Genomic DNA, 60,948 nt, shown 5'->3' on the forward strand with positions numbered 1-60,948 from the left:
ACAAGAGCTAGTTCCAGGATAGGCTCCAAAACCACAGAGAAACCCTGTCTCGAAAAACCAAAAAAAAAAAAAAAAAAAAGAAAAAAAAAAAAAAGAATCTCTATATAAGCGGTTCTGGTACACAATAAGGGGGGCTAAGGGGGGCATTCCTGTTTCAAGGATGACCCATGTCTCTGTCTGTGTGTTTCAATCTCCAGTCCCTTGTCCGGTTCACAAACTGTATGGTAGTACGGTACATAGATCGCAGACGGGCGTGGTGCACTACAGTACCCACCCATATCAGCCGAGTTTAGCACTAGTACCCATCCATATCCAGCCGAGTTTAGCACTAGTACCCACCCATATCAGCTGAGTTTAGCACTAGTACCCACCCATATCCAGCTGAGTTTAGCACTAGTACCCACCCATATCCAGCCGAGTTTAGCACTAGTACCCATCTATACTGAGCAGCCCACAAACACAACTCCAGGGGAGCTGACACATTCTCTTCTGGCCTCCACAGACACCCATACTCATGTGCACATACAAACATACAAGCAAAAAAAAAAAAATTTAATTAAAAAAAAAAATCCAGGGGTTGAAGAGATGTTTCAGTGGTTAAGAGCACCGGCTGCTCTTCCAGAAGTCCCAACTTCAATTCCTAGCAACCACATGGTGGCTCACAACCATTTATAATAGGATCTGATGCCCTCTTCTGGTGTGCAGGTGTACATGCAAGCGAAGACTGTATACATAATAAACAAATCTTTAAAAACAAAACACCCCAGGTGTGGCAGCACTGATGACAGTACTCTGGAGCCAGCGGCAAGCGAACCTCAAAATAAGTAAATCCTTTTAAATGCAGTGGGCGTGGCGGACATTACACGCCCTCAGCTAAGGACTAACTTGAGGAACCTAAGTTTGCTGTTCTTTGGTATACAATATTAGGAGGAAGGGTGGGGCTGGTTACTCTTCTATCTACAAATACCCAGGTTCTCCAGGCACCTATAGCTTCCAAGGGCTACCCTGACCCTGAAGTGCCTTGCACCTTACCTGGCCAGTTCTGAGCTCTACCCTTCCCAGATCCACCCGGTTAAATTCCTTTGTGGGCTGGGAATGGAGCTCAACAGGAAAGCCCAGCACAGCATCCGAAGCCCTGGGTAAAAACAGTAATAGCACGGGGCAGGACTGCATCAGTGATCGCATCATCACTTTCAAACAACCGTATTTTAAACCACGAGGCTAGCTTGTCTTTTGAGATGGAGTCTCAGTGTAGCCCTCCCTAGCTGGGCTTCAATTCAAGGCATCCGCCTCCCTAGCAGTGAAGTCAAAGCTGTGCGTGACACCCAGGTCAGGCAAATCTAGGTAGTAAGATTTCTAGCAAGGCAGTAAGAGTAAACCAGAGATCAAGTTGTAGTCGTGTGCTGGGGTATGGCGCACACTCCCGGGATCCAGACTGAAGTGGTGTGTGAATAGCAGTCCACTTCTGCTTTCCAGAGCTTCTGCCCAGCATGTGAGACACAGGTAAGCTCTTGGCTCAATCCGTAAGCTGTTACTAGAAAGCGCACTGTCTTTCCCAACCCTTGTCTCTCTCAGCAATGTCTGGTGCCATTCCCTACTGCAATGTCTGGTGGCATGCATTCCCTACTGCAATGTCTGGTGGCATGCATTCCCTACTGCATGTCTGGTGGCATTCCCTACTGCAATGTCTGGTGGCATGCATTCCCTACTGCAATGTCTGGTGGCATGCATTCCCTACTGCAATGTCTGGTGGCATGCATTCCCTACTGCAATGTCTGGCCTTCTAAGAAGGTAGAGGGGAACCATGATGTCTCTGAGGACAAACTGGCCACGGACTGGCATCTTACACAAGGCAGTGGCTTCCTAAGAATATACCACACTTCACCAGCAGAGAATTTCCAGTCCCTAACACCCCATCCTCCTTCTGTTTGGGAGAAGCCTGATCACTCATCAATGTGTAAACCCTCTCAGGAAAGTCTCCTCCCCCTTAAAGCTCTGCCCATGGGCTCACACTAACTCCACCTCACTTCTTTTGTCACCCAGGTTACTGTCCACAGGGGTGGTGGCCCTCATTCTCAAATAACCTAAGAAAAGAATTTGGGGAGGGGACAGACTGTCACAGCAGGCACAGATAGTACACTGCGGCCCAATGGCACAGGTGAAAACCTGCTCTAAACTGCAGTGTGTACCAGGCTGGGCCAGCGGGGTGGCCCAGTGGGTAAGGGCACTTACCTAATGTAGAGCCTGACAAACTAAGTTCAGTCCCCACGGGCTAACCAACTCCACAGTTGTCTTCTCACCATACCCACACTGTGACATACATGAGCGCACACATCCACTGTCTTCTCACCATACGCACACTGTGACATACATGAGCGCGCACATCCACTGTCTTCTCATCATACCCACACTGTGACATACATGAGCGCGCACATTCACTGTCTTCTCGCCATACGCACACCATGACATACATGCACGCACACACATTCATTAAAAAGATAAAAAACAAATAGAAAAGTTGGGATGAATATGATCCAAACACATATGACTTCAAAAATTTTTTAAAAATTTAATAAGTTATATTACAGAAATATACAATATGCTAGGTATGGTGGTACATGCCTATAATTGCTGCTCTTGGGAGACTGAGGCTAGCCTGGGCTACAATATGAGATCTCATCATACCACTATGTCTCCAAAAACCTACAAAGAAACAACAAATTCCTATAGAGTCAAATCAAACAGTTCTCTTTAGTAAACAACCACAAGAAAGTGGTCACTGTCAGTTGGTTTCACTCATTTTTCTTAATTCTCTTTGATTTTTTCCCCTCGTCATCTGTCCCCATCTCTGCAGGTCGCTTCTTCAACCCCTTCATTTTCCTGGTCTGTAGTTTGCTTAGGTCTTGCTTCTGCATATGAATCCTTCCAAAAGTTGTACCAAAAGTATCCTGAGAGATATTCTTTCTCTTCTTTGGCTATAAAATAAGAGAAAAAAAATACACACACACACACACACACACACATATACGTATATATGTAATTTTTCAGTGACCTTTTACTACATAACTTATAAAAATCTAGCACACAACAGTTCCCATTGTGAAGACTCCAGATGACACAAAGGACACAGCTTTACACAACTGTCCTCTCTAGGGATCACGGGACTTCTTTAACACCAAGTTCTCATTCTCATTCAGAGCCAGTCACTGCCTTCTGGGTAAAATGTCATCAGTTCAATCTGTACTAGTGTTCCCCAGTTAGACTGTCTACCTGGCGTGTACCGTTTATTTTACTGTTATTTATGTGTGTGTGCGCGCAGGAGCCCACGGAGGCCACAAGAGGAAGTTACAGGGTGTGAGCGTATGGTGGGGCCGTTCTTCTAGCCCCACTAGTTGTTTTGGGAGTAAATGAAAACGAAGTTGGGCCTGGCAGTCCCAATCCATGCTTGCAATCCAGCACTGAAGGTCTGAGATGGAAGAATCCCGAGTTCAAGGCCAGACTAGACATCAAGTCAATACACGTTTAACAAGTATACTGCTCTAGAAAGACAGCTCTCAACCCTGTCTTCACAATGTCTACACTGCTCTGGCTCTGTGGAAAATGGAGGTCCTGGCTACAAGAAAACTGTCAGCCACACCAGGCCCCTGGCTTCTGCTTTCTAGCTCGGAGCCTAACTTTTTATCTCCTTTATTCATTTTTCCGTATCTCTTTAATAGAATGGCCAATCCTTCCTAGCAGGAGTGGAATGCAGGAATAAACACAGGTGGTTTACCTTGAGAGCTTTGGGCATTTTCATAGACAATTTATAAAGGTCATCTGACGCTAAGTGTGTCCTCCTCAGAACAAGGTCCAGCGATGGTCCCATCTCCTCCAGCTCAATTCGTGGCGTTCTGCAGCCAGATTTCTTCAACAGCAGCCTTTAGGAATAGGAGAGATGCTGCTTTTGTTTACGTTTTAAAGTCCTCTCTGAAAAACCTCTGCTGAATGGGGCGTGTAGTTTCAAATAGTGACAGGAATGGGTAAGAGGCTAAGCCTCTTCTTAGATACTTCTGGCATTCATACCAAGTATATTTTTTGGCTAGTTTTTAAAAATCAGAAATGAAAGAACACAAAATTGCTGAGAAACAACAAGTATAAAAATTATTTTCAAAGCCGGGCAGTGGTGGCGCACGCCTTTAATCCTAGCACTCGGGAGGCAGAGGCAGGCAGATTGCTGTGAGTTCAAGGTCAGCCTGGTCTACAAGAGCTAGTTCCAGGACAGGCTCCAAAGTTACAGAGAAACCCTGTCTCGAAAAACTTCCAAAAAAAAAAAAAAAGAAAAAGAAAAATTCAAATAATTCAGTGATAGAACACATGAATGTTCTAAGTTGTAACTAGACTTTTGAAACAGTATGTTTAGTGGACGTGGTGGTGTACACCTTTAATCCCAGTACTTGGAGGCAGAAGCAGGTGGATCTCTGTGAGTTTGAGCCCAGCCTGATCTACATAGTAAATTCCAGGACAGCCATAGCTACATGTGAGACCCTATTTCAGGAGAAAAAGAAGAAAAAAGAAACAGTATGTTTAAAAGATGAACAAATTCCCATCTCCAGCATTATTAGGTTAAATCAACCCATTCAAAATTGACTTTTCCCTGCAGTTCACTGACTCCGTAGCTTGTAGTAAATCTAAAACTCCCAGTAAATAAATTCTTACGTCCACAACTGGCCTCACCCCCTGGCTGTTTTATGAGTGATGGCCTAAGAAGAGCTGAAAGACCTGAAGTATAACCCTAGCACTTGGAATGGAGGCCTGAGGACCACTTAGAGGCCATTCTGATAGGCGGTGATTTCAGGACTGTCTGGGCTATGTGAAGCCCTGTCTCAAAAAAAAAAAACAATATAAAAAAAATCTGAACATTATATTTAGCAACCACATTTTAGAGCAGTTATGTTGCCACAGGTAAAGAGGCATGAGGGAAAAGGGACGGAAGGGAGATATGAACTGATTAGCATTGCAGAGTCAACAGACAACATGGGTAATGAGAAGGAACAGAACAATTACGGAAGGCTCAAGAGAGCAAACAGAGGAAGATGGCATGTGTGTGCTGATGTCTACTAGCAGAACTCTGGGTCCTAAGTACACCTGGAGATCGTCAACAGAGCGTGCATGCATGAGGCACAACTGCTGCTCACAGCAAGAATCACAACAGACATCAAGCAATCACCCACACTTAATTAAATGAGACAAAACAGTCTGCGATGCAGAAAGACCAGAGGGGTCAACAACAAAGCGCTATAGAAACAGAGAGATAGAATGAGTCAGGTATGGGGCTCACACTTCTCATCCCAGGACAGGAAGTAGAGGCAGGTAGATCTGTGCTCAAGGGCAGCCTGGTCTACAGAGTTCCAAGACGCCAGAGCAACACAGAGAAACCTTGTCTCACCCTCCCTGAAAAGAAGAGGAAAATGAATGCTAGACATGCTGACATGTGTCTGCCATCCCAGCCGAGGAAATGAAAGTTTATACTGGGTCCTGATTTTGAAATTAAAACACTGTACTGTGAATGACTGGCAGGCAGGCTAACCCTAAAAGTGACTTCAGCAATCCACCTGCCTCTGCCTTTCCAAGGCTGGATTAAAGGTGTGCTGCCACGAAGTACAGTTCACCCTTGCTCTGAAATCTGGTGTGTGTGCGTGTGTGCACGGGTACACACACGCACATGTGGAGGAGGCCAGAGGTGTCATCCACAGTGGAAGAGAGAAGAGCAGAGGGACCGAGGCCGAGAGGAAAGCAGCTGCTAAGGGGACTGATCCCATCTAGCTTGTCCCTCCATAAACCTTTATATCGCCGGGCACAAAAAGACTGATAGGCAAGAAGAGGTAAATACTTAAGTTTCATCTGGACATTCTATTTTTTTTCAAAGGAGTAAAAAGGGATGCTAACCCTAATTCTGAATAATTTTAGCATGGCAGTATCTCATCAGTAAAACAAGAATCTGGCCACGACAGGCTTCAAAGCTACACAGAGAAACCCTGCTTCAAAAAATTTTTTTTTCAAAAACCATTCAAGACAATCTGGCTGGGAGTAGTGGTGCTGGCCTGTAATGCCAGCACCTAAAAAGTCAAGGCAGGAGAACGCCAAATCTGAGGCCTACCTGGGCTACACAATGAGTTCAAACAGCAAAACAATCTGCTTGCTGGGATCTACACTCATATTAATATTACACTGGGGTTATGGCAGAAACCTACGCGAGAGAAGAAATTAACGCAGCAGTCAATGGTACTTCCTGCACACTTGATGTTGTGGCTTTCAAATCTAGATGTCTGGCTTGACTGTGGCTTGGAACTCTAAATCCAGTCAAGGACAATGAGACAGCACAGAAATCTAGGAAGGGCGATTACTAAATATACCAGGTGCATGACAGATAATCAGGGACCCTGGGAAGTGAGTTTCTCAGAACAGTAGGGTGGGAGGTCAGGGCACAGCTCCTGCCGCTACCTTCTGCAAATCCTGCAGACACAATGGCCAGGAACCAACTCTGAGCTAAAATACATGATCCCTGAGGGTTTTGAAAACCACTGGGAAAAAAAAAAAAAATCCACCGGGAAATGCACTTACTTATAGCTTCGAAAGTAAACCTTCCCATTCAGTGCCGTGAAGTGCAGAACACACTCTAATCCGGCCAGTCGGACACCTGACACTGTGGGGCCTCTGAAGAAATCTGAAAGCATATATTCAGTTGTTAAGAAAGAGAACCATTTCAAATTTCAGTTACAGGGGCTGGAGAGATGACTCAGTGGTTAAGAGCACTGGCTACTCTTCCAGAGGACCCTATGGCAGCTCACAACTGTCTGAAACTCCAGTTCCAGGGGACCTGACACCCTCACACAGACATACATGTAGGCAAAACACCAATGCACATAAAATAAAAATAAATCATTAAAAAACATTCAGTTACAAAGTGCTATCTTTTTAGCAACTCTCTGTGTGTGTGTGTGTGTGTGTGTGTGTGTGTGCGTGTGCGTGTGTGCGCGTGTGTGTGTATGTGCAGGGATTTGTGGGGACACAGACAAATGTTCACTGAGGCCAGAGAACAATCTCCAGGGTTGCTCCCCAGAACAGAGTTTCCCTGGAGTAGACTTTGGTAACTAGGCTAGGCTGGCCAGTCAGCAAGCCCCAGAATGTGTCTGTCTCTACTTCCCCAGCACTGGGACTATGACCAAACTCAAGCATGTAACTGGCCCTTGCACTATTTCTTCAGCCTACTTTAGTTTGTTTTGAGACATGTTGACAAATAGAAACGTCAGTCTGGCATCAAACTCCTCACTATGAGGATGACTCTGAACTCTCTGAACCCGACTCTACCTCCCAAGTGCAGAAAGTATTCACCAAAATACACTTATTCTTTGTTTACTATCCTCTTTATATACTAGAAACAGTCACATTAAAAAAAAAAAAAAAAAAAAAAAAAAAAACAGCCATAAAAATTCGGACAGACAGAACCTAAACACTGGTATTGTTTCCTGTGTTTCCCATGAAGAAAAGCAGTCCCAGGTAGGTAAGATGGCACAGTGAGTAGGTACGCTTGCTATGCAAGCCTGGAGACCCACGTTCAATTCCCAGGACCCAGGTAAACATGGAAGGAGCAATCAAGTCCACAACGTTTTCCTTTACCTCCACACACATGCACACCCACTACACATCATATACACAGTAATAAATTTTGTTTTTCGTCAGGCAGTGGCGGCTCACGCTTTTAATCCCGGCACTCAGGAGGTTGAGGCAGGCAAAACTCTCTTCGAGGCCAGCCTGGTCTACAGAGGGAGTTCCAGGACTGACTCCATAGCTACTGAGAAACCCTGCCTCAAAAAATAAAAGCAAAACCAAACAAAAACCAAAACTGAAAAGAAAAATTTGTTTTTCAAAAAAAGCAGTTGTAGAGCTGGAGAGATGGCTCAGTGGTTAAGAGCACTGGCTGCTCTTACAGAAGTCCTGAGTTCAATTCCCAGCAACCACATGGTGGCTCACAACCATCTGAAATGAGATCTGGCGCCCTCCTCTGGTGTGCAGGCATACATGGAGGCAGAATGTTGTATACATAATAAATAAATAGATGTTTAAAAAAAAAAAGCAATTGTATAGGTTGGAATATAATCTGATGACAGAAGGCTCGCCTGGCATATATAAAGTCCTGGGTTCATCCCAATAGGTTCACTGTGCTGTTTGAGAGATCAGAAAAGAACTCTGCAGGAGACAGTCCTCTATTAGCCTTTCCTGTCACAAGGTACATAAGCACACACCCTAAGGTTACATCACCTAGTGGTGCCACAGCCATTTTACAGTGTAAATGTGGTGTTCACACACGGAGGAGGTCGGGGATGACACTCTCCCAAGTATAGGGCTGCTGTTACTGTATTTCATTTGGACACATAAAACCAAGCAGTGGCCTGGCTTCCCCCATCAACAACATTCCCCTTCCACCTTTCTACTTCTGTCCCGAATTTCTTTTCCCTTCCCAATCACTGCATTGTGTAGTCTTTCATGCCATCTAGTGGAAGTACAAGATATGAGACAGGGTTTATGAAGTCTAGTGAGCCCTCGTGTGGTGGTACACGTTTATAATTCTGTGCAATAAAAGAACTGCCACACACTGGTACCATCTTATAATACAAAGCCCATTTCAAAAGAGACCCAGATGCATGCACACAAGAAAAGAAAAGGAGCCCAGTAGTGGTGCACACCTTTAATCCCTGCACTCAGGAGGCAGAGGCTGGCTGATCTCCTAGTTCCTAGTCTACAGAGCGAGTTCCAGGACAGTCAGGATGGTTACACAGAGAAACCCTGTCTCAAAAGGAAGGAAGGGAAGGGAGGGGTGGGGAGTGGGAGAGAAGGGAAGGAAAGAGAAAAGAGAGAAAAGACACAGAGCCACACATGACAGAACAGGGCTATAGTCCCCAAACTCAAAAGACTAACAGAAGACCACAGGCTAGTTTGAAGCCAGCCTGAGACACGAGCACTGCTGAAGGGGCAAGGCCAGCCTGGGTTCACACTGAGACGCAGGCTGCTTTGAGGTGCAGAGTGAGACCGCGTCTCAAATACCCAAAGAGTGCTAATGTGATGGACGGCCCAGTGGGAAGGGCACACAAGCCTGCACAAGCCTGGAGACGTGGGTTCCATCTCTAGGAAAGAGAATCCAAACCACAAAGTTGCCCTCTGACCTCCCCATGTCCTGAGACATGTTGTGGGAGGCCTCTTGCTTGTTTCCCCACCACCCTGACTCAATTACTTAGAAACTATATGATTTGTAATAGTGTTTGGCCAATAGCTTAAGTGTATTGCTAGCTAGCTCTTACATCTGGAATTAACCCATTTCCATTATTTTATATTTTACCACAGGGCTTGTGGCCTACTGACAAGGTTCCAACTGACAGCTCACGTCTTTCCCCTCTGGCGGCTACATGGTATCTCCTTGACTCTGCCTTCTTTCTCCCAGCATTCAGTTTAGTCACTACCCCCAGCTCTACTCTGCCCTATCACAGGCCAATGCAGATTCTTTATTCATTAACCAATAAAAACAACACATATACAGAAGGACTTCCTACATCTGAGGCACACACACAGAGAAAAACGAAAAAAATCTTAAAGTCTGGGGTTAGTGTGGGGTGGCACATTTGCTTAGAAGTCATAAGGCTCTGGGATTCAATATTCAGCACAAAAACAAAAAATAATAGCAACAGTCATTATTAACTGAGAAGTTCTAAAAATTACGATCCCAGTAAACAAGTACAATCACTAGGAAATATAAAAGCTTTTTGTTCTCAACATGTCTATCATAAATATCCTTTGCTGACCTTAGATTTTTTTGGTTTTTTTTCTTTTGTTGTTGTTGTTTTAATATTTATTTATTTAGTATACAATATATGCCTTCAGGCCAGAAGAGGGCACCTGACCTCATTATAAATGGTTGTGAGCCACCATGTGGTTGCTGGGAATTGAACTCAGGACCTCTGAAATAGCAGGCAATGCTCTTAATCACTGAGCCATCTTTCCAGCCCCTGACCTTAGATTTTTAAAGTCAAGTACACAATTTATATGCCACCAACTTTTCAAGTGACCTAGGGCAAAGAACCACAAAGTTTTTAAAATGTGGTGGCGCACACCTTTAATCCCAGCACTTGGGAGGTAGAAGTAGGCAGATCTCTGGGAGTTTGAGGCCAGCCTGGTCTATAAGAGCTAGCTCCAGAACAGCTAGGACTCTATCTTGAAAGAAATCCTATCTTGAAAAACAAAAGCAAAAGCAAATTCCTTCACCCCAAATAATAAAGGTTATTGTCACTGCTGAAAGTTGCCCACCAGAACTGGATAAAACATTACTGTTGAAGACACCACACACTTTGGTTGCAGGACACAAAGAAATCAAGATACGGAAGCAATCAAAGTAAATAACTGCTGGATGCTCAGCTTTAAATGGGATATCTGAGGCTCAGGGAAGTGAAGAAGTGGACAGACAGACTGAAGACGCTGGAAGGGGAGGAGAGGAAGAGTGCTGTGGAACTCACATGACATGACTGCTGACCTCTGAACTGTTATCAGCTGTGGTTCCTGCAAAGGTGTCATCCCTAGGCAGGTGGTTTGGGGTTGTATAAAAAAGCAGACTGAGGGGACTGGAGAGATGGCTCAGTGGTTAAGAGCACTGACTGCTCTTCCAGAGGACCCATGTTCAATTCCCAGCACCCACATGACAACTCACAACTGTCTGTAATTCCAGTTCCAGGGGACCCAACACCCATGGCAAAATACCAATGCACATAAGTAAAAATAAATAATAAATTTTAAAAAAGTAAACAAGGGAAAAAAAAGAAAGGCTGAGCAAGCTGTGAAGAGGAAGCCAGCAAGAGACATTCCTCCATGGCTTCTTCTACTTCAGTCCCCGCCTTGTCTTCTCAGTGGACTGTGACACAGAATATGTAAGACCAATAACCCTTTCCTCCCCCAGTTGCTTTTGCTGGTGTTTTATCATAATAGACATAGCTAAGACATGGGAAAGGGGCTAATGAAGTCCCAAACCACCTTACAGAACTATAGACAGTGAATAGTTGCTGGGGAAAAGAGAGAGATTTCTTTAGGGGTGACTTGCCTGTATCCCTGGAAACCTCCAGCGCCACAACCTATGCTGAGGAATGCAACTCTTATTAAGCTCAGTGAGACAAGAAGACTGGAGCATGAAGATAGGAGAGTTGTACAGTTTAGAGAAGGGAAGAATGTGAACAAGCTTAATCTTACAGAAGAGGTAGGTTCCAAAAGCAGCTGTAAGGTCAATGAGACGAGTTCCATTAATTCTTACCAATAAGAAGATTTTTTAATCTTCTATAGTCTTCTGTTACATCAAAATCATCACCAGCGAATATCAACAGGGGTTTTGTTCCCTCAGGGCACTTACTAGTCTATGAGATTTAAAAAAATAAAAAAAGCACCATAATTAAATCATTTCCAAAATCTAAAGAATTTATATAACAATTTTTAAGATAGTCAATACCTGTTAAAATAATCTCAACATTTTTACACATGTTGCTACAACCACAAATGAGGATCCAGAAAAATCACTTATATGATAAATCACAACTGTCACTTAAATGGCAAGACATGCCTTGAACCCACAGGTCCAATCTGAGGTCACTGTTCTACTCTGAACCTAAGGAGGCTGGAGTTATTGACTACAAGGGAGCTTGCAAAAACCTTCTTTCAAAGCCACAGGAGAAGGATATTTAGTTTAGTTACTCTACTGAACCTTCAAGGTCTGTCCCTTTTTTAGAGAGCTGAAGAAGCGAGAAATATGTCCATTTACCATAATTTAAGCATACGACAAGCCTCGAGTCCCACCAGCTCAGTTGGACAGAGTGGAGCAAGCCTCTAATCCCAGTGCTTCTGCAGCATGGAGGCAGGAAGATCAGAAACTCAAGCTCAGCCTTAGTACACAGCAAGTCTGAGGCCAGCCTGGGTTATTTAAAATTCTACATTAAATACACAAAACCCACTAAATTATACAGCCTTCATTATAAACAATATTCCTTCTCTCTAAGCTCCTAAACTCTAATCTTGGCTTTTATCTAAAATATGCATGACTCTAAGGTTAAACAATTAAACCCCTTTGGGTTTCAATCACCAAATCTAAATGGAAAACTAAGGCTGGAAAACGCCTTTAATCCCAGCACTGGAGGAGCAGAGGCAGGCCAATCTCTTGAGTTCAAGACCAACCCAGTCTACACAGGGAATTGTGGGTCAGCCAAAGCACATAGTGAGCCTGTCTCAAACACAAACAAAGACCCCCCACCAGTAAGCAGGAACTGCCTTAACTCAGACCTCTAAGATCCAAGTGAGACAATGCAGCGGATGGGTCAATATGAAGTGAGACACTCCTGCCTTTCTCTGGATTTTCTGGCCACACTTTACTACTTTCTGTTTCAAAATCCCATTCAAACAAAGTAGTAACTTCAGGTTCCCGAAGAGGAGCTATGTCAGTAGTTCCACAGCTAAGAGACAGAATAGTACAGGGCAGCCAGAGCTTCCTGGATGCAGAACAGTGCTCAACTGGAAAGCTTCGGGTTGTCTGTGAACGTTGTTATCACTCTGGCCTAACCAGAACTGGGCACCACTCTCTCAAGTTTAGCCGCTATAAAATCCACACGTACTATTTGTTATAAATATATTCCTCTTTTGCTGGTCTCATTCTGCAGACCAGGCTTGGACTTTAAAACACAGAGATCTACCTGCCTCTGCTACCTGAGTGTTGGGACTAAAGGTGTGCGCCACCACCAACCAGCCTACACTTCTTTACTCCTTTTTAAAATAAAAGTAAAATTGTATTTCTGGCCAAGAGCATTATTAAAATGCTATTTAGTTTGTTTTTGGGTTTTTGTTTTTGTTTTTTTTTTTTGGTTTGGTTTGGTTTTGGTTTTTCGAGACAGGGTTTCTCTGTGTAGCTTTGGAGCCTGTCCTGGGAACTAGCTCTTGTAGACAAGGTTGGCCTCGAACTCAGAGATTTGCCTGTCTCTGCCTCCCGAGTGCTGGGATTAAAGGTGTATGCCACCACCTCCCAGCCAAAATGCTATTTAGTTTTAAGATCGGTATCTTACCTTAATATCCTTTAGAGAGACAAATTTCTCAATACCTAGTTCAATCATATCCAGCACATGGTAGTCATACATTCGACCTAGAAGGAAATGTATTTTTAAGCACATAGATTCCCCAAGCAGCCACCTTATGTCACCTATATGCACCAAATGATCTGTGTCTTCTCTGTATCTCCAAACTCACACACTCCTTCTTAAATCTCGTCATGTACTTAGTTGTGTGGTTAGGATATTAGTCACGGAAAACTCTCCACTCTCACGTTAAGCCCTGCTCCCTTACTTTAGGGACTAAATGGGGAGCTGGGTGTGGCAGTGAGCACCTACAACCCCAGCCCTGGGGAGGCAAGACGATGGAGCTCAAGACCAACCTGGACTACAGCAAGTCACAGGCTGGCCTGGGGAAAAAGAGAAAGACTCTATTAAAACATAATTACATAAAATAAAAACAGGTATAGTTCAGCATGCATCAGGCACGGGATGAAACCTTAACAATAATAACATCCACACTCAAAAAACAAGATAAATGAAAAAGGGTTGTCTTTGACTGAACATGTTAGATAGAAACATAGTTTCTATGATCAGGGCTGGAGAGATGGCTCAGTGGGTAATAACACTCCCTGCTCTTCCCGAGGATTTGAGTTTGGTTCCCAGCACCCATGTCATGACTATCTGTAACTCCATGCAGTTTACCTATACACAAACACACACACAGAATAAATAAACAGATAAACAGTGCACCAGAAACCCACACTTCCTGCTTAAAAGCCAGAACTGCTTTCCACAGATGTTTGCAATGGGGTTCTAAGACTACTCACCAAGAACTACTTCTCATAATTCTTTCTTGCTTCCCTGGGCTAGAAAGCCATACTGATGTCACTGGTGGACAGAAGTTTCCAAACCTAGCCTTCAAAAGGCTGGGTAAGGACTCCACCACTGAGGTAGACTCTAGTCCAAAGAAACGTATCCAGTGTCACAAGGTTACAGTAGCAACAGAAACTATCCTTTTTTCTTTCTTTCTTGTTTTTTTTTTTTTTTTTTGGTTTTGGCTTTTTGAGACAAGGTTTCTCTGTAGCTTTGGAGCCTGTCCTAGAACTAGCTCTTATAGACCAGGGACCTTGAACTCACAGAGATCCACCTGCCTCTGCCTCCCGGGTACTGGGATTAAAAGCATGCATCACCACCGCCCAGCAGGAACTACTCTTGAGCTGACTGTAAATCCTGAAAACATGAGTCAACTGAGTCATGGAGCTGACTCTATGAGTGAAAACATTAGAGTAGTGGGTGTCACAAGCCACTAATTCCAGCACTCAGAGGTATATAGTAAGACCATGTCTCAAAAACAAAATAGAATATGATACTCACCTAATACTAGATTATTCGGCCTCTTCTTATTATGGGAGCCAAACATGAATAAAGAACAATCTGACTTCTTTGAGAAGAATTCCTAGTAAGAGAAAAAAGAAAACCATTCAAAGATCTTAGCCTGGCCTGCTGTGGTGGTTCATAAATTTGGAAGACTGAGGCAGAAGAACTGCTGTAAATTCCAGCCAGTCAGAGCTACATAGCAAGAGGCTCTGTTGTAGAATATTATTTTAAGAAGTGTTACATTGTTTATGCTGTGGAACATTTGTTTTAATGATGCAAAGATGTGTTGTACTCTTTTATGTTACATTTGTTTAACTCTGTAAAGTTGTGTTACTTTGCCTGTCTAAACCACCTGATGGTCTAATAAAGAGCTGAACAGCCAATAGTGAGGCAGGAAAAGGATAGGCGGGGCTGGCAGGAAGAAAGAATAAAAAGAAAGAGAAATCTGGGAGGAGAGGAAGGAACAAGATAGAAAGAAGAAAGAAGGACATGGGGGCCAGCCACCCAGCAAGTCACAGAGTAAGAAGAAAAGAAAGGTATACAGAATAGAGACAGATAAAAGCCCAGAAGCAAAAGACACAAGAGTTTGAGGCCAGCCTGGTCTACAAGAACTAGTTCCAGAACAGGCTCCAAAGCTACAAAGAAACCTTGTCTTGAAAAACCAAAAAAAAAGAAAAAAGAAAAAATAAGAAAAGAAAAAAAAAGGAAAGAAGAAAGAAAGGAAGGAAGGAAGGAAGGAAGGAAGGAAGGAAGAAAGAAAGAAAGAAAGAAAGAAAGAAAGAAAGAAAGAAAGAAAGAAAGAAAGAAAGAAAAGCTGGCAAGGAACAAGCCAAGCTAAGGCTGGGCATTCATAACTAAGAATAAGTCTCTCTCTTCTCTTCTCTCTCTCTCTCTCTCTCTCTCTCTGTGATTTATTTGGGAGCTGAGTGGCAAGCCCCCCAAAAAGCCAAGAGAAAAGAGGGAAAAACAAACAACATTTTGGCATTCCAACATGGGACTAGTGTAAAAGAAAATTCAACAAGCCTGTCTTCAAACAAACCAATCTTATAAAGCTTATAAGGATACCAGGGGTTTCCCCTCCCCTCTCCCAACAGAAGCTAATGAAGATGTAATAAACTAGTAAGAATATACAGGAGGGGCTGGAGAGATGGCTCAGAGGTTAAGAGCACTTGTTACTTTTGTAGAGGACCAGGGTTCAGTTCCCGGCACCACATGGCAGCTCACAATCATCCTTCACCTTCCTCTAACCTCTACGGGTACTAGACACACATGCAGGCAGGCAAACCACTCAGACATAAAAAAATTTTCATCTTAAAATACACATATTCATACATGAATATATACATTCATACATACACAATTCAAGTTTTTCTGATTTGGATTACTTAGTTAAAACTCACATTTCAAGACTAAAAATACATAAAAGTTAATGAAGTTATGAAGTATGAAGTTAATATATGAAGACCACTCATTTCAACTATGCAGTCATTCTGAGTAGCACACCGGGTGCCAAGGATTCACGGAATCCTTGAACTCACTTAACGTCACTGTTATTATCAACAGCACATCTCAGCATACACAGGGGAGTCACAGAAATTTATCGACACACTGGCTTTGGATGTTTGAAACTGGGCTCACCAATTTTTAATGAGCTTTGATACTTTTCACAGCAAACTGCAACGAGCTAGGGAAGTAGCTTTAGGCTCTCCATGACCCCACAGTTTAATTAGCTCCGCTTCACTTCTGACTGGGACTGGCTGACAGAGCTAGGATGTTCCCATATAAGAACTGTTTGGGGGTTAGAGAGATGGCTCAGTAGTGAAGAGCACTGACTGCTCTTCCAGTGGTCGTGAGTTCAATTCCCAGCAACCACGTGGTGGCTCACAACCACCTATAATGAGATCTGGTGTCCTCTTCTGGCCTTCAGGCAGAATACTAAATAAAGAAATAACTGTTTGGGCCAGGCAATGGTGGCACCCGCCTTTAATCCCAGCACTCGGGAGGCAGAGTGAGTTTGAGGCCAGCCTGGTCTACAGAGCAAGTGCCAGGACAAGCTCCACGGCTACATAGAAAAACATTGTCTCAGAGGAAAAAAAAAAAAGTGTTCTGGCCGGCGGTGGTGGCGCATGCCTTTAATCCCAGCACTTGGGAGGCAGAGGCAGGTGAATCTCTGTGAGTTCGAGACCAGCCTGGTCTACAAGAGCTAGTTCCAGGACAGGCTCCAAAGCCACAGAGAAACCCTGTCTCGAAAAACCAAAAAAAAAAAAAAAAAAAAAAAAAAAAAGTGTTCTGCATGTCTTTAAGGGCAGTACTCTTATTAAAAATACCCTCTGTATTTTTTTTTCTTTTTACATCAAAGTCATTATAGTTTCCATAAAATTCTTCTCTGTTGGGGGCTGGAGAGCTGACTCAGTGGTTAAGAGCACTGGCTGCTCTTCCAAAGGTCTTGAGTTCAATTCCCAGCAACCACATGGTGGCTCACAACCATCTGTAATGAGATTTGTCGCCCTCTTCTGGCGTGCAGGCATACATGGAGGCAGAATGTTGCATACACAATAAATAAAAAAATCTTAAAAAAAAAAATTCTTCTCTGTTGTAGGACAATCTTTCTGTATGCTGTGAAGATATGTCTCTGCCAAGGCATCTTCTGATTGGTTTAATAAAGAACTGAATGGCCAATAGCTACTTCCAGAAGAGAGGAACTCTGGGAAGAATTCAAGAAGTGAGTAATTTGCTAGCAAGATGTGGGGGTAGGCGGGTGTTGTTTGTCAAATGTACAGTATGGAGAAAAGGTAATAAGCCACCACAAGGCAGAACACAGATTAATATAAACAGGTTAATTTAAGTTCTATGAGCTAGTTGGGAACAAGCCTAAGCTAAGGCCAAACTTCCATAGTTAATAAGAAGTCTCCCTGTCCTTATTTGGTAACTGGCAGTCCAAAGACAGTCCGACTATACGTCTATTTCTAGATATTGTTTTCATTAAATCTACCAAGAGGACACGGAATATGGCTCAGTTAGCAGACTCCTTGCCTGGCATGTACAAAGTCCTTGGATCTTGCAGTCATAGACAGTGGTGGTCCATGCTGTAAACCCCGCACTGGGGTAGACAGGAAGATCAGAAGTTCAAAGTCATCCTTGGTTACAAGAGAGTTTAAACCACCCTGAAATACACGGGATCCTGACGCTAAAACCAAAAACCAGACTGGGCGTAGTGGGGCAACACCTTTAATCCCAGCACTCAGAGAAAGAGGCAGGAGTTTGAGGCCAGCTTGGTCTACGTAGTTCCAGGACAGTCAGAGAGAACAACATAATAGAGAGACCCTGTGTCAAAAACAATGAAGAGTATCTTATGATAATAACAGCAGCTATATTTTTTAATAATAGCTGCATCTTTTAAGTTCTCTGGTGGGAGAGATGACTTAATGGATAGCAGTGCTTGGTATGAAGTGTAATTCTCAGAGCCCACAGGACAGAAGGCTAGAAACACATGCATGTGCACGCACACAATTTAAAAAAAAAAAGAATAATCTTGGGCTGGAGAGATGGCTCAGAGATTAAGAGCACTGATTGCCCTTCCAAAGGTCCTGAGTTCAATTCCCAGCAACCACATGGTGGCTCACAACCATCTGTAATGAGATCTGATATCCTCTTCTGATCAGCAGGCCTACATGTAGGCAGAACACTGTATACATAATAAATAAATCTTTAACAACAACAAAAAAAGAATAATCTTATACTCTGGATACCAAAACTGTCATACATAGGACTTCTAATTTAAAAAGGAAAAGATAACATATTAGGAGTACAGCATGAGTTAGTCTGAAGTCAGTTTTGCACAGTTCTGTTCTGTTATTTCTGAGTGCTGGGAATGGCACCCAGGGCCTCAGGTACGCTAGGCAAGGATGAGCCAGGACCATTACCACTTACTCCCCAGCCATTCATCCAGTCATACCCACACGAGCTCTTCTTTATTAAAGAAGATTCTTGTACTTACCAGTGACGTCTGATCCTCAAATGGTCTTGTAATATTTTTCCTAAGAATATTAAAAGAATGATTTCAGTTTTAATAATGTTAATAAGTACATTCAGTTAAATGATATAATGAATAAAAAGTAATTATGTACTCAAATGATTTAAGAGAGTAGGACACAGTGGGACGAATCTTTAATTCCATTATTTGGAAAGTACAAGTAGGTAGATATCTATGAGTTCCAGACAAGCCAGGGTTGCATAGTGAGACCTTATCCCAAAACTGTAGGAGAGACCCAGCCAATCACCTTGCTAGCAGGGGGCGGGGTCCCCCGAGGGATATTTTTTACTTATAAAGATTGTGGGCGTGCTCCCAGCCGCCCCTTCTGTTTTCCTGTTCTCTGCTGGAACTTCGGTTCTGTGAGTCTTTCCCTAATTAAAGCTAAATGTTTTATTATAATTTCCGTCTGCCGTTCATTTACACCGCGACACAAAACACACCACCCAAAAGTAGGGTGAGAAAGCCTGGAGAGATGGCTCAGTAGTTAAGAACACTGGGTACTGTTTCAGAGAACCCAAGTGGGTACAATTCTCAGTACCCACGTGGTGGCTCACAACCATTTGTAACTCCAGGCCTAGGACCTCCAATGGCAATTGGCACACACATGGTGCAGGCATGCACACAGACAAAACACCCCAAAACATAAATTAAAACAAAAGGACAAAAAAATGCAAACAATCACTTTTAATCTCAGCACCCGGGAGACAAAAGCAGGCAGATCTCTGAATTTGAGGTCAATCTGGTCTACAAAGCAAGTTCCAAGACAGCAAGCACTACATAGAGAAATCCCATCACAAAAACAAAAAAAAACAAAACAAAACAAAAAGATTATCCTAAGTATTGGGCTAAAACAACAGCTCAGCAGTTAAGGGTGCTTACTGTTCTTACAGAATATCCAAGTTCAGTCCCAGAAACCCCATCAGGCAGCTCACCTCAGCTCTGTGGGATCTGATGCTTTTTGGCCTGGGCAGGCCTTCATATGCACATGGGCAAACACACTTGCAGGCGCGTGCGTGCACGCGCACAAACACACACACACATACACACACTGTTATTTTAAGAGGGAGCAGAATGGGGGCTGGAGAGATGGCTCAGAGGTTAGGAGCACTTGCTACTCTTCCAGAAGACCCAAGTTCAATTCCCAGCACCCACATGCAGCTCACAAACGTCTGTAACTCCAGTTCCAGGGGATGTGACACCTTGCACACCAATGCACAGAAAATAAAGTTAAATAAATTACATAAAAAGTATGAAAAAAAGAGGGAGCAGAATGTACAAAGGGATTAGCTCAGAGAGGGCCTGTCTAGCACACACAGGGCCTTGGATCACATCTCTAGCACTCCCCCACATAAGGCAAAGATTCTGAAACACACGGAAGCTTAAAAAAGCAAAAAAGGCAGATAAGCACTGCTGAAACTGAGTGAGCTAAGTGGACAACAGTGTGAGATCCATACGACTACACTGGGCAGCGCTTGGGAAGTAAAGCAGAAGGATCAGGAGTTAGAGGGCAGCCAGGCTATATGCAACCTGTCTCAAAAACCACAACAACCCTAAAACCAAAACCAAATATCATCAGTCAAAGAAGGCAGACTATATACAGAGAGAATGGAAAACAGTGATCTGATGAGTCATCTCTCCTGTTAAACTTTTCTTTAAAATTTTTCTTATTAAAGGGTCATTGTGTGCTATGAGACCAGACTTTACCGGGATACAATAATAATACTATACTATAACCTTCAAGAGTGTACTGAACCCACACTGAGTTAAGTAACTTAAAAATAAAGGGATAGACAACCTTTTTCTTCAGAATTCCAAGCAGAAAGAGACCATAGAGCACCACAACCATCCTGACTATACACACAGACAGGACATCAGAGCACCACAACCATCTTGACTGCACACACAGATCCTATGGAAGGATGGGTAACAGCTAAATTTCCAGAAAGAGAAGAGCCAGAGTCCTCAGAATTTGTGAGTTTAGCATCCACAGACTCATATGATTGCACATAGAAAATGTTGGGGTGGCTATGTGGCTGCATCTGCACAGGACATAGGAAGACTTCTGTTTCTTAGATTTATTCCCTAAACATTATAGCCAGCTGTGTATCCAGTATTCACACAGTAATATAGAGACAACTGAGGGTATACAGAGAGCCGTGCATAGGTTATGAGACAACCATGCCATTTCACACCCAGGATTGGAATATCCACGGACTGTATATTCCAGGGAAGTCACAGATCCACTTCCCAAGAAATTACAAGGAATGACTATATTTGCATAGTTTCAAAGTATCTCCCCTAAACAGTTACTAGCTACAAAGGGAAAAACAGTAACTTTATGAAGATACTGGAGACAAAGCCACCAAAGACTTTCACAAATTAAAGACAAAGGGTGGGGCCAGCAAGATGGCTCAATGGGTAAGCATCTGCCTGGAAAGCCCAGGAGCCTGAGTTCAATCTTCAGAGCCTACAGAAAGGCGGAAGAAGAACCAAGTCCACAGGTGGTCCTCTGCACCTGCACCATGAGATGTAGACACGCACACACCATACACACAACAGAAGATGACTGAGGATATTTAGCCCTGAGTGGCAGAGCACTTGCCTAGCATGGGTTCAATCCCTAAATTGCCAAGGAGGAAAAAGAAAATCAAGACTAGGAAAACAACTAAAAGCAATGTGGAAACTAAAGACTGAGTCAAGTAAATAATCAATAATGTACTTCATATTAACACAGTAATGTCGATTCCCCACTTAGAATAACTGCACTATAATAATTCAAGATGTAACACTGGAGGACATAGATTAAGAACATACAGGAATTCTAGTAATGCTTACAACTTTCCTATGCATATGTAATTATTTCAAAATAAGGTGTGTACATATTACAGTTATGCAAGAATATGCTGAGCCAGGCATGGTGGTGCATGCCTTTAATTCCAGCACTTGGGAGGCAGGGGCAGATCTCTGGAGGCCAGCCTGGTTGAGTTCCAGGCCAGCCAAGGCTGTTACATAGGGAAACCCTGTCTCGAAAAACACAAGAACAAGAAGAACAAGAAGAACAAGAAGAAGAAGAACAAGAACAAGCATTCAGGACAAATACTAACACTTTTTTCTTCCAAATCTTTTGTAAACAATTCTTACTTTTACAGCTAAAGTAATAATAATAAACCAACTTACTTTTTATAGAGAACTCCATATGGTTTCTTCAGTGCATACTGTAAAACATAATTTTAAACTTTCTCAAAAAGCAGAGTCATGGCAATCTTTTGCTTCAGTCATTCAAACACTGGAATTATACTCGGGGGTCATCACATCAGCTGTTTTCAATTCAGGGGTGAGGGCAGGACCTCACCATGTAGCCTGGGCTGCCTTGACTGCCAATCTGCCTCTGCCTCTGGTTTACAGGCATGTGCCGCCATGTTTAATAAGACACTTGATGATTCTCAGCCAAGTGTTCCCGTCCTAGTGCAGTGAGCACTGTCAGCTTCTTCTGACAGCCAAGAGTGACCATCAGGTAACACTCGGTGATACCGCACTGCTCTTAGACCTCATTCATGGTGCAGGGTCACTGGGAAGTGGTAAGACTCAAATAAACAAAAATCCGCTCAGAGACTAGTCTTTAAGTACCCTTGCAAGCACACTCACAAGATAAAGTTTCCAATTTCAGCGTCTCTACCCCCACCCCTCCCAACTCGGCTCTTCTTTAAGGCTGGATCTTAAAACATCACAATTCTACCACATTTGTCCCAACTCAGGATGCTCAAAAGTTTCTAAAAAGTCCAACCTTACTTTAAAAGAATATTTAAAGCCAGGCTGCACTACATAGTGAGACCCTGTGTTTTGCTGTTTGCGTTTTTGGTTTTTTGGAGACAGGGTTTCTCTGTGTATCCCTGGCTATCCTGGAATTCACGCTGCAAACCAGGCTGGGATTGAAGATGTGTGCCACCAAGCACAGCTTCTTTTTTTAAAAAGCAAGATAACAGGGCTAGAAAGAGGATTCCCAGCATATCAGGAGGCTCACAGTGATCGTAGCCCCAGCTACAGGAGCTCCAAGGCCTCTGGCCTCCATGGGCACCCACACAGACACTCGCACTGGAGATGCTAAGTTTCTACCTACCACGTCTCTGAGGACTTGCGTCACAGTTGCGTTTGCATTTCCTCCTTTAATCAGCATGGCATTCTTAATGTTTTCATTGAGCTTTGGTTCTCTCTTCTCAAGGAATCTCTTAGCCCTTTTGGTTTTAGGTTTTCTGTTCAAAAAAGCATAATTCATAACAATTTATGCAGTTTCTTCATATGACACAACTACAACTTGACTGATAACCTAAAAAAAACAGACATCACACATCTATCAAGTAGGATTCCGTTATTAAATAACAACATAAAAACCCTCACCTTTTCAGGGAGATATTAGCAAAGGTATTTTATCATTTCTGATAAATACACGTGTTTTGTTAGTTTTTGGTTCCTTACGAAAACTTTTTGATATTTCCACATTGTTTTAGTACTGCTTTTTTTTCTAAACCTCTTATTATTAGACACTGAAGGCTTCTGGGGCAGAGATTAAGTTAAGAGCACCTGCTACTCTTTCTGAGGATTAGGTTTGGTTCTCTGCACCCACATGGAGGCTCACACCTGACTGCAACTCCTGCTTCAGAGGAGCTGATGTTCTCTTCTGGCTTCTGTAGGCACTGCACATGGCACACATAAAGCTAACACTCACACATACATAAATAAAAATAAATTTTAAAAGCTAAAATGTCTCAAGTGAACAGTTACTTTTAACTATGTTTCTTCATGGTGGCTTATGCCTGTCATTACAACTCTTAACTAACCAGGCAGCTAGGACTAGAAAAGCAACATGCCCAAGGTCCGGTGTGCGTGTGTGTAGTATGTATGCAGGCCAATGTTAAAGTGAACTAGATATAAGAACCCATCTACAACTGCCATTACCAGAAAAACAACAACAACAAACCTAGCCAGGCAGTGGTGGCGCACGCCTTTAATCCCAGCACTTGGGAGGCAGAGACAGGTGGATCTCGGTGAATTCAGGCCAGCCTGGTCTACAGAGCAAGTTGTGAAAAACAGGACGGTTACAAAGAGAAAATAAAACACAGACTCAAATAAAACAAACAAACAAAAAAACAACCCTAATTTGTTATTGCATTTTTATGGCGGGGCAGTAATAGGTTGTTATTATACCTTTCTTCTTTCTTTCTTTCTTTCTTTCTTTCTTTTTCTTTCTTTCTTTCTAAATGTTAGCATTTAATTGGCTAACATCCCTGAGTTGCTTCAAACCACCAGAACACAGGCACCTCCAACACTGCTTCTGCCGGGTCTGCTCACTGACCAGCATCCACAGTTTATCCAGGGTGACAGTTGGGCAGAAGCTCTGGTTCCTCTTTAAGTGATAATGCCTCATACCAACTTTCCCAAAGTGACCTGGATGACCCGGATGGGGAGGCAAGCACCTTCAGAGCCTCCCTCCCCGCAAGCTCATCTTTGAGGTTCTGTCTGCCTAGTGCAATGTTAATTTTCACCGTCATTAACTCTGACACAGCAGAAAACAGAAACACACTTAACTAGCTCTTCACTAGCACCCCTTTTAAGAGGACCCCTAAACACCATCCTCTAATGGTTGGAGAAAATCTAACCTAACTTCCATCCTTATGCATGTCACTAACCTGGTGACTGACCGTGCCAGAAAGTCCACAGCCAGTGAATAAGGTCAGCAGTTATTCTTCGAGGACTCTAGCACACTAAGGCAACGATCAATACCTGAGCGTGACTCTAGCCTCGGATATTATACAATTCTGTTTAGAAGAAAGCATTCAACTTTGCCTCCTCTATGGTAAACATGGTACTTTTCAAACAGTTTTCTGTCATTCGCTAACAAAATGTCTCCTCTCTTAATTAAATATAACCCTCACCTTCCAGTCTTGGGACAGGGAGGGAGGGAGGGAAAAGAAAAACAATATATAGCCGGGCAGTGGTGACACAAACCTTTAATCCCAGCACTCAGGAGGCAGAAGTAGGAGGATCTCTGAGTTCGAGGCCAGCCTGGTCTACAAGAGCTAGTTCCAGGACAGGCTCCAAAACTACATAGAAACCCTGTCTCAAAAAACCAGAAAGAAAAAAAAATATATATATATATACTTTAGTTTCCCACGGGTTAAACCAAGTAGTCATTTACTGGTCGCTCAAAATGGATTTTTATTGAGTCAAACACACTGTGTTTATACAGCAATGACGGCTCATGTTTTGTTTTGGTTTTTTCAATCTCGCTAACCAGTAATCAACCACTAAACTGCACCTTACTCTATTAGCGAGGCATAGCGGGTGCAAAAAAATTCTACTGACCAAAAAGAAAGCGTCGTGTACACGGCACATTTACTCAAAAAGCAGAAAACTGAGCCGGGCGGAGGCAGCGCACGACTTTTATTTATCCCAGCACTCAGGAGAAAGAGGCCGGCGTGATCTACAGAGCGAATGCCAGGATAACCAGGACTACAGAGAAACCCTTTATCGAAAACCGGGGAGGGGGGCGGCGGAAAACTCCAGCGTCCAGTGCAGTAACATATGGGAACCCAATAATTAGTTCTGAGCAAACGTAACCATCTCTCAGTGACAAGCAGAAGCATACAAATTTAGACGGAAAAAAAAACCTAAAAGCTCTGTACTTGTTATGGCAAACACTTCCAAGACTACCATGGCAGCTATTTTACAGGGTGCGCTGAATTCAAGAGTTTTAAAGGTTCAGTTACAAAACTTTGAGGCCGGCTTGTCGCCTGGTGCTGTCAGATTCCGAGCCTGTACTCTTAACTCGGTCCACCTCCTTTCTCACACTTCACAATCCATCCGTGGCGGGGCCGTAAGCCCTGGGCGGCGGCCACGGTTGTGGTCCTCGCTCCACCCCACAGCTCGCAGTCAGCCTGCGGGGCTTCTCCAGCAGACCCGGGCGGGAGGATCGGCCAGCTCCTTCCCTCCGCGTCAGGAAAGCGCAATAACGGGGAGAGAACACGGCAGAGGCAACAGCCCTGCCGCGGGAGACTCCCCACCCCTCCTCCTCACGCCATCGAGTACCACACACACTTACAGGACTTTATCCAAAGCGTCCATCGCTACCGGACCACGAGCAAACACACGTGTACCGCGCGCTTCCGCGAAGCCGCCGCTAGCGCCGGAAGAGGCGGTACCGGAAACACGAAACACGACTTCCTTAGCCCCACGGTCCTCGGTGGTGGCCGTGGTGGGAGGGCATAGCGTTCTGTTCTCTTGGTTACGGAAAGTTTTGGCTGTTTTCTGGAAAGCAAACGCTTTAAGTGACTTCGTGCGGAGCCGAGTTTTGGGGAACCAAGTGTTCGCCTTCAGAGAAATAACCAGAATTCTAGAAAGGTTGGAGGCATGGGACTCAGATAATTACAAAAAATACTGGCATGAAAATGGCATCATTGGCTTAACTGCGAGATCAGTTGAGGCCAGTTAATTACCCGGTTGCTTTCTACAAAAAAGATATACGGAGAATACTGCTGATTGTGATTTCCCCTCAAATTTTAGTCATAATTTGCATAGTTATATAAAATGCACCCCTTTAATATGGACAATGTGGTTTAGGGTGCATTCACAAAGCGGGTGAACCCTGTACAGCCTTGTAAAACTAATTCTGGAGTTCAGGAAGAGTAAGGCAGGATTGAAAGTTGAAGTCCAGCCTAGGCTTCACAGTGAGATGCTGTCTAAAGCACACACACATACACACCAAAGAGGTCAGCATTGAGGTGCAGCATTTCAGTACTTTGGAAATGAAGGCAAAAGGATCGGGCTATGTAGGGCTGGGGAGACCTGTATACCGCAAGACCTCAATACAGTTTAATCTGCTGGGATTAAAGGCATGCACCACCACTGCCAGGCACCTAATTTACTGTATTAAGGTCTGTGCGTTTGTGTGTTGTTTTGTGGGGAAGATCTTGAAATGCAGCCATAGCTGGCACAGAGCTGTTCCCGTGCTGATGTGGAACTTGTGATGCTGCCTGTCACCAAGGACAGTAGGGATTAAATGTATAAAAATGTAGAAAAAATATTGGCATGTTCAACCTCACTCTGATTTACCATCATGAATGGAAAAGGGACTGGAGTTATAATGTGGCCAGTGACTTAACCAACCATGGTTAATAATGATGCCTCCATAAAAGCTCCAGAGGATAGGACTTTCTGTCTTCTTTAGGTGGTTTCTGACTTGATTATGTGGAGGTTCTGGGAGGATGACTTTGAAAGGAGATGAATACCCACTTGGCTCTTAGAATGAATGTGGCTTCTCCATCTTGTTGTTTCCTAAGAGGATCAGTTAAATCAGTCTCAGTTCAGGGTGAGACTGGACACTATCTCAAAATAATTAAGCAAGAAATTCTAGTAAACAAACTTTCCTGGAACAGGCGGTGGTGGCACACACCTTTAATAGCAGCACTTGGAAGATTGAGGCAGGCAGATCTCTGTGAGTTGGAGGCCAGCCTGGTATACAGAGCGAGTTCCAGGACAACCAGGACTGTTACACAGAAAAATCCTGTCTTGAAAAAATCAGAAACACACACACACAAAAAATAAAACAGAACTTTCCCAGGTCCTTTTCCTAAATTCTAGGAGCTGTTTTAGCAAGCGGTTGAAAATAAGAAATGGATTGTGAGAACATCCCACTTGTAACCAAGTCATAAATTGTGGGTAATTTGGGGAACTCACTACTTGAGATTAATATGTAGAGATGGGCAATCCTATGGAACTGAGCCCTTAACTGTGAGACCTGACACTATGTCCCATGGGCAGTATCAGAACTGGACTAACTTGAAGGCTGTTGAGTAGGCATCCTCCAGGGCACCAATCTGTGATAGAAACTCCATCTGATGTAAAAAAGGAAGTGCTGAGGACAGGAAGACCAAAAGAATCAGTTCAACTGTCCTCCAGTGGCATAGTTGGCTTTTTCAAAAGGCAAAATGAAAAGAGAGAGTTTGTAGTATTTCACAGCTTCTAGTCTTGGAAGAAATAATAAGTGCTGTTTTTTTTTGTCCCTCCTTTTAGGGGACAGGATCTCACACTATAATCTGGCCTGGCATCAAGCTTGCAGCCTCCCAACTGCCGGAATGATGAGCAGGAGCCAAGCAGGGGTTGGTGTTGTTCTGCTCACTATGGCCCTGCTTTATCTGGGTCTCTACTTCCATTCTAATTAATAATAGACATCACAAGACCTTTTAGCTCTCTTCAGTCTAAGCTGACTTCAACCTTCAAAGCATTTGGTGGTTTTGTTTTCTTGTTTTTTGAAGACAGGGTTTCTCTGTCTGGTGCTGTTCTGGAACTCAATCTCAGACCAGAATGGCCTGGAGAGATCTGCCTGGCTCTGCCTTCCAAGTCCTGGGATTCCAAGTCCTGACCAAGAAGGCTCAGGAAGGTTTTCTTATCCCTTCATATTTATTGGCTGCCTATTATATGATATATAATATATAATAAACTAGAAATGAGTGTTAACACAAAATTTAAAAATAACCATGGTTGGGTTGGAGAGATGGCTCAGTGGGTATAGGTACTTTTTGCCAATCCTAGCTATCTGAGGTCAGCAGTTAAGAGTGCTTAGTGATCTCCCACAGAACCTAAGTTTGGTGCCTGACACTGACATCGGATGGTTCACACGCACCAGCCAGACTGTGTTGTTTAATATGCATTTTTTTAAGGTTTGCACAGTTGCAGTGGAGGGGAAGCTGGAGAAGCTAGGCAGATGCTCGACAAGCCCTTAAGCAGATGGCCTAGGCCTTCCTCATCTTAATGGGCACAGACAGCCTATTTCCTTGTTCAGATATTTTTTGGTTTGGGTGGTGTTGAGCATCAAACCCAAAGAGTCACGCATGTTAGGTAATAACTCTACCACTGAGCTATACCTCCAGTCATTTTTTTTCTACATTCTTTTTTTTTTTATTGAAAAAAAAAATTTTCCGCCTCCTCCCCGCCTCCCATTTCCCTCCCCCTCCTCCCGCCCCTCTCCCCCTCCCCCCCCACTCCTCTTCTCCTCCCTCTCCAGTCCCAGGAGCAGTCAAGGGGGCTATTTTTTATCATAATATTGCTAGTATCATACTTGACATTCCATTATTATCTTCAGGTATTGAGAGGGAAACTCAAGATCAGCAGGGCATGGTGGCAATTCTTGAATTCCAGCACTCAGGAGACAGAAGCAGGCAACTCTCTGTTGTTTGATGCCTCCCTAGTTTACACGCAAGTATTAGGCCAGTCAGGATTACATAGTGAGACCCAAACTCAAACAAAACCCAAAACCACCTCAAGGTCTTTTTTCCAGGAAGAGGTTTTGTTGACCCTCTAACTCATAGTGGCCCAGGGAAGCATCGGTGTTCCGAATCCAACTTGCTGTCTTGTTGCTTCTGCCCTTCATAGTGTCTATCTGCAAGATGACTTTAAAATACAAGGACACTTGCTACCATCAGAGAGCTGGGCCGGGTGATGGTGGTGCAGGCCTTTAATTCCAGCACTCGGGAGGAAGAGGCAGGTGGATCTCTGTGAGTTGTGGTCAGCCTGGTCTACAAGAGCTAGTTCCAGGACAGGCTCCAAACACTACAGAGAAACCCTGTCAAAAAAAAAAAAAAAAAAAAAAAAAAAGCTGGAAAATTTTGGTCTAGCCTGGGTTACATAGCAAAACTTTGTCTCAGGAAAGCAAAAGGAGAGTGGAGATGGGGGAGATTGACAAGTGATGGTTCAGCAGTTAAGAGGACTTACTGCTCTTGGAGAGCACTGGGCTTCAGTTCCCAGCACTCACATGGCTCATGACCATCTCCAACTCTAGTTCCAGGAAACCCAAATTGCTCTTCTGGAGTCTTCGGGCACCAGGTCAGAAAGATTGTGGTGAACACACAAACACACTCTCACACACACACACACATCAATATTCTTAAAGGGGCTATATGTAGACAGATGGCTGTGACATGGTCCACAGGAAAAGCATCTGCTGCGCTAGCCTGATGACCTGGCTTTGATTTCCAGAACCCACAGACAGGTAAGAGAGAACCTGATGCTGACCGAAGCCAGGGCAGGCATCAGATCTCTTGGAACTGAAGCCACAGATGGTTGTAAGTTGCCTTGTGGGAATCAAAGCCAAGTCCTCGGGACGAGTAGCAGCCAGTGCCCTTAACTATGGAGCCATCTCTCTAGCCCCATAGGTTATATTTTATAAACCAAATTCCTGTCTGGTCCTGCATGATTCTAGTATATTAAATTGTATTGTAACTGGAAATATATATACTGTCAACAGTAACACTAAAATGGTAAGCCATTTGCAAGCTGCACGGCAATTATTGTATACAAGACCTCTTTTTAAAAAGTTCATGACTGAGAAACATTTCCATCTTGAATTCCCATGAAGACAGAGCTTTCCATCTCGGCAGGGGTGTCTCCAGGAGAGCCAGGGTCCTCTGCTTCCAAGTGCTGTCCTGTCTCCTGCTCGTGGGTCTGCTCTGCGCTGCTTTCCATCTGAATCTCTTCGTCTTCCAACCCCACAGGTTTGTCAGGGGCTGGCACTACAGCCTCATCTTCATTTTCATGTAGAAAGCTGCAGATCATGTTGGGTCTATAGGAGAAATCGTTATCCTTCATCTGTAACCACTCTACACCATCTAATTGGGCAGGAGATAAGCAGGACAAATAAGAAAGAAGCAGAAAATTTCAGTTAATCAAAACAAATGTGGCACAGATGAAGAGCTGTTGCTGGGCTGGAGGGATGTAATTTTGTACAACCACTACAGAGATCAGTATGACAATGCCTTATAAAAAAGAGGACCAGTAAATGGTCTATTGCTACCACTCCTAGATACACAGTGGGAGGATGCTGAGTCGGTCCAGCACAGAGATACTTGCACATCTATGTTTGCGGCTGCAGTATTCACAACAGCCAAGATACAGAACCATACTAAAGATCCATCATTGGATAAACACATATAGGGGGGATACAGCCCTGCATGCCTCAAGTTCATTCCCAGGTCTCTTCACTTCAGGTCAAGCACTTCTAAAATGATTTTATTTTATTTCATCCTCTTTTCCTGGGACAGAATCTCACTATGGAGCCCTAGTTGTGTAGATCAGACTGGCCTTGAACTCATAAAGATCTGTCTGCCTCTATCTCCCAAGTACTGGGATTAAAGGAAAGGTCACTATGCCTGGCCTGTTTATTTATTTATCTGCCTACTTATTTATTTAATATTTATGGGGTTTTGAAGACAGTTCAACGGGTAAAAGTACTTGCCATGAAAGATTTACATAAGTCTGATCCACAGACCCTACATGGGGATGACAGACGGAACCAGAGCTGTCCTCTGATGTCCATATCTGTGCAAGCCACTGCTGCCGATAACAATTTAAAACATCCTAAACTTTAATGTATTTGTGTGTGGTATATGAGTATGTGTGAAATATACATGTGCATGTGTGTATAAAGGCCAAAAGTAGACATGGGACATCTTCCTTAATCAGTGTGCACACCTCTGGAGAAGAGCTCTCTCCCTGAACCTGGAACTCACTGATCCAGGTAGACCGACTGACCAGTGAGCCTGTCCTCCTGTGTCCACCTCCCCAGGGCCCCTGCAAGGGTGCTGAGGATTGAGCTTTGCCTGCATTGCCCAGCACTCAGAAAGGGAGAGGCAGCGCGTCTGTAATCCCAGAGCTAGGGAGTGTGACAGAAGGAGGAGCAGACGTTACTGCAAGGGTCCTGTCTAAAGAGAGGTACATACAACACAAAACCTGTCTAAAGAGAGGTACATACAATACAAAACCTGTCTAAAGAGAGGCACATACAATACAAAACCTGTCTAAAGAGAGGCACACACACAATACAGAATCTAAGTTTATTCATTTCACTATAAATAAGAATTAAGTTGACATATGTAGGAAAATGGATACAACTAGAACTCTAAAACTCATTATTAAACAAAATAAGCTTAATGAGAAAGACACGGATTGCATGCTTTCCTCCTAGGGAAACTTTCTAGGACATGAAAGTAGAAAGGGGATGGCGAGGGGGGCATAAACAGAGGGGCAGGAGGACATCAGAAGGAAGGGGATGGCGAGGGGGGCATAAACAGAGGGGCAGGAGGACATCAGAAGGAAGGGGATGGCGAGGGGGGCATAAACAGAGGGGCAGGAGGACGTCGGAAGGCAATGGGAGTCTGTGGCGTGAAAGCAAAAGGAAGAACTCTGAGCCTGGCCTGGCCTCCCAAGTACTGGGATTGTACCTAATAGCCACACACCCAATGCAGTGCTAAATTTTAATATAGTTTATTAATATAGCTATCTCTGAAAATCCAAGGAATATCCTGATAGCAGTGTATCACCCACTGCCAAAGCCCACACTAAGATCACCTACTTGCTTTTGTCTGTTTATGTATGGGACTCAGGGTTTGAGCTCACATCTTCCTTCCACTTGCCAAGTAGCTGAGTCTGGCCTTGAACTCCTGATCTTCAGCTGCCTTCCCCCACCCCACAAAGCACTGGGATTACAAGCATATGCCACCACATCCGGTTAGTACTAGGCATTGATCCAAGGGTCTCACAAACGCTGGGCAAGGGTTCTTGACCACTTAGCTACGTTCCCAGCCCAAGGGCACCCATCTTCAAAGAATGGAGTCAACAAACCTATGTTTTCTTCTCCTTCCTTCTTTTCTGTCAGCAGCGTCCTTGTCATGCTGAGCTTCTTCATCGTGTGGCATTTGTACTTGAGCACTGTCTTGTCGGTCCCTTCCGGCTCCACTAGGACATAAAATGATCTTATTATGCTGCTTCACGCATCACATCAAGTACTCAACTACTTCCTATGGAGACAGCACGAGAAGTCACACTGTGATTCATCACTCCTGTCCCACATGCAAAGAAATGACAGATAACACTGTCACTCAAAGGCACAACAGACTCAGACCCAAACAGCCATGAGGCCAGAAACATGAAAACAGAGATTAAGGGAGCAGGAAGGATAGACTCAAGCCCTAACATGGAAAATAGGGGTCAGGAGTTGGCCTGCAGGGCAGTTTATCAACAATCCCATCACCCAAATGAAGGACCAGAACCAAATGCCCTACTTGAAGCAAGAGGATTGAGTGGGGATGCTCCCAGTTAGAAAAGCCTGGGAACACTGTTGTGATATTGCTGCCAAGAACTACAACTTTTAAAGACTGTAGACCCAGACAGGTGAGAGAATGAGACACTGGGCCAAAGACAGGAGACACCAGAAACTTCCGCATCCTGTTCTGCCGAGTGCGAGCTCCTGCCACACATCAGGAGAGAACATAATGGCATCTAGACATCTGAACCATATGAACTCCAGCTATTGCTAATATTCTTTTCTTCTTTTCTTTCTTTTTTTGGTTTTTCGAGACAGAGTTTCTCTATGTAGCCCTGGCTGTCCTGGAACTCGCTCTGTAGACCAGGCTGACCTCGAACTCACAAAGATCCGCCTGCCTCTGCTGGGATTAAAGGCGTGTGCCACCACTGCCCGGCTATTGCTAATATTCAAACTTAGAATTTCATGTAGTTCGAGCTGCTCATTTAGTTGAAGATAGCATACATTCCACTTTTATTCTCCTCCACCCCTCTTTTTACATTTATTTTTTGGTGCTGGGTAATTGTGGCTAAGGCCTCCCACGTGCTAAGCAAATGTTCTAGAGGAGAGTTATAACCCCAGCCTCTTATTAAGTCTATCTTCCTTTTGCTCATCAATCTAGCTCTAGATATAAAGTTTGGAGAAAGTTGTTTACCTGTACACACAAGGACACACATAAAGAATATGGCAGCATTTTTATATTGAGGTATATTAAGAAACGCGCCAGGCGCACGCCTTTAATCCCAGCACTTGGGAGGCAGAGGCAGGCAGATCTCTGTGAGTTTGAGGCCAGCCTGGTCTACAAGAGCTAGTTCCAGGACAGGCTCCAAAACCACAGAGAAACCCTGTCTCGAAAAACCAAAAAAAAAAAAAAAAAAAAAGAAAGAAAGAAAAAAAGAAACGCATGGCTGTACAGCAAAGCACTCAGAAGGCTGAGACAGGAGGATCACAAGTCTGAAGTCAGCAAGGGAGAGGATATGCAAATCTATAGTTCAGTCCCCAACATCATTAAGAGAAAATGAAAATGAGCCTTGAAACCAAGCTACATTCAAACCCTGGCCCTGCCACTCACTCCTGTGTGACTCTGAGACTGTTGCTGACACCCGTGCTTTCACAGCTACGAAGGAGCAGGAAGACGGCACCGACGCTGGCACTTGAGAGGCTCAGAAAATAGCAGAATTTAAGTCCAGCCTGGGAAACACAGAGAATTCCAGGCCACCCTGTACTGAGGCTGCTTCCAAACAAACAGAAAGTATCTTGTTCACTGAACTGTGGTAAGGGTCAAATGATCAAATAAACATATAAATAATATACAAATCCTTTAGAACTAACATATAGAAGATGACAAAGAGTAGCTATTAGCTGTGTGTGGTGGTGCACACCTTTAATTCCAGCACTCAAGAGGCAGAGGCAAGAAGATCCCTGAGTTCAAGGCCAGACTGGTCTATAAAACAGAGTTCCAGAACAGCCAGGACTAAAAAGAAACCCTGCCTCAAAAAACAAAACAAAGTCGGGTAGTGGTGGCAAGTGGCTCCAAAGCCACAGAGAAACCCTGTCTTGAAAAACCAAAACCAAAAACAAACAAGCTGAGTGGTGCTGGAGCACCCCTTTAGTCCTAGCACCCCAGTACTCAGTGACAGAGGCAGGCGGATCTCTGAATATGAGGCCAGCCTGGTCTACAGAGTGAGTTCTCAGAGAGCCAAGACTACATAGAGAAACCCTGTCTTGAAAAAACAAATTAAAAAAAAAAAATAGCAGCTATTAACTATTGGTGATTTTATACAGTTGAACTGGGTATCAGCTTATACTCACAGTGGGAACGAACTACAGAACATACTAGTCTCTAAATGGAGTACTACACAACAGGAAAATAAACGCACACTCATAGCATCAGGTATAAACCTCAAAATATAGCTAAATAAAAAAATACAGACTATCTTATATGGTACGTTACAATTTAGATAAACTTTTCGGTTTCTGTTTTTTAACAGTATTGCTGCAAGGCAACAATCTACCACAAAGCTAAGCCCCAGCCTCAAGTTTGAAAAGTCATATATATGGAATATAAAATTAGGTATAGGCAAAAGAAACATCAAATTCAAAGCAGTGATTATTTGTGGAGACAGAGGAAAGGGCATAAGCAAGGAACTGAGCACAGGCTTTACTCATATGCTGAGGGATTTTGCTGAGGTACTGGGGGCTGCACACAGATTTCCCACAGGCTGCACACATGCTGCCACTTAGCTGTAACTCTTTGACTGTGAGGAAGAATCTCACTGTATAGCTCAGTCAGGCCTTGAACTCACAACCTCCTGACTCGCTGCAATCAGAAGCTGTGACATCACATTTCTGTTAACACTTTAAACTGTTTCAAGTCAAAGACAAAATGGGGAGGAGCTATACAATTAGACAATGTGTGTGTGTGTGTATATAATACTTAGTTTTCAGTTTTTTTGTTTTAATTATACTTTTTGTTTTGTTTTTCAAGACAGGATTTCTCTATAGCTTTGGAGCTTGTCCTGGAGCTCGCTCTGTAGAAAAGGTTGGCCTCGAACTCACAGAGATCCATCTGCCTCTGCTCCCCCACCCCTGAGTGCTGGGATTAAAGGTATGCACCACCACTGCCCAGTTTTAATTACGCTTTTTATGTGTTTGTATGTGCACAGGACTGTCACAGCACGTGTGTGGAAGTCAGAGGACAACTTGCAAGAGTCAGTATTCCCCTTCCACCATGTGGGCCCCAAGGACTGAACTCACGTTGTCAGACTTGGCGACAAGCATCTTTACCCACCGAGCCATCACCAGCCTGAGGTATTATTTATTTTTATTATTAGTTTTTTGAGACAGGGTCTCACCACAATGCTGGCTGACCTGAATCTGCTATGTAAACCAGGCTGGCCTCAGATTCACAGAGATCCACCAGCTTCTGCCTTTCAAGTGCTGGGATTAAGGTATGCACGACCATGCCCAACCTAAGATATCAATTTTAATATTTATTACACATAATGTATTTTTTAAAGAACTTTTCAGTGTGTATGTGTGTCTGTCTATATGTGGGAATGTGCTCTCCGAGACCAACCCCTAGAGCTGGTGTTACAGGCACTTGTGAGCCACCCAACATGGTACTGGGAACTGAACCCAGGTCCTCTGCAAGAACAGTACATGTTTTTAACCGCTGAGCCATCTCTCCAGGCAAATCTGAAGCTAGGCAAGTTGAAGTACTGCAGTGATATTTTGTTTGTTTTCACAAATAAAGTTTGCCTGAAGATCAGAGTGCAGAGCTAAGCCAGTAGAGGCCAGGAAGTGAGAGCACACACCTTTAATTCCAAGACTTGGCAGACAGAGGCAGACAGATCTGTTAGTTCAAGGCCACCCTGGGCTACATGAGGCTGAATCTGTCTAAAAAAGAAACAGAGCTTACACATAGGCGATCCTAATACTTGGGATCCCATTCCTTTAATCCCAGTACCAGGGAGGTGGAGATAGGAGTGATATGGCTGGGTAGAAAGAGGAGTAAAAAGCGGAAGGAGACAGGAGCTCAGTGCAGTCTGAAGCAATCCGTCTGAGGCAGCAGTCTGAGAATGCAGTCTGAGAATGAGGACAGGATTGTCCTCTTGATTTGAGGATTCTGTAGAAACAGAAGGTCTCTCTAGTGGCTGGCTGCACTGCTTCTCTGATCTCTCAGCTTTCACTCCCTAATATCTGGCTCGGGGTTTTTATTAAGAACCATTAGACGCTGGGCGGTGGTGGCGCACGCCTTTAATCCCAGCACTCGGGAGGCAGAGGCAGGCGGATCTCTGTGAGTTCGAGACCAGCCTGGTCTACAGAGCTAGTTCCAGGACAGGCTCCAAAACCACAGAGAAACCCTGTCTCTGTCTCGAAAAACCAAAAAAAAAAAAAAAAAAAAAGAACCATTAGAATTCATGCTACAGGGTATCAAGGCTATAATCCCAGCACTAAGGACGCAGGAGGATTGTGAGTTCAAAGCCAGCCTGAGCTACAGATGACCTGATATTAAGCAACAATAAAATAAAAAACAAAAAACAAAACACACAGTAAATTTGAAATAATCTGTAGAAAGTTAGTCTAGCATAGCAATGACTTACCACGTTCAACACCTTCTTCAAATATAACACAGGTCCCAAGAGTATCTGCAGGAAAATGTAAGGCAAATTAGGAAAGATGGCAGAAATACTCTGAGAGGCACATGACAAAGGAGCTTGAACATCCGGCATTCTCCTACCTTCGTACTCCCCAGCAAACACGTAGCTGTCTACTTGCAGGATGGGCCTCTCAGTATCAATTCCCTACAACAGATTAAAGGGCATAAAATACCACCATTAGAAAATTTCCCTTGCCGGGCGATGTGGCGCACGCCTTTAATACCAGCACTCGGGAGGCAGAGGCAGACGGATCTCTGTGAGTTCGAGACCAGCCTGGTCTACAGAGCTAGTTCCAGGACAGGCTCCAAAGCCACAGAGAAACCCTGTCTCGAAAAACCAAAAAAAAAAAAAAACAAAACAAAAGAACATTTCCCTTGAGGGCTGGAGAAATAGCTCAGAGGTTAAGAGCACTGGCTGTTCTTCCAGAAGTCCTGAGTTCAATTCCCAGCAACCACATGGTGGCTCACAACCATCTGGCGCCCTCTTCTGGCCTGCAGGCATTCGTGCAGACAGAACACTATATACTAAATAAATAAACCTTTAAAAAGAAATTTTCCCTTCAAGACAGGTGGTGGTGGTGCACACCTTTAATCCCAGCACTCAAGAGGCAGAGGTGGACACTCTGGGCCTGTGAGTTTGAGACCAGCCTGGTCTACAAAGTGAGTTCCAGGACAAGCCAGAGAAACCATCTTAAAAACTCCCCCCACCCCCCAAAAAAATGCCCTTGGAGCTGGATGTGTTGGGGCACTCATGAGGCAGAGACTAGCCTGGTCTACAAAGCAAGTTCCAGGATAGCCAGGGCTCTTTGGACCAGATGTGGTGGGGCATGCCTTTAATCCCAGCACTTGGAAAGCAAAGAGGCAGGCCATCTGAGCTTGACACCAGTCTAGTCTACAGACTGAGTTCCAGGATGGAAAGATCGTGGGTCAGCTCAGGCTACATATGCGACCATGTCTTCAAAAAAAGCAAAAAACATGACAAATCTCAAGGGACACCAAGATCACTCAGCAGGCAGGTGCTTGCTGTCAAACCTGATGACCTGAGTTCAATCCCCAGAACCTACATGGTGGAAGTAGGAAAGTGACTCCTACGAGCTGTCCTCTGACCTCCTCCACAGGAATACCGTGGCACGCATACAGCCACACACAAAAATAAATAAATGCAATCACAAAAAAGAAAAAAAAAAGGAAAGAAAGAAAGAAAAGCAATGCCAGGTATGGTGGCACATTCCGGTAATCCTGCACTCAAGAGCTAGAAGTAGGAGAATCAAGCTCAAAAACAGCCTTAGCTACAAACTGAGTTCATGGCCAACCTCTATTCCATCAGCCCTTGCCGGGAACTACTGGGGAGAAGGAAGGCCGGGGGAGACGGGTGATTATGATCAAGTATATTATGTACATGTATAAGATTATCAGAATGAAACCTGTTGTGTACACACAATTATCACACACTTTATAACTTGCTTATTTTTTGTTTTGTTTTGTTTTTTGAGACAGTGTTTCTTTGTCCACTTGCCTCTGCCTCTAAAATACTGGTACTAAAGACATGTGTCAAATCTAAATCTGGTTTTTGTTTTTTTAATTTTTTTAAACTTTATTTCATGTGAATTGGTGTGAAGTTGTCAAATCCTCTGGAACTGGGGTTACAGACAGTTGTAAACTGCATGTGGGTGCTGGGAATTGAACCCAGGTCCTCTGGAGGAATAGGCAATGTCCTTAACCTCTGAGCCATCTCCCCAGCCCCTGTGTGTTTTTTTTTTTTTTTGAAGGTTTATCTTATTGGTTTTTTGAGACAGGGCTTCTCTGTAGTCCTGGCTCTCATTCTGTACACGAGGCTGAACTCACAGAGATCCGCCTGCTTCTGCCTCCCTAGGGCTGGGATTAAAGGCGTGCGCCACCATCGCCTGGTTTGTTGGTTTTTTTTTGTTGTTGTTTTTGTTTTTGGTTTTTTGAGACAGAGTTTCTCTGTGGCTTTGGAACTAGCTCTGTAGACCAGGCTGGTCTCGAACTCACAGAGATCCGCCTGCCTCTGCCTCCCGAGTGCCGGGCGTGCGCCACCATCGCCCGGTGCTTGTTGGTTTTTTTAAGACAGGGTTTCCGTCTGTGTGTAACAGTTCTGGCTCTCCAGGAACCCAATTTGTAGACTAGGCAGCCTCAAACCCATAGAGATCCACTTGCCTCTGCCTCTCAAGTGCTGAAATTAAAGTTATGTGCCACTACTACCTAGCTTCTTTAGGATTTTTAAAGACAAGGCTCCCTGAAGCTCAAGCTGGCCTAGAATTTACTTTGTCATTAAGGATGCCTGCCTTAGACTCTCCAATGCTGACATTATAGGGTGTACCAGGACGGCCTACTTTCATGCTGTTTCTTCTAGTCTGATGGCTGAGGCTCGGGTGTGAGCCATGGAGATACACCAAAGACTCTGCCTGTTGTCATGGAGATGCACCAAAGACTCTGCCTGTTGTCATGGAGATACACCAAAGACTCTGCCTGTTGTCATGGAGATACACCAAAGACTCTGCCTGTTGTCATGGAGATACACCAAAGACTCTGCCTGTTGTCATGTGCAGACACTTGAGAGAAGCAGGTAATGTGGATATACATGTCCACACTTAGACCAGAGTCTGGGACCAGACTATTACTTTTTTTTTTTTTTTTGGATTTTTCGAGACAGGGTTTCTCCGTAGCTTTTGGTTCCTGTCCTGGAACTAGCTCTTGTAGACCAGGCTGGCCTCGAACTCACAGAGATCCGCCTGCCTCTACCTCCCGAGTGCTGGGATTAAAGGCGTGCGCCACCACCGCCCGGCTCAGACTATTACTCTTGACTGGTACCTCTGGAGGATGGAACTTTCTAGGCCTACTAGAAAGAAGACAGGCTCTGCTTAGGTACAGCACTGGATGAGGCTTTTGTCCAAAGTTCCAAACAAAATGTTATCTTTTACTCTCCACATTCTCTCCGGCCGTACATTCAGGCAACGAAGCAGGCATTTCCTTACTCCATAGAATCACCCGTTACCTTGTTCCTCTGGAACAAGCTTACCTTAAGCTTTGTAAGGTGGAATGAGCATATTTATCTTCGTGGACAAGTGTATCCACTTCATTTCTGTTTTAACTTTGAGAAAAAATGCCAGGTGGTGGTGGCACATTCCTTTAATCCCAGCACTCTGGAGGCAGTAGTAGACAGATTTCAGAAAAACGAGACAGACAGACAGACAGACAGACAGAGGAAAGAAAATCTACAACTTTCGCTGAACTCGAAAGAATAAAAATCTACAACATTCCCCAAATTCTAAGACTCACCAAAATCTTGCATTTATTTTCACATTTGGAGAGAAAGTCGGAATCAATAATTCCTGACAACTCTACCAGAACAAATTGCTCCTGGCGGAAGAAAAAAAAAGTTAGTATGGTACACGGCCAGCGAGCAAGGGACAATAACAGAAATGTCCCAAATCCCAATTTAACGAGGCCACCTTTGTGAAAACTGGATGTAGTCTCTGGTGGAAGCAGATTACCCGCGGAACCCCCAAGACCATCTCTATTCTTTCTAGAATGGGTAGACTACTACTGGGGTTAGAGCTCCCCGCTTCTCGTGCCCCAGGGTCGGAAAGAGAGCGAGCAGTCTCCGGGCCTCCCTCCCGCCGTCCGCATTCGGGACTCTTTTCCCCAACGGGCCTGGCACAGCTATGACCGCCAATGCTGAAGGCCTTCGACACACGCTTACAGCCTCCTCTATCTCCTCTTCCTCCTCCTCCTCGTCGTCCTCCTCGTCCTCCCAACTCGGATCTATCGCAGCCGCCATAGTTCGCACGCTCGGAGACGCCATCACTGGCCACGCCCACCTTGGGCCGCCATCTTGGATATGGGCAGCGGCCCCCATATCCGCTCTCGACGCACGAACGCCTCGCCAGAAAGCAAGATGGCCACGCCAGGAGTCCGCAGGAGAGCACGTGAAGGCTCTGCACACTCCGAGCTTTCGAGCTTGGGAAATTTCGATTTTTTTTAGCCCCTTGGGAGAACGTGGTTCGTAGAGCTCAGGCTGCCCAGAACTCAGTGAGTGGCTGAGCATGCACGAAAGCATCTGCCTCTATCCCTCCCTGCTGGATTAAGCTCTGAATCTTAGAAACTAAACCTCACGTACTTCGCGTGTCGCACTGAAACCTGGAGAACCAATTCGAGTCAACTGAACTGCTTGCCTACACTGTCATCCCAGCAGCTGCTATGGGGGCTAAAGCAGGATTATTAATGCAAACTCAAGGCCAGGAATAGCTAGCACCAAGTATAGGCTTGCACATCCAGCACTAATGCTACCGAATGTTGAACTGGGAAGTCTGGGGCAGGGTGGAAATCGAACAGCAAAGGTTACTAAGCAAAACCAGTCTCAACAAAATGTAATCTGAGAAGCCGCACACACCCTTTATCTTTAAACTGGACCGGAAGCGGTTTTGTTTGCCTGAATACATTAGCATGATTGGTTGTTGCCCGTAATATGCTAATTAGAACTTTAAATCTGAGTTACTGTACAATTCATAATATTTAGAATGATTTATTTTTCAAAGGAAAGTACGTATATCACTTTGAAAATACATGTGTGTGCTATTTCTTCGGAGAGAATATTACCGACAGCAGCGACGGAGCGGGGGAAATGGACGATCCAATGTCACCATTAGTGAAAAATGTACTGCCAGATGTGACTGGACAGCGGTTGACGACGCAACTTTAAGACTATACTTTCAGGGATCATTTCTATAGTTCGTTACTAGAGAAGTTTCTCTGACTGTGTAGAGCACCCGAAACCACGAGGAGGATACGAAGCATTCTCCCCTGAGCGTGAAGCCGGCATTTAGTGTTGCTTCCTGCAACTGCTATCTGCCATTGATGATCGTTCTACTCTTCCTATGGGAGAGTGGAGGGGGAGAATGCAGTCTGAGTGGTTTCTTTTTTATTACTGGTTCAAAGTAAGCTTTTTCTTATGGGTGTTTGTACGAAAGCTTTTTCCTGCTCTTTTTTTTTTTTCTGCGGGGAGGGAGTCTCGAGGCTTTAGAACCTGTTCTGGAACTCTCTGCAGATCAGTCTGGCCTCGAACTCACAGAGATCCGCCGGCCTTTGCCTCCCGAGTGCTGGGAAGGGATTAAAGGCGTGTACCACCACCGCCCGGCTTGTTTTTTGTTCTTTTTAATGGGAGCGATGCCCTTCAAGAATATTTTTTTTAATATTTATTTATTTATTTATTATGTATACAATATTCTATCTGTGTGTATGTCTGCAGACCAGAAGAGAGCAGCAGACCTCGTTACAGATGGTTGTGAGCCACCATGTGGTTGCCGGGAATTGAACTCATGACCTTTGGAAGAGCAGGCAATGCTCTTAACCACTGAGCCATTTCTCCAGCCCCCAAAGAATATTTTTAAAAAAGAGAAATTTTAAAGAGTAAAGAGTCGTGTGCCAAACTAGGTCTTTTGAAACCATAAAAGAAGTTACTTGGGGAGAAAAAAATTCTGCGAGGGGCGCTATTAGCCTGAATTAGTAAATAGGAGCAATTGGGAGAGGAGCACAGAGTGCCTGTGTCTTTAAATGATATTGGGCGCGATATTCACAATCTGCCACACGGGGGCGACAAGTGATTTAACTAACAGTCTGTTCCTTCTTGCTCTTAAAAGCCTGAAGGAAAAGCACATTTCTTAGCGAAATTCTAGTAAAAAGTACCTTTAGGGTTAAAGTCCTGTTTCAGTATTATTTTCAGAAACAGAGCTCAATGGTAGAGCATTCGCCCGGCACCTTTGAAACCCTTGGTCCAACCGCTAATGGGGCGGGGCAGTTACTAAGTATTGGGTAAGTAAGACTTCTTCAAATTTCAACTGCATCACAGTGAGTTGGAAGGCTTCTCCAGATAGCAAGTGAGCATTTTCACCCCAGTAAATTCCGCGGTACTGATGCTCTGGCCTAAGAAACCGAGTTGGAATACTACTCTACCAGATCACAGTAGCAAAGAGTCATTTGCCAGCAGCCATGTACGACTAAATACTGAGATCATGTTAAGTGTTCCAGCTTACTAGAGAGCATTAATAGTTGTGAAAATAAGTTTTGGGGAGAGAGGCGGGGATTCGAGACAGGGTTTCTCTGTAGTTTTGGAGCCTGCCCTGAAACTCACTCTGTGGCCTCAAGCTCACAGAGATCTGCCTGTTTCTGCCTCCCAAATGCTGGGATTAAAGGTGTGCGCCACCACCGCCTAGTTTAAAATTTAATTCTTTAATTTATTTTTGCCTTATTATTTTTTATGTGTGTATGTGTCTGTCAAACACTCATTAAAACAAAAATAACTGGATATGGTGGCATCGGCCTTTGATTTGTGACGAAGGGGCAGGTGAATGGGTCTCTGTGCGTCTGAGGCCAGACTGGTTTACATAATGAATTCCAGACCAGTCAAGGCTTCATAGTAAGATTCTGTTCAAAAGAAAGAAGGAGTGGTGGTGGTGGTGGAGAAGTTCACAAAATTTGTGTAACTGTTTAAGATGCCAAAGTAATAGTCACGAAATTTCTCGGACTCCAGTTAAGGGATGTGGCTCAGTTAGCAGAGTGCTTGCCTAACAGGCAGCACGCCCTGGGTTCATCCCTAGCTGTACCTAAATAGGGCGTGGTGCTGCACCTGTGATCTCTGCAGGAGCGCTGGAGGGTCACATGTTCAAGGTCATCTATGAACCAGGTGGTGGTGGCACAGTCCTTTAATCCCAGCACTTGGAGGCATAGACAGGCGGATCTTTGTGAGTTCGAGGCCAGTTTGGTCTACAGAGAGAGTTCCTGAACAACCAAGGCTACACGGAGAAACCCTGTTTCAAGAGGATCATCTTTGACTGTAGAATGGGCTACTTGAGACCCTCCCTTTAAAAAAATATTCTTCAATATGTGAAGACAAAGAAAGACTTCAGGCTGCTTACAGGGGCCGGGAAAGGTAGTTCTTTTGGCAGAGTGGCTGGCGTGCACAAAATCCCGAGTTTGGTTTTCAGCATTTTATAAAGTGACCGATATGGCACCTAGTACTCAGGAAGGAGGTGGAGGCCCACTGCGTGCTACAAAGGAGACAGACAACACTGTTCCAAAGACTTTAATAATCACCACATAATCAGGTCACTCACTATCAGTAAGGGCCGCAGGACAAGGACTCTGAAGCCTTGTTTCCCCTGTCAGTCACGAGCAGCGGCAGAAGCAGTGATTATAAGCACAAAACCCATAAACTTTCGTTGCCAAGTTACAGTTACAATTTTCACCAATCAGGAATCAAAGACTAGGGACACAGAATGTAAGCCTTTCAGTCCAACCAATGAGATTCACTTCTTTTTTTTTTTTTAATGTTGTTAGGAACAGCCATAATGTCTTAGAGAACTTAAGATTTATAACGACTATTTCTATGGGAGGAGGTTGGTCAGCCATTGGCGAGTTCTCAGCTCCCCTCCGGCTTGAGAACCTGAACTTTATTTCACCCTACAGGTAAGATGGAGTCTGAAATCAAAATGGCTGTACTTAGGTCAAGATGCTTTTGCCTGCTCCCTTCATGATGAATGCAGGCATGTGTACTCAACTTCACTGCCTAGGGAATCTTGCTGCCCAAGAATGGGTTTCCACATCAATCAAATATTCAGGACAATCCTCCACAGACATGTCCCCAGGGCAACCAGTCTCCACAATCCCTCTATCTAGGTGATTCTAGATTATGTTAAAATGACGGTTAAAACTGACTGTTGGGTTGGAGCCTCCAGCTCACCCTGGATAATCTGGAAAGCCCCATTCCCACATCTCACCAAACCCCACCCATTCGGATCTCCGAACAAAGGAAAGGTGCCAAAATGTTCAGTTCCGAGTTCTTAGTGACTTCTCCAGCTCCTCCACTGAAGGTGCCAGCTGCCCAAGTTCCCGCCTGAAGTGGTCAGCTTTTGACCTTACTTGGGCACAAACCCGACTTGTGGCAGACACATCATCACCCCTCACCTACAACCTATAAAAGTCCTTTCCTTTTGGGGCATGGCTTCTCCAGCCTCAGTCTCTGGGACTGGAGAACCCGCCTCGGAGTTACATTGCTCCACTCAACCTGTTGTTATTCTTTTGCAATTTGGGGGGATCCGGTTTAGGGGCAGAAACCCTATTACTGAGCACCACAGAGCTGTATTCCTTACGTGTGTTCTCCTGGACTTCTTTGAAATTTGTCTCTGCAGTGAGAGGCACTTCTGTGTAAAAGTCTGAGCAATACTGAAATATTGCTTTAAAACAAATGATGCTGCCTGCCAGGTGGTGGTGGCTAACGCCTTTAATCCCAACAGTAGGGAGGCAGAGATGTGCAGGTCTCTGTGAGTTCAAGGCCAGTCTGGTCTACAAGAGCTAGTTCCAGGACAGGCTCCAAAGCTACAGAGAAACCCTGTCTCGAAAAAAAAAAAAAAACCAACAAAACAAAACCAAAGACTGTCATTTTGGGCTGAAGAGATGGCTCAGTGGTTAAGAGCACTGCCTGCTCGTCTAAAGGTCCTGAATTCAATGCCCAGCAACCACGTGGTGGCTCACAACCATCTGTAATGAGATCTGGTGCCCTCTTCTGGCCTGCAGGCATGCATGTAGGCAGAACACTGTATACATAATAAATCTTAAAAAGAAAAAAAATCACTGAGGAGACTCTTAAAATAAATTAATCTTTAAAAACACAAAAACAAATGATGCTTTGTAAGTGAGCCTGGAAATGAAGATCTGTCATCGTGGTACACAGAAAAATGCGCAGCGACAGAGGATCCAAAGTTCAAGGTCACCCAGGTGACTTAGTTAGAGCCTGTCTCAAAATAAAAGTAAAATGAGGAGACGTAGCTCGGAGAATGATGCGGCCTAGCAATGGGTGAAGTTTAATCACCAGCACCAAAGGTAAACAGGTAAACAAATGCAGCGTGGCCTGTCATGTTGACACGGAAGCACACCGTGTGTCAGCAGCCCCTTTGATACGTGGTGGAATCTGTGGGACTTAGCTTCTAACTGCATGAAGAGGAGCAGACGAGAAACTGTTAAAATTTCTTGCTGGCTGTGGTAGTATACACCTCTAATCCCCAACACAGGAGGGTGACCAACCTGGGAAACATATCCAGAGCCTGTCTTTAAAATAAAACACATGGCCTAGGCAATGGTGGTGAATCCCTGTGATCCCAGCACTCAGAAGGCAGAGGCAAGCTATCTCTGAGTTTGAGGTCAGTCTCGTCTTTAGAACGAGTTCCAGGACAGTCAGTACTACACAGAGAAACCCTGTCTCGAAAAACCAAAATAAATAAATAAATAACACCTATTTAAATTTTCAATTTCATTTACTATCAGTGTGTTTGTGCACATGCATGTGTGGTAAATGTGTTTGGGTACGGACACACCTGAAACAATTGAAATGAGGGTGTCAGAAGACAAGTTTGTGGAGCCTTCTCTCCTACCTTTACATAGGTTCCAGGAATAGAGCTCCGGTCTTCAGATAGTCATAATACTTACTCTCTAAGCCAGTGGTTAGAGGTCACAACTCCTTTGGGGATGAATATCAGATATCCTGTATATCATATATTTACATTATAATTCATAACAGTAACAAAATTACAGTCATGAAGCAGCAACAAAAACATAATTTTATGGTTGGGGTCAGCATAACTATATTAAAGGGCTGCAGCATTGGGACAGCTGAGAACCACTGCAAGCCATCTCACTGATTCCTGTCTCAATAAAAACAAATAAATAAACCGAGCCAAGGACACAGCTGGAGATGTGACTTAGTCGGTAGAGTACTTTCTTAAAATGCATGAAGCCGCCGGGCGGTGGTGGCGCATGCCTTTAATCCCAGCACTTGGGAGGCAGAGGCAGGCGGATCTCTGTGAGTTCGAGACCAGCCTGGTCTAGTTCCAGGATAGGCTCCAAAACCACAGAGAAACCCTGTCTCGAAAAACCAAAAAAAAAAAAAAAAAAAAAAAAAAAAAAAATCCTCAACACCAATAAAACCAAGAATGATGGTACAGCCCTCCAACCTCAGAGCCGGTGAGAGCTTGAGGTAGGAGGATCAGAAGTTCAAGGTCAGCTGGGTGTGGTGGTGATATAAGTCTTTTTTTTTTTTTTAATATTTATTTATTTATTATATATACAATATTCTGTCTGTGTGTATGCCTGAAGGCCAGAAGAGGGCACCAGACCTCATTACAGATGGCTGTGAGCCACCATGTGGTTGCTGGGAATTGAACTCAGGACCTTTGGCAGAGCAGGCAATGCTCTTAACCGCTGAGCCATCTCTCCAGCCCCCGATATAAGTCTTTATTTAGTACCAGCACTTGGGAGACAGAGGCAGGAAGAATTCCAGACCAGCCAGAGCTCACAGTGAGCAAACAAACAGAAGTTCAAGATCATCCTTGGCTACATAACAAGTCCAATGCCATCCTGGCTTATGTGAGTAAACTCAGGGAACTGGAGATGGTTCTGCAGCTGAGAGCAACTCCATATCCAGGGGATCTGATGCCTCTGCAGACACCTGCACCCCCATGCACGTGTCTACATGCAACCACACATGCTTTCACATAATTCGAAATAATAAAAGTAAATATTTTGAAAAGTAAACTAAGGGCTGTAGCAAACTTTCTTGGACTACCAGCTTCCAAATCACAACATGGAGACATTATATAAGACCTTAGCTTATGCGTGTTTCCAGCTAGCTTTTTGATGTTTTTGTTGTTGTCCCAAGGCTCGCTTCACTCCTCTACACACAGTTCATCATGCTTCCTCCATGTCTGGATGCTTGGTCCCTGGCTGGCTGGCTCCCCTTTTCTCTCTGCCTGTCAGCCCTCCCTTTCTCTCCTCTGCCTAGCTATTGGCCCTTCAGCTTTTTGTTAGACCAATCAGGTACCTTAGGCAGGCAAGCTGAGACCACAACGTATCTTTACATAGACAATGCAGCATGAAAAAAAGCAACACACCCTTAAATAATCAACAAATGCATCATAACCAAATGCAGCATATCTTCACATAGCTAAGCTGATAGTCCACAGCATAAACAAGCACACCATATCTTTCCATAGCAAGACTAGTATTCCACAACAATGGTTCAGAAGGGAAGGCACTTACCATGCAAGCCTAGCAAAGAGAGTTCAGTCCTGGAATGAGAAGAAAGAAATGACTCCACAAGATTGCCCACTGACCTCTACATAGGTGCTGTGACCTCTACACAGTTGCTGTGACCTCTACAAGGTGCTGTGACCTCTACACAGGTGCTGTGACCTCTACACAGGTGCTGTGACCTCTATACAGGTGCTATGGCCTTTGTGCCCCTCCACACACACATCACATATATACACACAACTTGTTGAAGAAGTAAGACAGAGCTCAGCGGTTAACAGCACCAAGTTAGGTCTCCGTCACTCATATCAGGTGGCTCGCAAGCCACCTGCGACTCCAGCTCAGCGGCTATAACACCTTCTGAGCTCTGAGAATATCTGCACGTATGTGGTAGGCATAAACCCACTCAGGCACACACGTACAAGTGTAAATAAAAAATGAATATCTTAAAAGGTCAAGTAAAATAGTAACGGCAGAATGTGTCTAATGTCTCAAAAGTTGATTTGGATTTGATAAGCCATAAAGCATGAGGACTGCCAGTGGAGGAGACCCTGGGATGGTGTGTGGGGTGACTCAGGCTAGGAAGCTCTTCTGTAGGTAGTCAGGAGATCCAGAGGACCCTGGTTGGGGCCGTGACCGAAAACAGGACAAGACGTGTCAGAGACATACCTGCTCAGAGTAAGGCTTGGGGACTGCCAAATGATGGGGCCAATAAAAGAAGGAAGGACTCGTTTTACCTCTGCCAGTTGGAGTTTGGACTCAAGCAGGATGTCGCCACAGGACTGGCAGCAGAAGGTTGAGAACAGAAGTGAAAAGATCTTGAGGGAGGTTCAATGCGCCTTCGCCAAGACGAGGGTCCAGACATCACTGTTAGAGCAGAACGATCCTTAGTAAAGATGTCAGGATGTGTGCACACTGAGGAAAAAACTAAGAAGTCTTAGCGGAAATGTCTGCGAGGGAAACAATGGGCCATTTCTGCCTGTATCATGGGCATCCTTCTGAGCTCGCTAGAACAGGGGAGAAACAGGACAGTCGATTTAGACCTGACTGCCGATGATGCCATGCAGCAGACGTGAGAGCTACCCCTTGAGAGTCAGCTGTCCTGCAGACATTGTGAACAATCTCTGCGGGAGTCCAGGATGGCACAGTGCTCTCATTTTTTACGACGCTGGGGGAACACATCCAAACTTGTCTATATGGAATGTGCGAAGTTTGAATGCCTGCAAATGACTTCATTAGAGCATTGTTTGACTCAAAGAAGCAAGGGTGAGCCTCAAGGGTTCTGTGAGCTTTAGAAGCCTCAAGTCTGAGATTACATGCGATAACTTGAAAAAAAAAAGTAAATAGAATCGGGGTTGTCTGGTTAGAAGGTAGTAACTGGAGTAGATCTTTGGATTTTCTAGTTCCCAAGAAATCTGTGATAAAGGCGATCTTGTCTTTGTGTTTAGCGATAAACATGTAGAATAGATTTTAAAAGGGAAGAAGGAATTGCAAATCTCCTGAGAGTCTGCGCAGCCGGGTGGCGCTGGGAACATGAGGTAGCTTGCCCCGGTCGTCTGTTTAAACAGATAAAAAGATGATTAAGCAGGCCAGTGGTTTTCAAGGGTGGTTCCCAGGGCATTGTATTCAACATTAGCTGGGATTATGTCAAAAATGCAAATTTTTAGGCCCTACCCAAGAATGCTAAAATAACAAATTCTGGGAGGGCCCGAATTGGTGACTTGAAATCTCCAGGACATTTTGATGCCCAGTTCAATTTGAAAACCGAGCCAGGCCTAGTTGATTCATTTTTTCTTTTCCTCTGACAGGAATTTGGACTGGGTCATATAAGAGTCAGTAGGCTGGCTGTGGGGATGAGAGCTAAAGCTTGGCTAAAGGGAGGTTCTGAGTAAGCTGAAGGCATGAGTAAGCAGAGGTATGAGTAAATGGGGCGGTTGGCTCGTCGCCATAGCGACCGCGAGGGATGGCAGCACACACCCTCGCGGTGGGGAGGATTGCATGCCTGTGGCCGTCAAGAGGAACCAGAACCCCAGTGTGTAAAAGTGCATGGGACTTGCTCGTTTTCATTCACTCCCAGCCAAGCCATATTGCTGCCGTTCTTTTCCTCTGATAATCTTACCTGTGTGTAGCCTGAAAACACACTTTCCGTTATTGGAGGTAGCCTAAGTTCATCTACGTTCTTGTTTCCAGAATTTGAACTACGTGTTTATGTACAGTGGAGGGGGCTGGTGCCTGAGGAGGCCAGCAGAGGGCGTTATAATCCCAGGAACTGGGATTATAGGAACCGTGAAGGGCCTGGCATGGGTGCTGGGAACTGAGTTTGGGTCCTCTCCGAGAGTACACACTCTTAACTACTGCTCTCTCTCTCTCCAGCCCCTGGAGATGAGATGATATAGCGCCGAAGCCAACTAAGCAGAAGCGTAAGTTAAAGGGATGACTAATTTTTAAGTATAACATTTTTGTTTTATTTTACCATTTATTTATTCTTTTGAAAGGTTTCACGTAGCTGTGTCGTTGAGGTTGACCTTGAACTTCTGATCCTCCTCTTTCCAGGAGTTCTGGGGTTGCCGCTGTGTGCCACAGCGCTCCAGGTTTACGCAGTGCTGGGGACTGAATTGCCAGGCAAGCATTCTGCCATCTAGCTGAGCCACACCCCCAGCTGCGTGTGTACTTGTGTCTACACTCCATGCCAAGGCCAGCAGTCAGCCCTACGTGTTTCTCAGGAAGCCTGTCCACCTTGGTTTTCTCAATTTTCATTACTTTTTATTATTTCTTTGGGCAGGGGGCATGTACCACAGCATAGGTGTGGAGGTCAGAGGTCAGTTTGCGGGAGTCAGCATTCCGTTTGCGGGCCGTGCCACACAGAAATCAAACTCAAGCTGGCAGCTTGGCAGCGGGTGCCGCTCCCTGCTGGGGCATCTTGCTAGCTCCACACACTTGGTTTTGAGACAGAATCTTTCACTACGACCCGGGGCTCGTCAGTTACAGTAAGGTGCTTTGCCACTGAGCCCCAGGAATTCTGTCTGCCTCCCCGCCCGAGGTTACAAGAACACACTCCTATCTGCGGCTCTTTGCTTTGTTGTTTTGTTTTTATCTTTGAAATAGGGTCTCTCTAGGCTGGCCTGGAACATTCTCTGTAGCCTGACAGAAATTCACCTTCCTCTGCCTCCAGAGTTCTGGGACCAAGGGTTTGTGCTCCCATCTGGCTCATGCCCAGCTTTTATTCTTTCTTTCTTTTTTTCTGTGTGTGGAAGGAGAGGGCTATCGCCTGACTGGCCTGGAACTCAGAGATCTGTCATGCCTAGCTTTTTTGTTGTTTTTGTTTTTGTTGTTTTGTGGCTTTGGAGCCTGTCCTGGAACTAGCTCTTGTAGACCAGGCTGGCCTCGAACTCACAGAGATCCGCCTGCCTCTGCCTCCCAAGTGCTGGGATTAAAGGCGTGCGTCACCACCGCCCGGCACCTAGCTTTTTTTTATTTCAAGGTTTTTCTAAAATTTATTTTATGTGCATTGGTGTGAAGGTGTCAGATTGTCTGGAACTGGAGTTACAGACAGGTGTCAGCTGCCACATGGGTGCTGGGAACTGAACCCAGGTTCAGGGGAAGAGCAGTTCATGTTCTTAACCACTGAGCCACCTCTCCAGCCCCCATACCTAGATTTTGAATGTGTGCTGCGATTCACCTCAGGTTTCTTGCTTGTGTGGCAAACACTTTGCCAACCGAGTCACCTCCCTAGTGCATTTTCTTGTTTGTTTGTTTGTTTTTGGGTTTTTTTTTTGTTTGCTTGCTTGCTTTGGTTTGGTTTTTGAAACCGGGTTTCACCATATAACCCTTGGCTGGTCTGAAACTTGCTATATAGACCAGGCTGGCTTTGAACTCTTGAGATTCCCTTGGCTTTGCTTCCTGAATGTGCAACACCACGCCTGTTTGGTTGTTGTCTGTTTTTGTGTTTTTTTTTTTTTTTTTTTTGAGAGAGAGTCTAGTGTACTCAAGGCTAGCCTCAAACTGTCATGTAGCAGAGTGACCTAGAACGCCTGATCTTCTTGTTCTCACCTCTCAAGTACTAGGATAATAAACATGAACCATAGACAGGGATGGTAGGTATACACTTTTGATCCCAGCAATTGGGAAGCCAAGGCAGGCAAATCTCTGAGTTCAAGACCAGCCTGGTCTACAGAGGAGTTCCAGGATAAACAAGGCTACAGGGAGAAACCCTATCTTAAAAAAAACAAAAAACAAAAAACAAATAAGCAAAAATTGTGAACCATGAAGCTTAGGAATATTGCTTTATTTGTTTATTTAGTTAGGTATATATTTGCTATTATTGTTATTATTGATACAGGGTCTCTCTGTAGTCCAGGCTGGTCTAGAACTCATTATGTACCCCAAACTGACTTGGAACTATTAATTCTCCTGTGTCTGTTTCCCTAGTACTGAGATTGTGTTATTTTTCATGTCTGGTCAATATTACAAATGATTTGGCCGGGGCCTGGTGTGGTAGAAATGCCTTTAGTACCAGCACTCAGAAGGCAGAAGCAGGTGGATCTCTGTGAGTTTGAGGCCAGCCTGGTTTACATAGTGAGTACCAGGACAGCCAGGGCAACATAGGGAAACCCTGTCTTGAAAAAAAAAAGAAAAGAAATTAAAAATAAAAGGAGGGGAAGGGGGGAGGGGAGGGAGGCAACCTCTGTGCTTAGAAAGAAGCTTTGAGTGTTGATGACAAGCCGACTGGTATCAGAACTCCGAATGCCGCATTAGAGCTTACACCCTTCCTTTTCCGCCAACACCAGCTCCTTCCTAACCACAAGGTTAATCAGCACCCTGCCTTGGTCTCTGCTGCCACCGTCATTTGCCAGCCTCTCCTCTGTGCACATTGCTGCTCCTGCTCCAGAAGCCCATCCTGCTAGCTGCCTCCGATATAACCCTCCTTCCCAGAGCCGTACTTGGAGCCACATTGCTTGCATTGTTTCATATCTGTTAGTTCTTGTGTGTGTGTTTCCTTGGCCTCATTTTCTTCTGTCTCCTTTGCACAGTGCTGTGTTTCCTCTGTTACCGAACTGATAAATGGTGCGTTGATTATAGGGTGTGGAATCTGCTTAACTCAGAGGAATGTTTTTATATTTGTTTATTATTTGCTTGAGTATTTTGCTTACATGTATGTCCGCGTGTCATGTGCTTTCTGGAACTGGAGTTATGGATGGTCGTGAACTGAATTGTGGGTGACTTGTGGGAATTGAACTCCGGTCCTCCACAAGAACAGCAACTGCCCTTAACCACCAAATCATTTCTCCAGCCCCCAGAATCTTTTGAAAAAAATTGTGAGGGTGACATTGTTGAGGGTTTGACTGAGTGGTGACACATTTCTTTTCACTCCCCATTCATGGTTGGGGTGACTCATTTTTGACCTTTGATCAAGCTAATCTATTTCTTATTTACTTCCTGAGAGAAGTAAGCTGACACTGACTGAGACATACTAATAAGTCTTTGAATTATTAAATTTTGTGTATTGTGTTTATCCTCTACACTAAGAGCAGAAATTCTGCAGATCAGGGATCTAATATCTGAAGTGTGTGTGTGTGTGTGTGTGTGTCTGCCTGTCTGTGTATCTGTGTGTGTGTATTTATATGTGTGCCCATTTCTCTGTGTGTGTGTCTGTATGTCTATGTGTGTCTCTGTGTGTATATGTGTGCATGTATATGTGTCTGTCTATGTGTGTTTGTGTCTGTCTGTATATCTGTATATCTGTATGTCTGTATATATGTCTGTCTGCATGTATGTCAGTGTGCCTGAATGTGTCTGTCTATGTCTGTGTGTCTGTATCTGTGTGTGTGTGATACTGAGAGTTGAACACAGACTTTCCAGGTCAGCATTGTATCTGTTTGCCTTTGCTAGACTTTTCGCTTTATACTTTCCAGCAAACACAGAACATTCCTCCATAAAGACTGACTTACTAAAGACAACTCGACCATAGTATTTGTGCTTCTTTCTCCCGCTTCGGGGTCGCAGACAGCTCAGGCAGACAGCTCAGGCCAGCATGTTGCCTTGCAACAGAGAAACTGTACAAAGCTCTGGTCCTCACCACCTGCTGATGAGCCAGAGGATTCCTGCTCATGCTCAACCCTGCCTACAGCTTCCCCATAATCAAAACTCATAAAAAGGGCGGGGATTCAAATGAGTCTCACGCTGTCTCTCACTTCCCAGAGTGTTTCGATAGCTACAACGGATAACAACACAAAGTCTGTTGTAGCAATGATCCTCTAGCCAAGTCATTGTCTCCTGTCCCAAGTCCCTATGGAGCTGGTCTTAGTTCCAAGGCTTTTTCTTCCTTCCTACTCCCCTCTCCAGGAGGTTTGCTAGACTCTCATAGATGAAAAATATACCAAGAGCAAGCCAGAGTTAGACAGAACTCTCCCCCATCCTTGACAGTGAGATGAACTTCAGCAACCAACGACTTGAAACCATGTGGGTGTCCTAGAAACAGGTGTGCCTGGACAGTTTAGGACAGTGTTCTGCTGTGATCTCAGACTGGACTGTGTATAATAACTCTTAACATTAGATTTTCTCTTATCATGTGACTACTGAAAGTTAGAAAGAGTAGAACTTCTATCCATATCTGTAAGAAGGAACTTTGGGGGACCGCCCAGATGCCCTGTGTTAGTGGTGGTGGCTGGAGGGTTGAAATAGGGTTGCGTGGAGCCCGGGCCATCCTTGAACTAGCCACAAATCCAAGACGAACTTTGACCTTCAGACCCTCCTTCCTCCACCTTGACCTTCCAATCCACTTGCCTACACCTAAGTGCTGGTATTACAATTGTAAGCCACCTTGCCCAGCCAGCCTTAACTTCTTAACTGGAAAACACATTCTGTGCTGGGTAACTGTAATTTAGTATCGGTCTTTTCAGCAACACCCACTCAGGTAGATAATAATCGCCGTTGACAGCATCATTTTCAAATTGTTGTAGCTTCTGACTCGAACAATGGCAGATACAAATCTAGCTGCAAGAACAATTAATACAGTCAATAGATACTTACCCAAGACCAGAGCCGTGGATGGAGAAGGAACGCAGATCCATGCTTGGCTCATTCTGGAGCCACTCCTTCCCAAGCCCCATTTGCAAGGGTGCTCTTTCTGGGTGGGAAGAATCAATCTGCAGTTGCTGTACTTGCAGGCGAAGGCTCTAAGGAGCAATTCAGAGTTCCAAGATGATGACCTCTGGAGCCAGAGAGAAGGCTCAGCAGGTGAAGGCCTTTGCTGCCAAGCCTGAAGACCTGGACTTTGCTTCCTGGGACCCACACTGTAGAATCAGAGACACCACCACGTTGTCCTTTGATCTCCACACAAGTGCTGTGGAACACCCACCCACACACATGTGAATCTTTTTATAAAATGACCACCTTTGAACCCGTAACAATTCATTTTTATCATCGACACTTCCATTACCATCTTGTTTTCTTAGCCACTCCCCATTCTTCTGAAGCTGTAAGTTGGAGTGTGTATCAGCTATGTCTATAGAAACTAAACTTCTCTCATGCGATAGCCCTTAGGTGTTCATCTTGCAACAGTGTTCACATTCACCAACATCTACTGCCACTGCCGGAATGTCTTCAGGGATTGCCTGCCTGGGGCAACAGGAAATGAAGAAAGGACAGACACACAGACAGACACAAGTACAGGAAAGCTGTGACCAGGTGAGCTGTGTGCTGTGAGGGAGATGCAGCAGCAGCAGCAGCAGCCAAAAACCTCAGCATTTTATACACCTGCACCAAGAATATTGGCTTATTGTAGGAGACAGGCCTAGCTAATCTTCACAGAAAGTCTCTTTAGGAGAATCTCATAGTTTCTCTGGTCAATCGTTCATAAACACTCACACGTGGACTAGAGGAAGTCTTTCCCATCCCTCTGAGCCTTCCCTGGGGTTTGAGACATTGGGCTCCTTAAGATGGCTGTGCTCATGTCAGCAATACACATCCACTCAGGGCTTTCTCCACTCCCCACAATATAATTCTTCCATAGACGCTCAGAGCACCTGCCAGGGATGCATCTAGCCAGACCTCAGTGCAAATCCCCATTCTCTTGCTGTCAATAACTTTAAGCCTTGGGGATGGAGAGCTGGCTCAGTAGTTAAGAGCAATTGCTGCTCTTCTAAAGGACTCGGGTTTGATTCCCAGCACCCACATGAGAGATCACAGCCATCTATAACTCCAGTTCTAGGGGTTTTGACAGCTTCTTCTGACCTCTGTAGCCACCATGTTTGTACACAGTACACATGCATACATCCAGACAAAACATTCACTCATATAAAATAAGATAAATATTTTATTTTTTTTATTTTTTATTTTTTTTTGGTTTTTCGAGACAGGGTTTCTCTGTGGTTTTTGGAGCCTGTCCTGGAACTAGCTCTTGTAGACCAGGCTGGTCTCGAACTCACAGAGATCCGCCTGCCTCTGCCTCCTGAGTGCTGGGATTAAAGGCGTGCGCCACCACCGCCCGGCAAGATAAATATTTTAAAAACACATAAGTTTCCATAGAGCCTATAAAGGATGCGTGGGGTGGTCAGCATGAATGATCTTATATTAAAACTGCCATAGTTACGAGCTCTGGATAGCGAATGTAGGAGGACAGTCAGGGAAAATGACACCTATTAAGTTCCCTGAGGTTCCTGCGCTTGCTCTGTGAGCCTAACCCCTGTGTAGGAGGTTACTCCCTGTCCCCATACAGATCAGTGTGTGAGAATGAGCTAGCAAGATGACTCGCTGCAGACCAAGCCCGTTTCTGTGCGCAATGGTTTTACAGCCACAATTAAACTCTTTTTATTTATTTATTTATTTTTTTCAAGACAGGGTTTCTCTGTAGCTTTTGGTTCCTGTCCTGGAACTAGCTCTTCTAGACCAGGCTGGCCTCGAACTCACAGAGATCCGCCTGCCTCTGCCTCCCGAGTGCTGGGATTAAAGGCGTGCGCCACTACCGCCCGGCCACAATTAAACTCTTGTGCCTGTTTCTAAGCATGCGTCTTTGGAACACACCTCTTTCACATACTCAAGAGGGCACATCTGTGCATGCACCCTGGTGACAACCTCGACCTTCTGAACCTCCCTCTGTGAAAATGGCTTCCTCCCAGATGGACTTTTAGACCAGGACTTAGCATTTTAGTAGCATCTCCTACTGTCGGCTGGCTGCTGTCTTCCTGGCTTAGGTCTGAAGTAAAAATGTCTGCAGTGTGACCATCAGTAAAACACGCTTCATTTACACTTTCCTTTTAAACAGACTGAATTCTTACTGTGCAGATAGTCAGAAGATTAATGGCTTTTAAATTTTTCCAGTTGGGCTGGAGACAGAGTTCAATAGTGCTTGTCCGGCATCCTCAAAGCCCAGGGCTTCAATCCCAAGAAACCTGATTGCATACGGTTGAGCACAGTGGTACATATCAGTAATCCCGGCACCCTCGCCAGCACCCTTGAGGCCTGGATCTCAGGAATCAAAGCTGTCTTCAGCTAAGCAATAAGTTTGAGCTACAAGAGGCCCTGACTCCAACCCTCTCCCCCTTTAAACCATATTGCCAGCTCTAGAAAGGTAGTGTCAATTTATTAATGCATCTAGGTTTCACTTTTACTGTTTCTCTCTTTCTCGTGCGTGTGTGTATGTATAGGGTGGAAGAGTATATGCATGTGTGTGTGCATGTGTATGTGTGTGCACATGTGTGTTGGGTGGGTGAGTGTGTGCATGTGTGTGCGTGTACACATTGTGTTGGGTGGGTGAGTGTGTGTATGTGTGTGCGTGTACACATGTGTGTTGGGTGGGTGAGTGTGTGCATGTGTGTGCGTGTGCACATGTATGTTGGGTGGGTGAGTGTGCATGTGTAGGGTGTGTGTTGGGTGTGTGTATGTAGAGTAGGTGTGTATGTGTGTATGTGTTGGGTAGGTGAGTACTGTGTTTGTGTTGGGTGAGTGAGTGTGTGTATGTGTCTGTAGGGTGGGTGAGTGTGAGTGTATAGGGTGGCTGAGTGTGTGTGTGTGTATAGGGTGGGTGAGTGTGTGCACCCTTGATGAAGCCAGAGGAGGAATGTGTTTTCCTCTATTGTTCCCCACTTTATTTTTTTAAGATTTATTTATTAATTATGTATACAGCGTTCTGCCTGTATGTCTATAGGCCAGTAGAGGTTGTGAGCCACCATGTGGTTGCTGGGAATTGAACTCAGAACCTCTGGAAGAGCATCCAGTGCTCTAAACCGCTGAGCCTTCTCTCCAGCCCCTCCCCACCTTATTTTTGAGGCAGTCTCCCACGGAACCGAACGTTTGTTGTCCTGACTAGGCTGGTCAGCCAGTGAGCCATTGGGATCTAGCTCTGTGTTTCTGCCTCCTAACACTGGGGTTAGGAGTACACAATACACGGCTTTGTCAGACTTCTTTTTTTGTTGTTGTTGTTTTCAAGACAAGGTCTTGCTAGACAACTCTGGCTGTTCTAGAACTCATTCTGTAGACCAGGCCAGCCCTGAACTCACAGAGATTCGCCTGCCTCTGCCTCCCAAGAGCTGGGTTAAGTTAAAGTCGTGTCTTAAAGCCACTGTGCAGCCGCATGCCTTTACTCCCAGCACTCCGGAGGCCAAGGCAACTGGATCTTTGTGAGTTGGAGCCCAGCCTGGTCTACAAGAGCTAGTTCCAGGACATGCTCCAAAGCTACAGAGAAACCCTGTCTGGAAAACAGAAACAGCAGGGCGGTGGTGGCACACGCCTTTAATCCCAGCACTTGAGAGGCAGAGGCAGGCGGATCTCTGTGAGTTCGAGGCCAGCCACCTGGTCTGCAAGATCTAGTTCCAGGACAGGTTCCAAAGCCACAGAAAAACCCTGTTTCCAAAAAAAAAAAAAAAAAACCGAGAGAGAGAGAGAAAACAAAAACAAAAAACTGTAAAGCCACTGCGCCTGGCTAAGACATTTATAACAGATTTTTCTCCTTTTCTTTTTTTTGGTGGGGGGGAAGAGGAGGTCGAGACAGGGTTTCTCTGTGTAGCTCTGACTGACCCAGAACTCGCTCTGTAGACCAGGCTTGTACCATGTTTTTCACTGGGTGCCAGAGATCCCAACTCCAGCCCCCTTGATGCCCCTGCTCCCACAGTGTGTGCTCCGGGGCCTGCATAACAGCTCCCAGCCCTGCTTTTTTGTTTGTTTGTTTTTGTCTTGTTTTTGCATTTTTGGTTTTCTGAGACAGGGTTTCTCTGTGTAGGCCTGGATCTCCTGGGTTTTTTTTGGTTTTTTTTTTTGTTTTTTTTTTGTTTTTTTTTTTTGGTTTTTTTCGAGACAGGGTTTCTCTGTGGTTTTGGAGCCTGTCCTGGAACTAGCTCTTGTAGACCAGGCTGGTCTGCCTCCCAAGTGCTGGGATTAAAGGCGTACACCACCACCGCCTGGCCGGCCTGGATCTCCTGGAACTCACTCTGTAGACCAGGCTAGCCTTGGGCTCAGAGATCTGCCTGCTTCTGTTTCCCCGGTGCTGGGTTTAAAGGTGTGCACCACCACTACCCGGCATCTTGTTTTTGTTTTAAGTCAGCCTAGGCTGACTTCAGACTCCCTGTGTAGCTAAGGATAGATTTGAACTCCTAATCTGCCTGCCTTTCTCTACTTTCTAAGTGTTTGGATTATAGGCTGGGCCACCACATCTAGCTATGTATCATCTTGGGTTTGTTTGTTTGTTTTGTTTTGTTTTGTTTTGTTTCCAAGGCAAGGTTTCTCTGTAACAGCTCTGGCCGTCCTGGAACTACCTCTTGTAGATCAGGCTGGCCTCAAACTCACAGATACATAGCCTGTCGCTATTTATCATCTTGTTTTTCTTTTGTTGTTTGTTTTTTGTTCATTTGTTTGCTTTTAATCAAACCTAGGGCTTCAAAAATGCGAGGCAAACACTCTGCCACTTAGGTACGCATTTAATCCAATGTTTTGTGTAGGTGTGTAATATTTGTGTGTGTTTGTGTGTGCATGGTTCATGTGGCAGAACCAACATCAGGTGTTTTTCTCAGTTGCCCTCCACTTTATTTTTTGTAACAGTTTCTCTCTCTCTCTGAGCCCAGAGCTCACCAATTGTCATGACTGAAGAGCCAGCAAACTCTAGAAACCTGCCTGCCTCTGGTTTCCCAGGAGTTACAAATGCACACAGCCATGCCCAGCCAGTGTTGAGATGCATGCAGCCATGCCCAGTCACAGCGTTGAGATGCATGCAGCCATGCCCAGCCAGTGTTGAGATGCATGCAGCCATACCCAGTCACAGTGTTGAGATGCATGCAGCCATGCCCAGTCACAGTGTTGAGATGCATACAGCCATGCCCAGCCAGTGTTGAGACGCATGCAGCCATGCCCAGCCTGTGTTGAGATGCATGCAGCCATGCCCAGCCAGTGTTGAGATGCATGCAGCCATGCCCAGCCAAATGGTCCTCTCATTTGCATGCAGGCTCCCTTCTGTTTTTAGTAAGACAGAGTCCAGGCTAGTACGGAACTTTTTTTTTTGTTTTTTTTTTTTTTGTTTTTTGAGACAGAGTTTCTCTGTAGCTTTGGTGCCTGTCCCGGAACTAGCTCTTGTAGACCAGGCTGGCCTCGAACTCCCAGAGATCCGCCTGCCTCTGCCTCCCGAGTGCTGGAATTAAAGGCGTGCGCCACCACCACCCAGCCAGAACTTTTTTTAAATCCTTCTGCCTTTGCTTCCCAAGCCACACATAGCTAAGTATTCTCTAATGAGACATTCTTCTGGGCTCCTTTGGTTCATACTTACTTTCTCAGAAGTTGTGCAAGTAGGTTGCTCTGTTTTGGAGCAAGTTTCCTGCTTTAATGCCACAGAAATCCCATAATAATTCATTGGAGAGTTTTCTGTGTGGACATGACTGTAAGTTCATGAACACAAAGGGGCATTACCAGTGGCTTTCGGTAAGCTCGTGCTAACTTCAGACACACTTGAGGAAGAGGAGCGATCTCTACCTAACTGTGGTAACAGGCTCTGCTCGGTTTGTTTTTTTCCCCCTTTTCTACTAATTTTTCCTGGTGGAATCTGTGTTCCATGAAACTCTGCAAACTG

The 60,948-nt window shown here is 44.7% G+C and overlaps 2 protein-coding genes and 2 non-coding genes across 4 annotated transcripts; 1 reads left to right on the top strand and 3 right to left on the bottom strand.

The window, feature by feature from the left end:
- Positions 1-2,557: 2,557 nt before the first annotated feature.
- Rpf2 (ribosome production factor 2 homolog) lies at positions 2,558-25,714 on the bottom strand. Its single transcript, XM_057762298.1, has 10 exons — positions 25,607-25,714; positions 22,628-22,760; positions 21,688-21,725; positions 18,475-18,514; positions 14,475-14,556; positions 13,116-13,192; positions 11,327-11,426; positions 6,601-6,703; positions 3,773-3,917; positions 2,558-2,975 (listed from the first exon to the last, which is right to left on the bottom strand). Exons 1-10 carry the CDS (start codon positions 25,627-25,629, stop codon positions 2,793-2,795), a joined length of 924 nt encoding a protein of 307 aa, XP_057618281.1. The 5' UTR covers positions 25,630-25,714; the 3' UTR covers positions 2,558-2,792.
- LOC130870592 (small nucleolar RNA SNORA3/SNORA45 family) lies at positions 24,182-24,311 on the bottom strand. Its single transcript, XR_009056736.1, has one exon. It is a non-coding gene; the product is annotated as a small nucleolar RNA SNORA3/SNORA45 family (small nucleolar RNA).
- A 3,725-nt stretch (positions 25,715-29,439) lies between the features above and the next one.
- Gtf3c6 (general transcription factor IIIC subunit 6) lies at positions 29,440-40,653 on the bottom strand. The gene is made up of 6 exons (XM_057763298.1): positions 40,525-40,653; positions 40,101-40,181; positions 36,882-36,945; positions 36,745-36,789; positions 32,179-32,292; positions 29,440-30,167 (listed from the first exon to the last, which is right to left on the bottom strand). Exons 1-6 carry the CDS (start codon positions 40,624-40,626, stop codon positions 29,878-29,880), a joined length of 696 nt encoding a protein of 231 aa, XP_057619281.1. The 5' UTR covers positions 40,627-40,653; the 3' UTR covers positions 29,440-29,877.
- An 868-nt stretch (positions 40,654-41,521) lies between these two features.
- Positions 41,522-41,735, top strand: LOC130870631 (small nucleolar RNA U3). Its single transcript, XR_009056768.1, has one exon. It is a non-coding gene; the product is annotated as a small nucleolar RNA U3 (small nucleolar RNA).
- Positions 41,736-60,948: the final 19,213 nt, after the last annotated feature.

This window comes from Chionomys nivalis, chromosome 2, assembly GCF_950005125.1.
Source record: "Chionomys nivalis chromosome 2, mChiNiv1.1, whole genome shotgun sequence".
NCBI classification, from domain to species: domain Eukaryota; kingdom Metazoa; phylum Chordata; class Mammalia; order Rodentia; family Cricetidae; genus Chionomys; species Chionomys nivalis.

Excerpts from the sequence above, each read along its gene's own strand:
- Rpf2 (XM_057762298.1), bottom strand. The coding sequence starts at position 25,629 with ATGGACGCTTTGGATAAAGTCCT. Across the intron at positions 18,515-21,687 it reads TATGGAGTTCTCTATAAAAA|GAAAAATATTACAAGACCAT; the intron begins GTAAGTTGGTTT and ends TAATATTCTTAG. Across the intron at positions 6,704-11,326 it reads ATTAAAAAATCTTCTTATTG|ATTTCTTCAGAGGCCCCACA; the intron begins GTAAGAATTAAT and ends ATATGCTTTCAG.
- Gtf3c6 (XM_057763298.1), bottom strand. The coding sequence starts at position 40,626 with ATGGCGTCTCCGAGCGTGCGAACTATGGCGGCTGCGATAGATCCGAGT. Across the intron at positions 40,182-40,524 it reads AAGAGGAGATAGAGGAGGCT|GAGCAATTTGTTCTGGTAGA; the intron begins GTAAGCGTGTGT and ends TTCTTCCGCCAG. Across the intron at positions 32,293-36,744 it reads TGAAGAAGGTGTTGAACGTG|TGGAGCCGGAAGGGACCGAC; the intron begins GTAAGTCATTGC and ends TTTATGTCCTAG.